We start from the raw sequence: 72,089 nt of genomic DNA, 5'->3' as shown, positions 1-72,089 counted from the left end.
ACGCAGGCACAGTCACGTGCGTGAGAGAAGTTCCCCAGCACTTGGCCTGAGTGATTCCCCCTCTCTTGTGGGACTCTGGGGAGGAGCCTGAACCAAGTTTCAGACCTGAAGGGGAAGTTTCTCAGCCACCAGCAGCCGGTGGCAAGGGAGGGACCCGAAGGAGAAGGTCCCCAGCCAGCAAGGAGTGTGTCCCGAGCTAAGGGTCCGCTCCCCAGGGTAGCCCCACCATCGAGACTCCCTAGGAGATCTCTTCGGGTACCCCAGCCCAAGGAAGTATGGTCACCAGCTTTCCAGTGGAATAGGACGGACTCCCGAGTCAGGGAGAAGCCAAAAGACAGAAGTCCCCAACCAGCAGCCATAAGTTGCGAGGGACCAGAAGTTGGAATCAGTCCAGCCACGCCACAGGGAGCAGCCTGGGGCAGCCCAAACAGGGATTTGGCTGGCCGCCCAGAGACGGGTGGCGCTTGTATATAGCTTTGTTCAAAAAATGTGTATAGAGGATTAAGTTAGAATGTGTTAATTTAAATTTTATATTGCAATTCGGTAGTGTTAATTATTAGAGTATAAGTTTTAAGTATGGTACCATTCCAGAGCATTGCAATATGTGAGCCAAGGTCGCGGGACCCGATCTCACTCCCCCGAGCCAGGGGACCTGGCAAGATTTTCTTTTTTTAAAGTCTTTTTCAGAGTTCCGGTAGGTACAGAGGACCATCGTGTCTTTGGATGCTCGAGGAAAGGAGCACCCCTAGCCCATGAAAAGAGGGGTCTGCAGGAGGCAGATGCCCACAGCGTTTAAACTTTTATTGGAAACCCAGATTAAGATTAAGAGTTTACAAAAGCCTGTTAATTATTTTATATATTTGCATTATGTACTGGGCCCAACTCCAATGGAAATAATGTGTGAATATAGTTCCTAACTGTGAGGCTGTACTACTTGTTTAGAGTTAATTGAACAAATGGCATATGCCTATGAATTGTTGTATTTGTAGATTGTGAAAGTTTGAAAAACAGTTATGGCTGGAGGATGGTGCCATTTAATAAAGTGTCAGGCAATTGCATTTTTTTTTTAAGAGGGGAAGCTCGTTTTCTTCCATTTGTATTTTTAGCAGATATGTTTTGGCTTGGTGGTAATCCCATTGAAGATGTTGTATCGTGCTAAAACTATGTCACAAGTGGTGCAGGGGCATTGGACCTCCTCCATGCTTGAATTATTGTGAATGCTCAGTGGTGCAGTGGAATTGGACCCCCTCCGTGTTTGAATTATTGTAACTAATCTTGTTTTTCTGTCGATAGATGCCTACCGTGTACTGCGTTTCTGTCTGGGTAGGGGAGGTGGAGTTGTCGGGGGATGAAAGATAGATAAGTATAAGGGAAGGTTGTTTGTGGGGGGTCAGAAATTATTGATCACCTTCGGACAGGATACTCCAAGGAAGTTTTAGTATCCGATGGGGGACGGTAAGGTTTTGCAAGAATTTAGAAAATTTCCACAGCCCTGAAGATTATTTTTTTGATTAAAGAAAACCTGGGTGGAATATACCTTAAAACCAAGGGTATCAAAATGGCTGCCAGACCTCGTGGCAGAAGACAAAAGACAGTCTGCCTGTATCTCTTCAAGCACGGGCTGACAAAAGGACTTGAAATCACCAGCCTGTGTGAATGCATGAACTACTTAAAACTGTCAATCAACTGCAGTTTAGGAAATTTCACATACAGGACAATGGATGTTTGTTTAGAGAACTCTCTGCAATGTTGACACAAAGGCTTATGTACTTTGAGATGTCAAACAATTGCAGTTGGACTGACCACAGGACAATGGGTTTGTTTACAGAGCATTTGAATGCTGTTGACTGAAATTCAGTAAGACATTTAAACTGAGCGAATACCAGTCAAATGAATGGGGTAATACATTCAAACCCATGCAGTCAATGGGGACAGTTTGACCCCTTTTGTATAGCCCAGATACATCCGGATTTGGGCGCGAAGATTACGGCTCCGAATGGGCAATAAAAATAGCCTCTTAGGAAGCCATCTCCCTCTCTCTCTGCCGCCTCGCCTCCGTGCTCTGCCTGCAAGAAGAACAACTCAACAGCCCGCCCAAAGAAGTGGAATACCAGCAGTTACTTTTAAATACCGGGGTAACTCTACTTCGGGGCGGTGTAGAATGTAAGACCGCAAGGGCACGTAGCAGGCGTTCACTGGTGAGCGTAGATTTTTATGGCCCATTACAAGGCAACCTAGATAGGTATTAGGGGTGGGATATAAGGGGAATTTTTGTTAAATTGTAATTTTAGTCAATTTTCCCTCGATATGTCTGTTTTGTGCTCCCCTATTAAGTTAAAATGTGCTGCATTAAGTAAAAGGCTGCTGTAATAAGGAAAAGAGTGCTATACTAAGCAAAGGTGTGCTGTGGTAAGCAAAAGAGTGCTGTATCAAGTAATAGGGTGCTGTACTAAGCAAAAGGTGTGCTGTAGTAAGCAAAAGAGTGCTGTATCAAGTAATAGTGTGCTGTACTAAGCAAAAGGTGTGCTGTAGTAAGCAAAGGTGTACTGTATTAAGTAACAGTGCTGTATTAAGCATAGGTGTGCTGTATTGATTATTTTCAAGTTATTTCTTTTATCTCAATAAATACTGGTCTTCTTTGCACCCAACCACGAGTCTCGTTTTGTCTACATCATTGCTGAATAAGTCCTGTGATCAGAACCAGAAAAGGGGAACGATTCGAAACTGCACGTGGCTCTGGAGCAGCTCAGATACTTCTGACTGGCCAGAGACAATAATCCCACTATATAACCACCCCTTTTTATTTTCTACACATTCTCATCTCTGCAACCCATATCCTAGCACAGACCAAAGCACACGGCCTAGCAATTCCATCATTGCTAAACTCTATGTTGTTACGCCAACGTCTCAAATTTATAATTCATAATATTGTATTTATTTCCATCTTTGCCCTTTTTGACTAATCGAATGCTGCGACCTTCCCCATAACGTTCCCATCCTATACTGCCCGTCAATTGTCCATTCCCTTTCCTGTCAGCTTTCTTGTATTCTCTCATTAACAAAAGCAGCAGCAACAACTTGTATATACATAGCGCCTTTAACATGGAAAAATGTCACAAGGCGCTTCACAGGAGCAGAATCACCCAGAATTTGACACTCAGTCACATAAAGAGATAGTAGGACACAAGACTAAATGCTTTTTCCAAAGTTCGAATTTAAGGAACGGTTTAATGAGGAGAGAGTGGTAGAGATTCGGAGGTTTAGGGAGCGATTTGTAGAGCTTAGGGCTCAACACTACTATTGGCACCTCCCTCTGACCGTTTAATACATTGCTTAACAAACCCCCACTTTGACTGAGCTTCTGGTCAGTTCTCTTATTATCTCTGTCTTTGCGATGAGGTCTACCTGTTGCCTGGATGAAGCATCGAGAGAGCTTTTTCTCCATTAAATGTGAAACATAAAAAATAAAGTATTTTTGCTGATGAAATGTTAATTCCTAGAATTAATATCGTATCATGGCCCTTTGCACAGATTAGTCAGCCCCACAATGCAAAGGTTAATATTATATGGTCGTGGTGATTCAGTGCTGGTCAGTGAGATGGCATGGCAAGTGGTTGGGCTGAATTAGTATCAAAAAGTGCGCTTCAATGTGATAGATGGCCAGTGAAAAGGGTAGAGCTGAGATCAACGGGCAACTCAGTGCTGGTCAGTGGGAAGGAGGGGATAGAGGGCTGGATAGTACGAGGTAAAACAGTTGACTCGTTTCAGGTCAGTGAGATGGTTGTAGTGGTACCGATATTACAGGCTCAATGGGCGAGTCAGTGCAGGTTACTGAGATAGATCGGTTAGTGGAACTGTTAGTAAGAGGCTCAATGGATGAGTCAATGCTGGTCAGTGAGTTGGAGCGCGTATGGAACGGGTTTTACTCGGCTAAATAGGTGAATTAATGCTGGTCAGTAAGTTGGAGATTTAGTGGAAAAGGTAGTGCTGGCTATAACAGGCAAATCAGTGTTGTTCAGTGAAATCGAGGGAGTGGTGTGAAGTGCAGTACGAGGGTCGTTAGGTGAATCAATGTTGGTTAGTGAGATGGAGAGGTAGTGAAACAGTAGGTACTATTAGGTTCAGTAGTTGAATAGCTGTGGATGTTTGAGATGAACACAGAGTAAAGGAATTAGCAAATAGGCGTGTCACTGCTTGTCAGAATGCTGAAGGTATATTGAATTGAACTGACCTGCTCAGTGAGGGGTTAATTTGTAATCATATATTTGGTGAAAGAATTGATGAACCACAGGCCAAAGAGGCAATTGCACGAGCGGAATGGAAAAGGCGACTGTTGGTCTTTCACGGTAATAAGTGGGTAAAACATGGCGCATCAGTGAGTAGCTGGAGTTAGCGGCAAAGTGCTGAAGTTGCAGCTAAACAATATCAGCAGGTCGGAAGTTGCTGAAGGTGTGGGCGGCACGCTTGTTCAGATAATTGCCATCCAATATAGATAAAGCACTAACATGTGGCGGTAATATGCTAGAGTACAAACAATAGATCAGCTGGTCTGACATCCCTCTCCCTGTTAATGAATCAAAAATATTAAACATTATATTAATCAACAATACATGGTCTCTAGGATTTCTGCATTTAAATGTGATCAGTGCTTGTTCCAATATTGCCTTACTTTACAACAGTACATTTTCTGTCTTTCTTTCTTGCTTTTTACATTCTTTTCTCTTTCTTTATTCCAATTTGCTTTCTTTCTGCATAACATACATATTGTGATGGATGTCATCAACTGGGATAGATATGTTCTGCGGTGAATGGATCTTATGTTAGTGGGGCCACAGAATAAATGGTCAGACTATGGGTAATAAATTCTTAAAACAGAATGAGAATGCTGCGGGTGCTGGAAATCTGAAATAAGGGCAGAACATGCAGTAAACAGTCTACAGGTCAGGAAGCATCTGTGGAAACTGCAGCGCAGGGACTGGAGGGTGTGCTGCACACTGGGATTAACATTATTATTTAAGTTCATAATTTTCCTTTGTTTAGCTTCCTGCTAATGTTCTTTGTTAGTATTTCCCCTGTAAATGGTGCAGTTGCGTTTTTTTTGTTTGACACTGGGACATCCTGGTATTTCCTTATAGCTTTAGTAAGGAAAGGCATCTATGGAAATTCTTGTTAGAATTCTAAGACTTGTATGGGTATATGAATGTGAAGCCTCTATCCTGGCCTTAGGGGTTTGAATGGATTGGGAATTCCGTTCTTCTTCTTAAAATTCTTCTGAAATTTGCTGGCGTCATCTGTTTGCTCAATGACTGCAATTAAACCCAATCAGCAGGGGAGCCGACTTTCTGACTGGATGGATTTTCTCTTCAATAAATAAGGGGCTTTTTTTCAACGTGTCAATTGGAGAATCGCTCCCAGCTTCACCACCAACCATCGAATCATCGATAATAACAGAAAGGGATAAAATGTCTCTTGGTTTTCTACTCAAGCTCAAGGTCCTATGGGCGATTAACAAGATACAAATGATTTATTATCCCATCCTAGCTGCAGTGGGTGTCCCAGGTAAGTTACTACCTGGGTCAGTTACTTCAGGAACTGGAGCATAAAAATATGTGACATCTTATTCCGTGTGGGCAGCTCTTTGTTTTATTACTTTCCTTATATGACAGCAGTAACTACACTTCAAATTACTCCTCAGGCAGTATAGCACTATTGGACATCCGGAGGTTGTGAAAGATCCGATAGAAATGAGAACTCTTCTTTCTTTCCAACTTTCATTCATTCTTTCTTTCTTTCCTTCACTCTTTCTTTCTGTCTTTCTTTATTTCTTTCACTCTTTCTTTCTGTCTTTCACTCTTTCTTCCTTTCTTTCACTTTTTCCATTCTTTCCTTTTATAGATTTTAAACTTTCTTTATGTTGTGTGTTTAAAATTGACTCATGTTCCTTTTATTGTTGTGAAAGAAACTTTAGCGATTTTCACGAACTATTTCCATCATTCTTTCTTTCTTTTCTTTCTGTTTTCTCTCTTCATTGTTTCTTTCTATCTTACTTCGTTCTTTCTTTCCTTCATCCTTCTTTCTTTCTTTCTTTCCTTCTTCCTGTCCTTATTCTGTTCTTTATTTCATTCATTTCCTCTTTACCTTTCATCTTACTTAATTTATTATTTTTTGTTTGTTTGTTTGTTTCTTTTTTTCTTTCATCCTTTCTTTCTTTCTTTCCTTCCTTCTTTCATTCTTTCTTTCTTCCTTCCTTTCTTACCTTATTCCGTTCTTTATTTAATTCTTTCACTCTTTCTCTTCTTTGTACATAATTTATTTTTTCTTTCTTCTAACCTTTCTTTCTTTTTCCTTTCTGTCTTTCTTCTATGCATAATTTCATTATTTTGCTCTTTCTCTTTCTTCTTATTTAACTTATGTTTTATTTCTTCTATCCTTTCTTTCCTTATTTCTTTCTTTTCTTTCTTTTTTCCTTCCTTTATTTCATTCTTTCGCTCTTTCTCTCTTCCTTCTTAATTTCGTTCATTCTTTCTCCTTCCCTTCCTTCCTGTCTCCCTTCCTTCCTTCCTTTCTTTCTTTGTATCTTTCTCTCTTTATTTCTTCCTTTCTTTCTTTAATTCTCTCTCTCTTTCTCTTTCTAAATTTCTTTCTTCTTTCATTCCTTTCATTCTTTCTTTATTCTTCATTTCTCTGTCTTTCTCTCTTTTTTCTCTCTTATTTTCATTCTTTTCTTCTTCCTTTCTTTGTTCCTTTTTTATTTATTTTCTTTTCTTTTTTCCTTTCTTTATATATTCTTTCACTCTTTCTCTCTTTCTTCTTTATTGCTTTATTTCCATCTTTCTCTGTTTCTCTGGTGTTTGTGTTTTATAATGGCACGGGCTCCACTGATATGAACTGGCAATCATTGGTTCAATACAATGACTGGTGCATCCTAACTTGTCACAATAGTTACATTTCAGCCAATCACATAAAGACCCCATTGTTCTTTCAGTCTACAGCAGAAGACATGTCCCGCTATTATTCTCTTTCCTTGCTGTAAATACTGAGTCAGAATGTCAGATGATAAATTGCTTTATGACTTCACACAGTCTTCGGATTCTTCAGGATACTTTCATTTATTTCATTGTACAAATCAATCCTAACAGATAAATCACAAATGCATCGATGATTCAATTTGGTCCAGCTGTCTCACTTTCCAACGTTTCCTGCTCTATGTCAGTGTCACAGTTTTTGAAATGTTACGATAGAATTGTAAGTTTGACCTACTATTTATTATTATTGAACTCATTTAATGAGATAATTTGATAAATTAATTAATATTATTAGTTAATCCCGAGCATCCTTGGTACAGTTCTTCATATCTCTGCGTAGGACACTTGCCATTTTGTACTGTTCATCGTATCTCTCATTTGTATCCTCAATGTTTGAAAGGGGAATGTTTTGCGATTGAACCCACTCGATCAATGATTGTGTCATGCTCTGTTCATTAATTTGAAATCGACTGAGCTAAAAACATCTGAGGGAGAGAACAAGATTAGCATTATTTGTCTAGAATTAAGCTCTTTTCTGAAATCACAAGATGGTCTGTTATATTATCATTCATATTATGCCACCATTTACAAGACATGATCATTGTTACAAATGCTACATTTAATACCTGAAAACCTGCCTGCAACATGAACTGCATTAAATGTTAATTTTTTGCCTTTGTAGATTTAGTGACTCTGTATATTCAATTACCGAGCATGGAGCGTAGTGTGACTGTAACTCGTCTGAACCAATGATTGACCATTGGTAATCCAGGAGCAGAGGTGGCAGCACGATGGCATAGTGGTTAGCACTGTTGCCTCACACCGCCAGGGACCCGGGTTCAAATCCGGCCTCAGGTGAATGTCTGTGTGGAGTTTGCACATTCTTCCCGTGTTTGCGTGGGTTTTCTCCGGGTGCTCCGGTTTCCTCCCACAGTCCAAAGATGTGTGGGTTAGGATGATTGGCTATGATAAATTGACCCTTAGTGTTAGGGGGATTAAATACGTGGGGTTATGGGGATAGGGTGGGATATGTGTTGGTGTAGGGGTTACGGTGATCGGGTGGGATATGTGTAGGTGCAGGCTCGATGGGCCGAAATGGCCTCTATCTGCACTGTGGGGTTTCTGTGATTCTGAGAGGATCTGACTGTGCCTCACGTCTCACATCCAAAACAAGCAGGGATACTGTATTTAATATTTCAGGCCAGTAGCAGAAAATTGGTAAAATTACATTACAAGCATTGAATGGGAAGGTTTGATTTCTGAAATTACACTGAAGCGCTCAATGCCTTGAATAAAAGTGACCATAGTAATTGCATGACCAGAATGGGTGTTGCTATCTCAATATTCCATTCAGAGTGCTCAAAATATTCACCCATTCCTCTTACTCCCATGCCTTTTTTTGCATCACAGCACTTTGGGACATTTAGTTCAAATATAATACCACAACAACTAACTCACACACACATTGCAATTCAACTTTCAGAATTTTCCAACTGTTCCTTCTCCGCTGGCTCAGTTGCAAGTGAGGCTCCCAATTCTCAATTCGTTGCTTTTGTATGTATACCAAAATCCAGTTTTTGTTTTTAACCTTGGTTTGCATTAATAAATGCGATGCAGACTTTTAATCCCCTCGAGCCTGCCCCAGCATTCAAATAGATACTGGATGAGTTTTAGCTTCGCTCCATCGACCAGCCTTGGTTCCATATGCCTAAAAACCCTTGTCTATCAAAAATCTATCACTTTCAGTTTGATATTTTACTTGAGCCACAACCTGAAAAGCATTTTTGGGGACAGAGGTCCCGATTTACACTTTCCTTCTTGTAAGAACATAAGAAAATAAGAAGTAAGAGCAAGGGATGACCATACGGCCTCTCGAGCCTGCTCGGCCATTCTATATGATCATGGCTGATCATCGACCTCAACTCAACTTTCCCTCCAGATCTCCATATTCGTTGATTCTCCTTGGATCCAAAAATCTATCTCAGCCTGGAGTAAAGAAGTGCTTCCTTGAACCCTTGAACGGCCCAGCTTTAATTTAAATGACTCCACCAACAGAGATATTAGATTACCCCTATATACTCTATCAAATCCTATAATCATCTTAAATGGATCACCTGTAATATTATATACTCCAGGGAATACATTACTAGCCTGTGTAATTTGATCACGTTGTGTCACTTAAATGACGATTTATCGCTGGCACTCTGAGTGCAACCCCTATCTCCAGGATGCCCCATCACAGGTAGAATAATCACGATCCATCACTGGATGCGAAGCTGAGCTGCACATTTTCGAACCATTTCAGATAATTGTGAAGAACGTTAATGTCCCTGTTATATAACGGACTGTCACTTACATGCAAACACGAAAAACTACTGTTAATGCCCCATGTCTGGTGAATGATTATCGTATTTTATTGCTGCTCACAGTTAACGTGGTGACGATTGCGATCCTGTCTCGGGGAAAGTGTGGACTCTCCAAATGTGTCACTCACTACCTGGTGGCCATGGCAGCGGCAGATCTACTGGTCGTGATCATCGATCTGATACTGAGGCAGATTCCTATTGTTTATCGGAAAGAAGTTTTGTTTTTGAGGGGCACTAGAGTGTGTAGTATTCACGCCGTCCTGCTTTATGCCGCCACAGACTGTTCTGTCTGGTTTACAGTCACTTTCACTTTTGATCGATTCATGGCCATTTGTTGTCAGACGGTGAAATCTAAATATTGCACTGAGAAAATGGCGTCTGTGTTTCTCGGCACAGTGACTGTGCTGAGCTGTTTGAAGAACATTTTCTGGTATTTTCTATATACAAATCAGTAGTGGCTTTCTAACACTCCCTGGTTTTGCCGCATTACCCTTGTTGTATCACGTTCACTGGTCTGGGCCATGGTTGAATTAATGAATTATATCTTAATGCCATTTATTCCGTTTCTTTTGATTCTACTGTTCAATGCTTTAACAGTCAGGCACGTTTTAGTGGCCAACAGAGCCCGCAGCAGACTCCGGGCTCGGAGCAGTGGCGAGAGTCCCAGTGACCCAGAGATGGAGAGCTGAAGGAAATGATCGATTGTACTGTTCGTTATATCAGGGAATTTCATACAGTTATGGGTGGTGTTTATGGTCTGTTCTGTACTGAGACGGTTGGATTACTTGGGATATCCTGTCCCTCTGCCGACATTTGTATCTGAAATCTGCTTCATGCTCCAGCTCCTGAGTTGCAGCACAGACACTTTTATTTATGCAGTGACCCAGAGGAAATTTAGAGAGGAGTTGAGGAGAGGAGTGAAGTATTCCCTCGCAATGATGAACAAATTCAATAGATGAGAAGGCCTAACACTTTCTAACAGTATCCTGTATTTTTGTTTCATGTGTAGATTTCACTGGGTTCCATTGGCCTTTATATTTTCGGAAACATTTCACAATCTGGTCCAGTGTTAAAACGCAAGTTAATATCATAGTTCGGGACCTTGTAGCCTTTTTGCGCAAGGACAGGACCTGGACACAAGCTATCTACAGCTGTGGTTTTAGCAGATACTCGCCCAGGAGTGGGTAACTGCTTTACTCAGTCTCATGCTGGGGTCGCAGTACAAAGGTGTTTTGGGAATGAGTCCTTGTTGTGACTGATTCCAAAAAATAGACAAATCGTGTGAAATTTCCCGACATTCAGACCGGGTTTAGATCCTCAGAGTTGACAGCTTTATCCGATCTGTGCTAGTCTGTAAAGGAAGACTTGTTTTAAAAATAAAGTTCAGAAAAATTTAAGGCAGCAGGATGGTTGCGATATTAATCTCTGCCTCGTCACTGGGAAAGATCTTGAAAAGGAATCAATCTATATTAAATTCCAGTCAACCCCGTGCGTTCGTCTAAGCCTGTTCTTCATTTTGTACATTTCTGGGCAGATGCCGTTCTGATTAAAGCGAACATATTGCATCCCATTCAGTGTTATGTATGTTTTACCTGTTGTTGAATGAAACAGAATGTGACCTGAAATAAATGACATTTTGCCCAGTGATAATTTCGTCCACATATAGAGTTCTTGCCAAATTAGTTGGGAATAATGGCCCGCATTTTCCAATCCCTACGGGTGTGTACGAGCTGTGTACACACCTGTTGGGACCTCATAAGTGCCGGATTCACGCATGTGAAGCTCATGCCCTGAAAACCGGCACTACCGAACTGTCAAAAAGTCCTCTCGGCTGATCATGTGCATGCACAAGAGAAGGGCCTCTGCGGCCAGAGAGTTCGCTTTCTGCAATATCTCCACCCGCTGAAATCTCTTTAAAATGTTTTGCCTGGTAAAAGGAGGCGTAAGGCCTGCTTTTACCAGCAAAGATTTTAATAAAGTAAAAATATTTTTTTTCACTCATTTATCATTTAAAATACATTTAAAAAAGGTAAGTTTATTTAAACCCCGTAAAATTTATATATTTTTTTGAAATAATTACATTTCTGTTTAAAATATTTAATTTAATGTAATTTTAAATAATTTTAAAAACGTGATTTATAAAAAAATATATTTATTGTTCTGATATTTTTTTTCATTGATGCCCATTCATAATTTTGACAGGTCTAAGCTGAGAGAACTGTCAAATATATGAAGGGGGATTCCCTTCTTTCATTGGTTCCCCATGGCGCACGTGATCCCAGGGACGCTTGCGAACCGCCTGTGCCCGTGGGAGACCTGGGCCCTACGCATTTCGTAGAGCAGAGGCTCAGGAGTGGAAATGTCCGGAACTCCAGAGCCCTCAGGTAAGGGCGCATGCAGGAATCCTCTCATTGGAAAATACGGGCCGACATTGCTTAACAACTGGGTTCCTGTGCAGCACACTCCTTGGTCCCAGTATGGGAAACTATCGTGTCCCGTACAGCACATTCAGTGTTACCATTACAGTGCTTCCCCATTCCCAATACCGCATACTCCCCGATTCTGAGGCTGCACACTCCCGGATACCGTTACAGCACATTCCCTGGCCACATTACTGCACATTTCCCGCTCCTGCTACAGCAGTAATAGAAAACCACTTGTAGTTCTCATCCGGAAAAAGCAAGTTACCGGATTTCTTAAGGAAGTGACTAATTTAACTGAACAGCAGTAGACACCTGCAGCAGACACGAGTTGGCTAGAGTTTGCAAATTTAGATAAGCGTCATACTCTCTGTAAAATGTATATAATGTCTGTGTATTCATTAAACTACTGTTAACACATTATCATGAAATCTTTTTAAATTATCATAAAAAAAACTCTCCAGAATAAACTCATTCCACCATTCCTGTTGTTATTTGTGCCGAATCTCAAATATCGGTGTTGGCATCAATAGTCCAGCAAGACTTGAGACTGTGCCTGTTATTATACCTGTCTATGTTGAATAGCTACATACCCGGTGTGTTGAATGGGTTAATACCCAGTGTGTTAAATGGTTATTACCCAGTGTGTTAAATGGGTTAATATCAGGTGTGTTAAATGGGTTAATGTCCAGTGTGTTAACTGGGTTGATGTCCGTTGTGTTAAATCGGTTAATACCCGGTGTGTTAAATGGGTTAATGTCCGGTGTGTTAAATGGGTTAATACCCGGTGTGTGAAATAGGTTACTACCCGGCATGTTAAATGGGTTAATACTAGGTGATATACCTATCAATTCGTCCAATAAAAAGCGACGAGTTAGGAACGTAACTAAAGGTTTTTATTGACTAAATAACAGAGCCCACCCTCGTGGGTGATCGGGTCCAACAAGGAGGAATACCAGCCAGTCGAGTACCTTTATACCTGGGCAGGTAGGTGGAGCCATGGGCGGAGTCGGAGGTGGTCAGCCCAGGTATAACAGCGCGACAAGAGGCGACCTCGTATCGTGATACAACAGTGATAACGGTGATAACAATACAACAGTGATAACTATAGTGTAACGATAAAAGTGGTTTACCACATTCACCCCTTGTTTAGATTTGAGTCCGGCGGGGTGAAGTGTACTACCAGTTCTGGTATGTCAGTCTGTCCGGAGGCCTCGTAAGCCTCTCCGATCGTCGCAGCGGCGGTGCTGCATTATCCGGTGTTAGTGCTGGTGTCTGCGTGGTCGGCGAAGGCTCGTGGGGTTCCGGCATGCCGTCTACCTGGGCTGGAATTGGGGGGGTGGTGGGGGGGGGTAAAGGTGGTGTCTCCAGAGTGCCCGAGGGTGCGAGGTCTCGTAAGGAGACAGTGTCCTCCCGCCCGTCTGGGTAAGCCACGTAGGCGTACTGGGGGTTGGCGTGCAGGAGGTTCACCCTCTCGACCAGGGGGTCTGTTTTATGGGCCCTCACGTGCTTTCGCAGCAAGACGGGCCCCGGAGAGGTCAGCCAGGTTGGTAGAGTGGTTCCCGTAGTCGACTTCCTGGGGAAAACAAACATTCGTTCCTGGGGGGTGGCGTTAACGGCAGTGCAAAGTAGTGACCGGATGGAGTGCAGCACTGTCGGGAGGACTTCCTGCCAGCGGGAGGTTGGGAGGCCCTTAGACTTTAAGGCTAAGCGGACGGCCTTCCATACCGTCGCGTTCTCTCTTTCCACCTGGCCGTTCCCTCGGGGGTTATAGCTGGTGGTCCTACTTGCTGCAATACCTCTCGCTAGTAGGAACTGACGGAGTTCATCGCTCATGAAAGAGGAGCCCCGGTCACTATGTATATAGTTTGGGAACCCGAACAAGGCGAAGAGGTCGTTCAGGCATTTAATGACCGTGGTACTGGTCATGTCTGGGCAGGGGAAGGCAAAGGGGAAACGGGAGTACTCATCAACAATGTTGAGAAAGTACACATTACGGTCAGAGGACGGGAGGGGCCCCTTAAAGTCGATGCTCAGGCGCTCGAAGGGGCGGGTGGCCTTGATCAGGCTTGCTCTGTCCGGCCTAAAGAAGTGCGGTTTGCACTCGGCACAGGTCTGGCAGTTCCTGGTTATGGTCCTGACCGCCTCGATGGAGTAGGGCAGGTTGCGGGCCTTAATGAAGTGGTAAAGTCTGGTGACCCCGGGGTGGCAGAGGTCATTGTGGAGGGTCTGAAGTCTATCACTTTGCGCGCTGGTGCATGTAATTCGTGACAGAGCATCGGGGGGTTCGTTCAGCTTACCTGGCCGGTACAAGATATCATAATCGTAGGTGGAGAGCTCGATTCTCCACCTCAAGATCTTGTCATTCTTGATTTTGCCCCTCAGCTTGTTATTAAACATAAAAGCGACCGAACGTTGGTCGGTAAGGAGGGTAAATCGTTTGCCTGCCAGGTAGTGCCTCCAGCGTCGTACCGCCTCCAAAATCGCCTGGGCCTCCTTCTCGACCGACGAGTGTCGGATCTCAGGGCCCTGTAGGGTCCTTGAGAAGAAGGCCACCGGTCTCCCCTCCTGGTTAAGGGTGGTGGCTAGGGCGAAGTCGGATGCATCGCTCTCGACTTGGAAGGGGATGGACTCATCCACTGCGTGCATCGTGGCCTTGGCAATGTCTCCCTTAATGAGGGAGAAGGCTGCGCACGCTTCCTCCGTAAGGGGGAAGGATGTGGACTTCATGAGGGGTCTGGCTTTGTCCGCATAATTGGGCACCCATTGGGCATAGTAGGCGAAGAGCCCCAGGGTTCTCTTAAGTGCCTTAGGGCAGTGGGGGAGGGGTAGCTCCATGAGGGGGCGCATTCTTTCGGGGTCGGGGCCGATGAGTCCCTTCTCTACTACACAGCCAAGGATGGCAAGGCGCGAGGTTTTAAACACACATTTCTCCTTATTGTAGGTGAGGTTCAGCCATTGGGCTGTACTGAGGAATTTCTCCAGATTCACGTCGTGGTCCTGCCGGTCGCGGCCGCAGATGGTGACGTTATCTAGGTAGGGGAATGTGGCCTGCAGTCCGTTCTGGTCAACCATCCGGTGCATCTCCCTTTGGAAGACCGAGACCCCGTTGGTGACACCGAAGGGGACCCTAAGGAAGTGGTATAGGCGCCCATTCGCCTCGAAGGCGGTGTACTGGCGGTCCTCGGGGTGGATAGGGAGTTGGTGGTAGGCCGACTTAAGGTCGATGGTCGAGAATACGCGGTATTGTGCAATCTGATTGACCATGTCAGATATGCGGGGAAGGGGGTATGCGTCCAGCTGGGTGTATCTGTTTATGGTCTGGCTGTAGTCGATGACCAGGCGATTTTTATCGCTGGTCTTAACGACCACGACCTGGGCACGCCAGGGGCTGTTGCTCCCCTCGATGATGCCCTCCTTCAGGAGACGCTGCACCTCAGAGCTAATGAAAGCTCTGTCCCCAGCGCTGTACCGCCTGCTCTTGGTAGCGACGGGTTTGCAGTCGGGGGTGAGGTTAGCGAAAAGGGAAGGTGGCGGCACCTTGAGGGTGGATAGGCTGCAGGTGTTACGCGGTGGGCGGTTTAACCTTCGCTGGTTGTCGACTGTGAGTGGGGGGAGGGGTCCACCGTATGCTAGGGTTACACTTTGGAGGTGGGATTGGATGTCCAGCCCTAGTAGGACGGCAGCGCAGAGCTGGGGGAGGACGAGGAGTTTAAAGTTTTTATACTCTGTACCCTTAACCGACAAGGTCACAGCACAGTAGCCGCTAATGTCCATGGCGTGGGACCTCGATGCCATCGAGATTCGGTTGCGCGTTGGCAGGACAGGGAGGGAGTAGTGGCTCACCGTGTCTGGGTGGATGAAGCTCTCCGTGCTTCCGCTGTCGAACAGGCAGGTCATGGCGTGGCCGTTTACTTTGATGTCCATCATCGACTTGGACAGGTGGTGTGGGCGGGCTTGATCCAGAGTGACGGAGGCTAGTGTGTAGGTAAGCGAGTCGTTGTCGTCTGCGGGTGAGGCGGTCGTCGGGTCCGGGGGCCCGGTGGCAGTCGGGCGTGGTGGGTAAAATGGCGTCTCCCACGAGGTAGGACAAAATGGCGGAGAAGATGGCTGCCCCCATAACTCACATGAGGCACTATTGGGGTCGGTTGCCTTGATCAAAGATGGCCGCCCCCATGACTCACGTGTGGGGATACTGGCCTCAGTTGCCGTGAAAGAAGATGGCCGCCCCCACAGTTCGCATGAGGCACTGCTGGCCTCTGAAGATCCGCTCCTGCAGGCCTTAGAGAAGTGGCCTTTCTTCCTGCAGGTTGCGCAGGTAGAGTTCCTGGCTGGGCAGCGCGACCTCGGGTGCTTCTCCTGGCCGCAAAAGAAGCAGCCGGCGGCCCGATCGCGGGTGCCCGATGTCGGAGCCGGTACCGGGGGTGGCGGGCCCGGTCGGGTCCGGGACGCCGACGCTGAGGTAGGTCCCGGGGGTGGCGCTGCGAAGGGTATTGCGGTAGGGGTCGGGCCCGAGTCCCAGGGTCGCGAGCAGTACCTGGAAAACGCCTCCTGGTCCTGATGGGCCACCTCCAGGGAGAGAGCGAGGGCTTCAGCTTTGTCCAGGTCGAGGTCTTTAGCTTCAAGCAGTCTTTGCCGTGAGTAGTCGGACCGTAGGCCTTTCACAAAGGCATCGCGGATATTATCTTCCGTATTTTCAACAGCCGTCACCGCTTTAAAGTCACAGTTCCTGCCGAGTGCTCTTAGCGCCCGTAAAAATTCAGCTACAGACTCTCCTGGCTGTTGCGGGCGGGATCTTAGGAGGTGCCTGGTGTACATGTAATTTACCGGGCTGCGGTACTGCTGTTTCAGTAGGTTGATAGCGGCCTCGTATGTAGTCATATCCTGGATGAGTGCGTATACTCTCGGGCTCGCTTGGGCGTTCAGAAGTCTTAGTTTGGATCTCTGCGGGGCGCCGGATTCTTCCAGGTAGGATTCGAAGCAGTCCAGCCAGTGTTTGAAGTTGAGGGCTGAGTTTGCTGCCTGTGGGTTTAGATCCAGGTACGGTGGTTTGAGGGCCTGCAGCCAAGCCGGCTGGTGTGGCTGGTGTAGCCCGGTGTCTGAAAGCTGCTGTGGCTGTGCTTCTGGGAGGGCTTCTGGCTGGCCAGTAGTAGACATCTTTAAAATTTAGTCAATAAAATTGATATACCTATCAATTCGTCCAATAAAAAGCGACGAGTTAGGAACGTAACTAAAGGTTTTTATTGACTAAATAACAGAGCCCACCCTCGTGGGTGATCGGGTCCAACAAGGAGGAATACCAGCCAGTCGACTACCTTTATACCTGGGCAGGTAGGTGGAGCCATGGGCGGAGTCGGAGGTGGTCAGCCCAGGTATAACAGCGCGACAAGAGGCGACCTCGTATCGTGATACAACAGTGATAACGGTGATAACAATACAACAGTGATAACTATAGTGTAACGATAAAAGTGGTTTACCACACTAGGTGCATTAAATGGGTTGATACCCGCTTTACAATAGCAGACTGTGGAAAGTAAATGAGACAGACTCACTGATCAGAAAATAATTTCCCAGAATGCCATAATCGAGCTCAGAAGTTAAGCCTGTCCCGGTCCTTTCAGCATCCCTGTTCTTCCTGCCAGTGACTTCTAAACCAGGGCTCAGAGGAAGGAGCAGTGGAACCCGGGAGAACTAACATAAATATGGGGGATAAGTATTAAGGTAACGATCTAAGATTATATAAAAAACTGGAACTGTGTATCAGGAGATAGTCACACCAATTAGATTAATTAATTCAGATGTAGTCCGTGGCCAGGGTCAGGATGGTGTGACTAGAAGTGAGGCAGGTACGGGGATCCAGGAGGTAGTGTTGGAGGAACCGCAGCCCTTGCACTTGTCCAACAGGTTCGAGGCTCTTACTCCCTGTGAGGATGGGAACAGGGACTGTGCAGAGGATGAGCAACCTGGCCACAGCACCGTGGAGCGGGGGGCCATTCAAGTGGGGGGAGTTAAAAGAAATGTTGTAGTGGTAGGGGATAGTATCGTTAGCGGGATAGATAGAGTTCTCTGCAGCCGAGAGCGAGAGTCCCGAAGGCTGTGTTGCCTGCCCGGTGCCAGGGTTAAGGACATCTCCTCCGGACTGGAGAGAAACTTGGAGTGGGAGGGGGAGGATCCAGTTGTCGTGGTCCACGTTGGCACCAACGACATAGATAGGACAAGGAAGGAGGTTCTGCTGAGGGAGTTTGAGCAGCTAGGGGCCAAGTTAAAAAGCAGAACCACAATGGTAATAATCTCTGGATTATTACCTGAGCCACGAGTGAATTTGGCTAGGACAAATAAAATTAGAGTGTTAAATGCGGGGCTCAAAGACTGGTGTGGGAGAAATGGGTTTTGCTTCCTGGGACACTGGCACCAGTACTGGGGCAGGAGGGAGCTGTTCCATTGGGACGAGCTTCACTTGGCCAGTGCTGGGACGAGAGTCCTGGCTGATCATATAACTAGGGCTGTAGAGAGGGCTTTAAACTAACTAGTGGGGGGGAGGTTCCTGGAGAGCAAATAATACAAATGACAACAGAGAAGGTCATAGACTTAGGGCAAGATTTTCAGTATAGACAGTTTTGGGGCGCTAACCTTAGCGCCCGCCCGAAGTTAGCGCCCGCCCCAAAGTAGCGCCCCGTTGCAAGAAATTCAGTGGCTTCGCCCTAAGAGAGTGGTGGAGCGCTAAAAGAGGCATTCCAATCCTACCTTTAGGCGCTAAGCCGACGGTCCAGAGGGATAGCGCCCAGGCGGGGCGCAGCGCGGGTGGGTTATTTTTGCACTGACAGCAGACCCCGTGGTGCCGACCAGCTGTTAAAGGGGGAAGGGACGAATTGGTCTGCTGCCACGCCCTGCACACTGCAGCCTTGCAAAGAGGCCTCAACACTGCTGCTCAGCCCCAGGGAGTCATGGCAACGCCAGAGAAGGCCCGTCAGCGTGCCCTGCGCTTCTCAGAGGGTGATCTGGACATAATGGTCACAGCTCTGGAGGTGAGGCGCAAGATCTTGTTTCCAGAGAGTGGGAGGAATCCAACCCACCATGACTACACCAAAGCCTGGAAGCAGATCGCCCAGAGGGTGACGTTCACCGGCGATGCCCCCAGGACCCACAAACAATGTCGTAAAAAATACAACCATCTGACCACGATTGTGAAGGTGAGTAGCCTTTCCAGTCTCCTCCTCATTCTTGCATGTACACCTGACATGATGGGCAAAGGGAGCTGAAAGTCCTATTGGCCAGCCCTCAGCCAGCAGCATTGGGACAGTCATGAGCATCAAATGGCCATTCGGCACTCTACACTTTGGCCAAGCTACCCACCATGGGAGGCAGTGCACACTACATCAGGGCTTCACTCTGTCCAAGCTATTCCACCATGGGAGGCAGTTCACTCTACATCAGGGCTTCACTCTGTCCAAGCTATTCCACCATGGGAGGCAGTGCACTCTACATCAGGGCTTCACTCTGTCCAAGCTATTCCACCATGGGAGGCAGTGCACTCTACATCAGGGCTTCACTCTGTCCAAGCTATTCCACCATGGGAGGCAGTGCACTCTACATCAGGGCTTCACTCTGTCCAAGCTATTCCACCATGGGAGGCAGTGCACACTACATCAGGGCTTCACCGCGCACTTACAGCCCGTCCTTTCTCTTGCAGGCTAAAGTAGCGTTTAATCGCCAGGTCCGTGCCAGGGGTGGCCGCGCCAAGCTGCAGAAGCTCACTCGGCTGGAGGAGCGCGTGTGTGTGCTCATGGGAGCCCGTGTGATTGTCCCCACAGCGTGCGGTGTATCCGACCCTCCACTGCCCGGCAATGGTAAGGACCTCGCCTTTTGGCCCTCTCGCGTCACACTGGCCCATCCGAGCTACCTCCGTTGCCACTGTCCCACCAATGCGCTGAATGCCACCAGTCCTAACTCCCTCGCTGACGCCGTCTCCTCACTCTGAAGCTACTCTTGTGCATTCCTGCTTTCAGCTGGTGACGACCAGGACCCTGAAGCTGCCAGTGACAGCACCTCCGACCAGGAGGAGGAGGAGGAGCAAGCCGGACCTTCGGGGGAACAGTCACGTCCCGCAGGAGAGGAGGAAATGCTTGACACCTCCTCACTGGATGAGTGCCTGGAGGAACTGTCGCAGGGCAATGCAGCTTCTGGGACCAGTGGCGTCCAGCCACCCAGCAGCCGTGCGCGTGGCCCGCGGCCTTCCCCCCTGCTGCTCGGTACACTCGCCGCCACCAATGCGGCAAGGGTCCCCTCGTTCGGCCCCCTACTCCCCAGCGGGAGAGTCGCGACTCCAGTCCGGACACCTTCACTTTGGAGGAGGTGCGGAAGCTGGATAAGATGGCTGAGGACTCGGACCGGCGCCACACGGAGCTCATGAGCGTGGTGGGGCGCATGCCTGAGGCCATCGAGTCGCTGGCGACCAGTGTGCGCGAGTTCGGGGCAGCAACTGCCGCGAGTGGCCGCATGCTGACTGATGCCATCAAGACCCTGGCGGCTGTGATGCGCGTGCACACCAGGACCACAGGGGCACTCACTGCTGCCACACGCGCTGTCTCAGGCAGGCATCGCCATGGCAGCCGCCGCGCTGGACCATCCCAGCAAGCCGCCACTCGGCTGATTGCTGCGGATCCTGCAGTGCGGGCCTGGCCGAGTGCCACCGTGCCACAGCACCAGCCAGCGCATCCCAGACGCCAGCTGGCCCACATTGCGCCATCCATCGCCGCCATTCCCCCACTGTTGTGTCAAGGGCAAGCGGCTGCAGCTGATGGTGGCCAGGCTCAGGTGTGCCACTCAGCAGACGGCCCCTCGAGGCCCAAACGCCGTGTAGGCCGCCCCCCAGTGGCATCTGGCGGATGTGTATCTGAGCCTCAGGCGCCTTCCCCCAGCCTCGCAGCAGCCACTGGGCAGAGCTTGCGAAGGAGCAGCAGGCCGGGCAGGGGAGGCAAAAGGCTGGCCAAGGTCTCGCCCTCGCGGGCCACTCAGTAGAGGGTGTGGGCAGCTTTCCTTTAATATGGTGGTGGCCATCTTTATTTTGCTCATGGTTGTGTTGTTGGAGGGCTTATTTTTTGCGTTAGGCCGACGTTGAGGCCCGGTTTGAAGAAAGGTGGAGTGACTCCTCCCCAGTTTGTGGGAGTGAGTCATTTGTTGGGCTTTTTGTGGGGCCCGTTTATTGTTTTTGGTGATTCATGTGGGAAGGGCTTTTCATTTTTGTGCAATAAAAAATTATCTTTATTCATGCAGTCTCCATGGTTGTTCTTCTTAGTGTTTGTTGGCTTCGCCGGCTGAGGGCTTGCGGAGCGGCTGCATTCATCTTCCCTCATGGCCCCTGTCCATTCCCTGACAGGGGGCTTAGAAGTACCGTGTAATAAGGTGGCGTCGTGCAGCCCTTGGCCCTGGTCGCTCCCTCCTGGGAACGTACTCCTGCTCCTCCTCCTCCTCCTCCTCCTCATGCTCCTCCTGCTCCTCCTCCTGAGGTGCTGGTCCAACGTCAGGTGGCAGTGCCTGAGTCCTGCGGATAGCCAGGTTGTGTAGCATGCAGCAAACCACCACAAATTGGGAGACCCGGTCCGGCGAATACTGGAGAGCTCCTCCGGAGCGATCAAGGCAGCGGAACCGCTGCTTGAGGACCCCAATAGTTAGCTCGGGTGGTTTGATGGCTCTCGTTGTAGGCCTCTTCAGCAGCAGTCCTGGGCGCGCGGAGCGGGGTCATGAGCCAGGTGCACAAAGGACAGCCTTTGTCCCCGATGAGCCATCCTCTTGGGGGAGGCTGTGCCTGGAACATGTCATGCACAGTACTCTGCCGCAGGATAAAGGCATCGTGGCTGCTGCCTGGGAAGCTGGCATTGACTGCCATGATGCGCTGCTTGTGGTCACATACCAGCTGCACATTCAGAGAATGGTAGCCCTTCCTGTTGCGATACTGCTCGCCATGCTCCAGAGGGGCCCACAAAGCCACATGCGTACAGTCAATGGCGCCCTGCACCAAGGGGAATTCCCCGAGTCTGGCAAATCCCAATGCGCGCTGATGCTGGCTCTCGAGGGCCATGGGGAAGGAGATGAATTGGCTTCTCCTTCTGAACAGTGCTTTGGTCACCTGGCGGATGCAGCGATGCACGCCATACTGGGAGATGTTTGCTATGTCCCCAGCAGCATATTGGAAGGAGCCGGTGGCATAGAAGTTCAATGCCACCGTCACCTTCACTTCCACCGACAGAGACGTCCTGCACCTGAGCTTTGGCCGCAGATCTCGGCGAAGCAGGTGGCAGATCTCTGCAATCATCCCCTTTCGGAATTGGAGCCTTTTAACACATCGCGCGGCACTCATGTTTAGGTAGGAGCGCTGCTGGCGGTATAGCCTGACTGGGTAAGGCCTACGTGGCCGACGCCTGTAGCCCCCTCTGCCTCTAGCCAGGGCTGCCCCTCTCACAATGCGTCTGCGAGCCCTACGGACATGGCGCTGCAGCTCCGCGTTGGCACCCCATGCAGCCCCCATCAAATCCTGGCAAACAGTCTAATTTCCAAATGGCAACTTGCAGCGCTATGGCCTGAGTCCAAAAATACCTGGCTCTTGCTGCTTGAAACCAGTTAGCTATCCTCCTTGTTGTTTCTCCAGAAATGCGTTGCACAAGACTGTTTTCTGAAAAAAGGCTGGCCTTTATACTGGAGAGGACGTTCCCTTTAATTAGCACCCCCCGGGGCCCGCGCTGGTTGTGTTGTGTTCCTTTTTCCAAACGCTCCAGCCGCCCGCCGCACAATGGGGCGGTCCGACTGAAGTTTGGAATCGGGGCGGCCAAAGGGCGTTGCACGAGGATGTGATGTCATTTTCTGCACGCGCATCCGGGCGGGCGCTAACGGGCAACTTAATTTGGGGCGGGGCGCAAACTGCGCTGCGCCCGGGCGCTACACGCATAGCGCCCGGAAATTACTTCTCTTAAGGCGCTAACTGCTGGCGCAAGCGACTGAAAATCTAGCCCCTAGGTAGCAGTGGGGAAATTAAAAACCAGAGCATGTCAGGAAGGGGCAGAAGGTATGGAGTAAAAGGTAAAGTAATAAAAAGGGCAAAAGCAGGAACTAAGTGTCACAAAACATCTTTGAAAGTTCTCTATCTGAATGCACGTAGCATTTGTAACAAAATAGATGAGTTAATGGCACAAATAACTACATATGGGTATGATCTTGTGGCCATTACAGAAACATGGCTGCAGGTTGACAATACCTGGGAATTAAACATACCAGGTTATTTAACGATCAGGAAGGACAGGCAGGAAGGAAGGGGAGGTGGGGTGGCAATTTTAATAAAGGAAGGAATCACTGTAATACAGAGAAATGATATTGGGTCAAAAGATCAGGACAATGAAACAGTTTGGGTGGAGGTAAGGAATAATAAGGGGAAAAAATCACTAGTGGGAGTAGTCTATAGGCCTCCGAACTGTGGCAACTCTGTTGGACAGAGTATCAATCAGCAAATAGTTGAGGCTTGAGGGAACATCTATAATTATGGGGGATTTTAACTATCATATTAATTGGACAAATCAAATTGGGCAGGGCTGCCTTGAGGATGAGTTCATTGAGTGTATTAGGGATGGGTTTCTTGAGCAGTATGTAACTGAACCGACCAGGGGCAGGCAACCTTAGGTCTGGTCCTGTGTAACGAGACAGGATTAATTATAAATGTCCTAGTAAAGGATCCCCTTGGAATGAGTGACCATAACATGGTTGAATTCCATATTCAATTAGAGGGTGAGAAGGTTGGATCTCAAACAAGCGTGCTAAGCTTGAATAAAGTAGACTATGAAGGTATGAGAGCAGAATTGAGTAGAGTGGATTGGGAAAATAGATTAAAGGGTAAGACGGTACATGATCAGTGGTGTAAATTTAAGGAGTTATTTTACAACTTCCAAAAAATATATATTCCACTGAGAAGAAAAGGGTGTAAAAGAAAAGACAGCCATCCGTGGCTAAGTAAAAAAATTAAGGATAGTATTCGACTAAAAACAAGGGCATAAAAGGTAGCCAAATCTAGTGGGAGGATAGAGGATTGGGAAATTTTAAAAGACAGCAAAAAACAACAAAAAGATTGATTAAGAAAGGGAAGATAGATTATGAAAGTAAATTAGCAAAAAATATAAAAACAGATAGTAAGGGTTTTTATAGTTATATAAAAAGAAAAAGGGTGGCTAAAGTAAATGTTGGTCCCTTAGAGGATGAGACCGGGAAATTAATGGTGGGAAATATGGAGATGGCAAAAACACTAAATGAATATTTTACATCAGTCTTTACAGTAGAAGACACTAAGAATATCCCAACACTGGACAAACAGGGGGCTATAGGGGGGGAGGAGCTAAACACGATCAAAATCACTAAGGAAGTGGTACTTGGTAAAATAATGGGACTCAAGGCAGATAAATCACCTGGACCTGATGGTCCGTCTAGTCAGGCCTGTCTGTCTGTCTGTTGGATCTGTAAGTCTGGTCTCTCTGGTCTGCCTGTCGTTCTATCTGTCTGTCTTGTCTGTCTCCCTGTCTGTCTGGTTTAGCTGTCTGTCTCTCTTTCTGTCGGTTTGTCTGTCTGTCAAATGTCTGTCTGGACTGTCAGGACTGTCTTTACTGTCTGTCTGTCGGTCTGTCTGTCTGTCATGTCTGGTCCATCTGTATGTCGGTCTGTGTTTTTGTCTGTCTATCTGTATGTCTGGCCTGTCTGATCTGTCTATCTTTCTGTCTGGTCTGTCAAGTCTGTCACTTTCTGACTGTCACTCTGTCTATTTGTCTGTTTTTCGGTCTGGCTGCCTGTCTGGTGGTCTGTCCGTCTGGTCTGCCTTGTCTTTCTGTCTGTCTGCAGTTTGTTTGGTTTCTCTGTCAGTCTGTTGGTCTGTCTGCCTGGCCTTTCTGTCTATCTGTATATCGGACAGTAGGTCTGTCTGTCTGGGTGGTCTGGTAAGTCTGACAATCTGTCTGCATGTCTGTTTGTCTGCCTGGTCTGTCTGTCTTTCTGGCTGTGTACCTGTCTGGTCTGTCTGTTTTTAGGACTGTCTACCTTTATGTCTGGTCTGTCTGTCTATCTATCTGTCTGGACTGTCTGGTCTGTCTTTCTGTCAGGTCTGGCTGTCCGTCTGTCTATCTACTCTGTGTGTCTGGTCTGTCTAACCTTTCTGTCTGTCTGTCTGCCCGTCTATCTGGACTGTCTGTCATTCTCTCTTTCTGCCTGGTCTGTCTGTCCAACTGTCTGTCTAGTCTGTCTGTCTGGTCTGTCTCACCTTTTGGTCTGTCTGTCCATCTATCTGGACAGTCTATTTGTCTGCCTGTCAGCCTGTCTGTCTGACTATCAGGTCTGTCTCACCTTTCTGTCTGCCTGTCCGTCTATCTGGACTGTCTGTCTGTCTGTCGTTCTCTCTGTCTGCCTGGTCTGTCTGTCCATCTGTCTGTCCATCTCTCTGACTAGTTTGTCTGTCTGGTCTGTCTGTCTATCTGTCTGTCTGTCAGACCTGTCTGTCTGTCTGGTCCATCTATCTGTCTGTCTCACTGTCAGGTCAGTCTTGTCAGTCTGTCTCCCTGTTGGTCTGTCTTTTCTGTCTGGTCTGTTTGTCTGACTGTTCGATCTGACATGTCTGTCGCTCTGTTTGTTGGTCTGTCTGATCCGTCTGTCTATCTGTCTGATGGTCTCTCGGTCTTTCTGTCTATCTGGTCTGTTGGTCTATCTGTCTGGTCTGGCTTTCTGTTGATATGTTTGTCTCTCTGGTTTGTGTGTCTGCCACTCTGTCTGTCTTTCAGTCTTTCTGTCTGTCTCGTCTGGCTATCTGGTGTGTGTGTCTGTTCTGGCTTTCCATCTGTCTGTCTGTCTAGTCTGTCTGACTGTCTGGTCTGTCTGATCAGCCTGTCTGCCTGTCGGGCTGTCTGTCTGACTTGTCTGTCTATCTATCTGTCTCACTGTCAGATCTGTATGTCTGTCTCTTTTGTCTGGTCTGCTTTTCTGTCTGTCAGTCTGTTTGTTTGACTGTCAGGTCTGACTTTTCTGTCTCTCTGTTTGCTGGTCTGTCTGTTCTGTCAGATCTGTATGTCTGTCTGTTGGTTTCTCGGTCTGTCTATCTATCTGGTATGTTGCTCTATCTGCCTGGTCTGGCTGTCTGTTGTCCTGTGTGTATCGCCGGTCTGTCTGGTTTGTCTGTCTTCCTTTCTCTCTGTCTGTCTGTCGGGCTCATCTGTCTTTCCTGCTAGATGTCTGACAGGCCCGTCTGTCTGTCTAAAGGTCTGTCTGCCTGGTCGGTCCGATCTGTATGTCTGCCTGTCAGCATGTCTGTCTGTCTGGCCTGCCTGTCTATTTGTCTGTCTGACTGTCAGTTCTGTCTCGTCTGTCTGTCCATCTGTCTGGCTGTCCATCTGTCTTTCGGTCTCGCCTGTATGTCTGTCTGGTTGGTCTGTCTACCTGTCTGCCTGACTGTCTGTCTGCTCTATGTATCTGTCTCTCTCACAGTCAGGTCAGTCCCTTCTGTCTGTCTGCCTGTCTGTCAGTCAGTCTGTTTCACTGATTGTCAGGTCTGTCTTGTCTGATGCTGTTTGTTGGTATGTCTGTCTCTCTGTTCTTTCTGATCTGCCTGTTTGTCTGTCTGTCTGTTGGTCTCTTGGTCTGTCTGTCTATCCGATCTGTTGGTCTATATGTCTGGGCTGGCTTTCTGTCTGCCTGTTGGCCTGTGTGTCTCGCTGGCCTGTCTGGTTTGTCTGTCTGCCTTTCTGTTTGTCCATCGGTCTGTCTGTCAGTCTCCTCTTTCTTTCTGTCTGTCATCTGGTCTATCTATCTGTTGGCCTCTCGGTCTTTCTGCCTATCTGGCCTGTAGATCCAACTGTCTGACTCGTTTGCCTGTCTACTGCTTTCTCTGTCTGTCTGTTGGTCTCTTGGTCTGTCTGTCTGTCTGGTCTGTTGGTCTATCTGTCTGGTCTGGCTGACTGTCTTTCTGTCTGTTGGTATGTGTGTCTGTTTGGTCTGTCTGGTTTGTCTCTCTCCCTCTCTGTCTCCCTCTCTGTCTGTCTATCAGTCTGTCTGTCAGTCTGTTCTGTCTGTCGGTCTGTCTGTCTGACTGGTCTGTCTGGTCTGTCTGTCTGCCTGTCTGCCTCCCTGGTCTGCCTGTCTATCTGTGTAAATGTCAGGTCTGTCTCATCTGTATGTCTGTCTCTCTGCCTGTCGACCTAGCCGTCTGGTCTGCCTGTCTTCTGTCTGTCGGTCTGTATGTCAGTCTGTTCTGCCTGTTTCTCCATCTGTCTGTCGGTCTGCTTATCTGACTGTCAGATCTGAATTATCTGACTGTCTGTTGGTCTTTCAGTCTGTCTGCTCTGTCTTTCTCTCTGGTCTCTTGGCCTGTCTTTCTCTCTGGTCTGTTGGTCTATCTCTCTGCCAGTCTACCGGTCGGTCGGTCTGTCTGTCTATCTGTATTACATTCAGTTCTGTCTTTTCTGTCTGTCTGTCTCTCTGTTGGTTTGTCTGTCTGGTCTATCTGCCTGTTGGTCTGTCTGTCTGGCTGGCTGGCTGGCTAGCTGTCTGATCTGCCTGTCGTTCAGTCTGTTTGCCTGACCGCCATTCCTGACTTGTCTGTCTCTCTGTTTGTTGGTCTGTCAGTCTGTCTGTTCTATCTGGTCTGCTTCTCTGTCTGTTGGTCTCTCAGTCTTTGTGTCTATCTGGTCTGTAGTTCTAGCAGTCTAGTCTGACTATCGGCCTGTCTGTCTGTTGCTCTGCATGCCTGTCTGGTCTGTCTGTCTACCCCTCTGTCTGTCGGCCTGTCTGTCTTCATTCTGTCTGTCTGTCTGTCTGGTCTGCCTGGTCTGACTGTCTTCCTCTCGGCCTGTCCATCTCACTGGCCTGTCTGTCTGTCTGTCTGACTGTCAGGTCTGTCTCATCTGTATGTCAGCCTGTCAGACTGACTGTCTGTCTGGCCTACTTCTCTGTCTGTCATTCTGTAAATATATCGGTCTGTATATCTGTCTGGTCTGTCTGTTTCTCTATCTGTCTGTCGGATGTTTATCTGACTGTCAGGTCTGAATTGTCTGACGCTTTGTTGATCTGTCTGTCTCTCTGCTCAGTCTGGTCTGTCTTTCTCTCTTGTCTGTTGGTCTCTCGGTTTGTCTTTCTCTCTGGTGTGTCAATCTGTCTGTGGTCTGGCTGTGTGTCTGTCTGCCTGGTCTGTCTTTCTGTCTGGTCTGACTGTCTGTCTGCATGTCTATCTGGTTTGCCTGTCTACGTCTCTGTTTGACTGTCGTTCTGTCTGTCTCTCTGTTGGTCTTTCTTTCTCTCTGGTCTGTTAGTCTCTCAGTCTGTCTTTCTCGCTGGTCTGTCGGTCAATCTGTCTGGTCTGACTGTCTGTCTGTCGGTCTGTGCGCCTATCTGGTCTGTCTGGATTGTCTGTCTACCTCTCTGTCTGACTGTCATTCTGTCTGTCAACTCTGTCTGTCGTTCTGTCTGTCGGTCGGTGTGGTCTGTCTGTCTGATCTGTATATGTGTCTCACTTTCACGCCTGTCTTTTCTGTCTGTCTGTCTCTCTATCGGTCTGACTCTCTGTCTGGTCTGTCTGTTTTTCCGTCTGGCTGTCGGTCTTATTTCTGATTGTCACGTCTGATTTGTCTGTCTGTTTGTCTCTCGGTCTGTCTGTTTATCTTTTCTGTTGGTCTATCTGTCTGATCTCTCCGTGTGTTTGTCTGTCAGCTCTGTCTGTCTGGACAGGCTCTCTGTCTGTCTCTCTGTTGGTCTGTCTGGTTTGTCTCACTCCCCCTCTGTCTGTGGGTCTGTCTGCTTGGCTCATCTGACTATCTGTCTATCTCTGTCAATCTGTCTGTCTGACTGGCAGGCCTGTCTTGTCTGTCTGTCTGTCCTGTCTCGTCTGCTTGCCGGTTTGTCTGTCTATTCTGTCTGGCTGTTACTGTGTCTGCCTGTCTGTTCTGTCTGTCTCTTTGTTGGTCTGTCTGTCTGGTCTGGTCTGGTGGTGGAATGAGCTTCCACCACCTTCTCAACTATTGCGCTCCAGATCCCGACAACTCTGAGTGGATAAAAAATCTAATTTCCCTTCTAAATCTTTTTCCAATGACTTTAGAACTATGACTCCCAATTATTCACCCACTTGGCAGAGGGACTCTTTCTTCCCTACTTGTTTTTATTGGTTTTGGGGATTTGGGTATCGCTGGCCAGGCCAGCATTTATTGCCCATCCCTAATTGCCCTTGAGAAGGTGGTGATGAGCTGCCATCTTGAACCGCTGCAGTCCGTGTGGTGAAGGTACTCCTAGTGTTGTTCGGGAGGGAGGGAGTTCCAGGATTTGGACTCAGCGCTGATGAAGTATTGGCGATATACTTCTATATCAGGATGATGTGAGTCTTGGAGGGGAAATTGCCGGTGCTGGTATTCACATGTCCCTGCTGCCCTTGTCCTTCTAGGTGGAAGATGTTTTGGATTTCGAAGGTGCTGTCAAAGAAGCCTAGGCAAGTTATTGCATTGTATTAAGTCGATGATACAGACTGCAGCCAATGTACCCCAGTGGTGGAGGGAGTGAATGTTTGAGGTGGTGGATGGGGTGCCAATCAAGCGGGCTGCTTTGTCCTGGATGTTGTCGTGCCTCGAGTGTTGTTGGAGCTGCACCCAGAGTATTCCATCACACTCCTTAATTGTGACATGTTGATGGTGGAAAGGCATTGGGAGTCAGGAGGTCAGACACTCGCCGCAGAATACCTATCCTCTGACCTGGTCTTGTTGTCACAGTATTTATGTGGCTGGTCCAGTTAAGTTTCTGGTCAATAGTGACCCCCAGGAATAACAACAGAAAACGCTGGAAAAACTCAGCAGGCCAGGCAGCATCCATGGAGAGAGAGAGACAGTGCTTCTTTTTCTCACATTGAACAACCTCTCCTTTGACTCCACTAATTTCCTCTAAATCAAAGGTGACCACATGTGTCCTAGCTATGCCTACCTTTTCGTGGGATATGTGGAACACTCTTAGTTCCAGTCCTACTCTGGTCCCCTCCCTCAACCATTTTTCCGGTACATTGATGACTGTATCGGTGCCATCTCCTGCTCTTGCCCTGAACTATAATATTTCATTCACTTTATTTCCACTTTCCACCCTTCCCTCACCTTCACGTGGCCCATCTCCGAGTCTTCCCTTCCCTTCCTCGACTTCTCGTCTCCATCTCTGGGGATAGATTATTGACAAGCATTCACTACCAGCCGACTGACTCCCACAACTACCTGGACTACACTTCCTCCCACCCCACTTCCTGTAAGGACTCTATTCCATTCTCCAAGTTTCTCCATCTCTGCCGCATCTGCTCCGATGATGCCACCTTCCATACCAGTGCTTCCGATATGTCTTCCTTTTTCCTCAACCGAGGATTTCCCGTGGTTGACATGGCCCTCGACCATATCCATTCTATCTCCCGCACTTCTGCCCTCACCCCTGCCGCTTCCTCCCGGAAGCTCGATAGAGCTCCACTTGTCCTCACCTTTCACCCCACCAGCCTTCACATTCAACAGATCATCCTCCACCATTTCACCACCTCCAGCATAATCCCACCACCAAATGCTTCTTCACCTCACCGCCCCTTTCAGCATTCTGTAGGGACCGCTCCATCCATGACACCCTAGTCCACTCCTCTACCAACCCCAGCACCCCCTCCCCTTCGCCCGGCACCTTCCCGTGCAAGCACAGGAGAAGCAACACATGCCTTTATACCTCCCTCCTTCCCACTGTCCAGGGACCCAAACACCCCTTCCAGGTTAAACAGCGATTTATTTGTATTTCTTGCAATTTAGTATACTGTATTCGCTGCTCATGATATGGTCTCCTCTACATTGGGGAGACCAAACGCAGATTGGGTGGTCACTTTGCGGAACACCTCCGTTCAGTCCGTAAGAGGGACCCCAAACTCCCGGTGGCCTGTCACTTTAATTCACCGCTCCATTCCCACTCAGACCTCACCATCCTCGGCCTCTTGCATTGCTCCATGGAAGCTCAGTGTAAGCTCGAGGAACAGCACCTCATCTTTCGATTAGGCACTCTACAGCCCTCTGGACTCAACATAGATGTCAACAATTTCAGATCATAACCTCCGCCCCTATCACATATATATATTTTATTTTTTATTTAACACCACTTTTTGTTTGTGCCTTTTTTTCTTCCCTCCCACAAGGCAGCTGTCCTTCATTCTGCCAGCAAAATTCACACTTCATCTACAGCTGTCCTTTGTTCCTTAACCTCACCCATTACCACCTGCTCTTGCCTTGAATATCTCTTAATGTCTCCCAGCGTCTCTTAATCCCTCCTGCTTTCTATCCTATCACTGACCTTCCCTTTTGTTTTCACCCACTCCACCTTTTCCCAGCCCCTAAACTTGCTTTCCATTTCCTGCTTTTTTCCAGTGCTGATGAAAGGTGTTCGACCTGAAACGTTAACTCTGTTTCTCTCTCCACGGATGCTGCCTAGCCTGCGAGTTTTTCCAGCGTTTTCTGTTATTTCGGATGTACAGCATCCGCAGTATTTTGCTATTTCATTGTATTAGTGACCCCCAGGATGCTGATGGTGTGGAATTTGGCGAAGGTAATGCCGTTGAATGTCAAGGGGCGGTGGTTAGACTTTCAATTGTTGGAGATAGTCATTTCCTGGCTCTTCTGCAGTGCGAATGTTACCTGCCACTTATCAGCCTAAGCCTGAACGTCATTCAGGTCTTGTTGCATACGGGCATGGACTGCTTGATTTTCTGAGGAATTGTGAATGGCGCTGAAAACTGTGCAGTCATCAGCGTAAATCCCCATTTCTGATCTTATGTTGGAGAAAAGGTCATTGATGAAGCAGCTGAAGATGGTTGGGCCTAGGACACTTACTCTATCAAACCAGATTATTCTCTCTCCCCAGCTCCAGAGTGAGTGAGGCCAGGACAAACAGCAAAATTCCTGCCCCGCAATCTCCAATCACCATCAAGAGTCTTGTTAGGAACATAACTGGAGTTGAATGTACACTTTGTGTGTTCAAAATCGTGTCTACTTATTTGTATAGCTCTAGATACATAGGTTCCTAAGAACGCCGGAAATTGGAGCGAGAGTTGGCCATACGGCCCCTCGAGCCTGCTCCATCATTCAACAAGTTCATGGATAATTTCTTATCTCAACATCACACTCCTGCCCTAACCCCATATCCATTGATTCCCTTAGTGTATTAAGATGTACCGATCTCAGTGTTTCATATTCTCAACGACTGAGTATTCACAGCCCTCTGGGCCAGAGAATTTCAAAGATGCACAGATCACTCGGGACAGAGTGGAACTGACCAGTTCCAGACCTCTGCTCTGATTGGGAATGGGTTGCTTCATCTGAAACAACATCCCTTCTGCCCCACACTATAATCACTCAATCCTTATCCTCCGTTGTCATTTACAAATATTTCACACCTGATGTGATCTAACCAGGACTTTGTATAGCTGTAAAAAAAAACCTTCTCCCCTTTATATAACTGCCTCTGTAACAAATTATACAGCAAGTTTAATGAGGTTTTATATAGTGACTCTGAAATATAAAAACCGATTAATCAGAATAAAGGAATTAAAAATCGGTTTGAAATCAATTCCGTCATTTTTTTAATTTCAAAACTATATAAGAATCGCGAATTCAACTGTCATTGGATCTTGGAAAACGCATCAGGCACCACATTCTGTGCATCGACACTGTAGGCTCCAACACCTAGGAACATAACAAATAGGAGCAGGCTTTCGGCCCCTCGAGCCAGCTCCGCCATTCATTAAGATCATGGCTGATCATCGACCTCATCTCCACTTTCCTGCACTCTCCCCATATCCCTTGATTCCCTTACTATTCAAAAATCTATCGATCTATATCTTGAATACACTCAATGACTGAGCCTCCACAGCCCCCTGGGGTAGAGTGTTCTAAACTTGCACCACCCGCTAAGTGAAGAAATTACTCCTCAGCTCAGTCCTAAATGGCCGACCCCTTATTCTGAGACTGCGACCCCTGGTTCTAGACTTCCCAGCCAGGGGAAACTTCCTCCCTGCACCTACCCTGTCAAGCCCTGTAAGAATTAAGTATGTTTCAATGAGATCACCTCTCATTCTTCTAAACTCTAGAGAATATAAGCCTAGTCTACTCAACCTCTTTCAATATTGTTTTTTCTTAACTCTCAGTTTTAAATGCGAATCGGGGCGTCAGATATTTACAATCTATATTAATAACTTACATAGTAGGACCGAGTGTAATGTATTCAAGTTTGCTGACGATACAAAGCTAGGTGGGAAAGGGTTGTAGACAGGTTAAGTGAGTGGGCAAGAATGTGGCAGATAGAGTATAATGTGGGGAAATGTGAGGTTATTCATTTTGGTAAGAAGATTAGAGAAATAGAATATTTTTAAATGGTGAGAAACTATTAAACGTTTGTGTTCAGATGGATTTGGGTATCATTGTACACGAAATACAGAAAGTGAATATGCAGGTACAGTAAGCAATTAGGAAGGCACATAGCATGTTGGCCTTTATTGTAAGTGGTTTAGAGTACAAGAGTAAGGAAGTCTTGCTGCAATTGTACAGGGCTTTGTTGGGACTGCACTTGGAGTACTGGGTACTGTTTTGATGCCCGTAACTAAGGAAGGATAAACTTGCCTTAGATTGGGTGCAAGGAAGGTTCACTAGATTTACTCCTGGGGTGAGAGGGCTGTCCTATGATAAGAGATTGAGTGGAATGGGCCTATACTCTCGGGCCTTCAGAAGAATGAGAGGAGATCTCTTTGAAACACATAGAGGCCTTGAGAGTGCAGCTGCTGAGAGGCTGTCCCTTCTGGCTGGAGAGTCTAGAACCAAGGGTCACAGTCTCAGAATAAGGGGTCGGCCATTTTGGACTGAGGTGAGGGGAAATTTCTTCACTCAGAGGGATGTGAATCTTTGGAATTCTCTGCCTCAGAGGGCTTTGGCTGTTCAATCATTGAGTATGTTCAAGGCTGAGATCGAAAGATTTTTGGACAAAAAGGGAATCAAATTAAATGGGAATAGTGTGGGAAAGTGGAGTTGAGGTTAAAGATCAGCCAAGATCTTATTGAATGGCAGAGCAGGAGAGATGCGCGGTATGGCCGACTCCTGCTCCTATTTCCTATGCTCTTACAATACATAGTTGAACTGCAAAGTTTTGCAGGGCTAAGAGGAAAGAGCCGGGGAGTGGGACTAAGTAGTTAGCTCTTTCAGAGAGCCAGTACAGGCACGATGAGCTGAAAGAAATATTGCGCTGTATCGTTCAATGATTCTATTAATAGATCAATTACTGCGATTCTGTACAGCCCTCCTAAACAATGCACCGGAATTCTATTTCGGTAAAGGAGCTCTTCATGCTCACATCCTCTTCAGCCTCAGGCACGCGTCATCTTTGCCCTCCCGCTCACATTCCCTTCACCCTCACGCTCGCGTCCCCATCGCCCTCCAACTCGTGTCCCCTTACCCCGCACCCTCGCATCCCCTTCCCCCTCCCCTTTCACTTCCACCTCCCCCTCCCCCTCGCTTGCCCGTCCCCCTCCCCCCTCACGTCCTCTTCCCCCTCAAGTCACCTTCCCCCTTGCATCCCCTTCCCCCCTCACGTTACCTTCCCCCTCCCCTTCGTGTCCCCATCCCCCTCCCCATTCCCCTCGCGTCCCCTTCCCCCTCCCCGCCCCCCTCGCATCCCCTTGCCCTCGCATCCCCTCCCCATCCCCTCCCGTTCCCCTCCCCCCTCACCACCCCCCTCCACCTCGCGTCCCCTTCCCCCTCCACCTCGCTTCCCCTTCCCCTCACTTCCACTTCCCCCTCACGTACCCTACCCACTCCCGCTCCCCTTCCCCTTCCCCCTCACCATCACCCTCCCCCTCGTGTCCCCTTCCTCCTCCTCCTCATGTCCCCTTCCCCCTCCCTCCCCCCCTCGCTTCCCCCTCCCTCCCCCCTCGCTTCCCCTTCCCCCTCCCTCTCCCCCTCACTTCCCCTTCCCTTCCCTCTCCCACTCACTTCCCCCTCCCCCTCGCATCCCCTTCCCCCTCCCTCTCCCCCTCACATCCCCTTCCCCCTCCCTCTCCCCCTCGCTTCCCCCTCCGCCTCCACTTCCTTTCCCCTTCCCCTTCCGCCCTCCCCCTCACGTCACCCTCCCCCTCCCAACTCCTCCCTCGCGACCCCTTCCCCCTCCCCTTCCCCCCTCACATCCCCCTCCCCCTCCCCACTCCCCGCCCGTGTCCCCTTCCCCCTCCCCATCCCCCCTCGCGTCCTCTTCCCACTCCCCTTCCCTTCACGTCCCCTTCGCCCCGCATTTCCTTCCCCTCCCCCGCGCACATTCCCCTCGCATCCCCGTCCCCCTCCCCCTCCCCCTCCCGTCCCCATGCCCCTCCCCCTCGCGTCCCCTTCCCCCTCCCCATCGCGTCACCCTTCCCGATCGCGTCCCCCTCCCCATTGCATCCCCTCCCCTTTCCCCCTCCCCCTCGCATCCCCGTCCCTTTCCTCTCATGTCACCTTCCCCCTCCCCCTCGCCCCTTCCCCTTGCGCCCCCTTCCCTCCCTCCCCATCACGTCCCCCTCCCCTTCCCCATCCCCGTTGCTTCCCCTTCCCCCTCCCCCTCCCCTTCCTCTCCCCCTCATGTCCACTTCCTCCTCCACTTCCCCTCCAGCTCCCCCTCATGTCCCCTTCCCCCTCCCCTTCCCCTTCGCCCTCCCCTCCCCCTCCCCCTCCCCTTCCCCTCCCCCTCATGTCCCCTTCCTCCTCCACTTCCCCTCCACCTCCCCCTCATGTCCCCGTCCCCCTCCCCTTCCCCCTCCCCCTCCCCCTCCCCTCCCCCTCCCTCTCGCGTCCCCTTCCCCTTCCCCCTCCCCCTCTCCCTCACGTCTCCTTCCCCCTTCCCTTCCCCCTCGCATCCCCTTCCCCCTCGCGTGCCCTTCCCCCTCGCATCCCCTTCCCACTCCCCCTCCGTCCCCTTCCCCCTCCCCCTAGCGTCCACTTCCCCCTTCCCCTCACGTCCCCGTTCCATCAAGGTCATCATCTGAATCCTGTGCAGTAGAATTCTTGCATGAACTCACCCAGTAGTGAGCTGACACCCGATCGGCCTCTTTCCCCTGGCCTGGCTTCAGCCCACTGGTGTTCAGTAGATCACCACGTGCAGAGCCCGCCTCCATACTACACTCTAAAATCCTCGCAGTGCCATTTCCTGAGCTGGTGCCTTTGACTGCCAGATGCACTGATGGTGTGTCTTCTTCTCCTCTTTCAATGCTCTCCTCCATCGATTTAGGGACTGGCTGTTCATGTTGGAGTTCTTGCATAACTGAAAGGAGAAAGGCACACGGGTCAGGATGTGGTGAGGAAAGGGGAAAGCAAGATACCCATGTATACACCATCAACAGCCTATAAGTGAGTATAGTGTGTGAGCTGAGGGGCAAATGGGATGTGAGAAGAACGATTAGGTGTGAGCAGACCGTCATCATAAACAATGATTTCAACTTTCCCGTTCGCCACGGCCTCTGTGAATGCTGCTCGAATGATGTCGGGCGCTGTTCCCTCCAACTCCATCAGGTTCTCCAGACGGGCTTTCCCTCCACCCATCTGCTGTGGCTGCTGGTGGTTATCAGCAACCATTTCCTGCAAGAGAACTTGAAGTGTCAGTGAGTGTGGTGCTTTGTGTTTTGGTGATGTGCCTGCCATTGTTGAATAGTTGCCAGTGTGTGCTATGTGTGTGATGTGGTTGTGTGTCTTGCAGCAGTGGTCAGTGTGTGTGGGTCACGTGAATCTATGATTCTGAAGTATGATTGGTGATTGCTAGAGACTGTAGTGAGTGATGGGGGTGTGGCCCATTGAGCAATGTGTGAGACTTGTGGTGCAGAGGGTGTGATATGGCATTTGATGATGTATTCACGCAAATTGACCACTCATCTGAGGTCAATAAACTTTTTGATGCACAGTAGCCAGGTCCTGGGCCTAACTCTTGTCGCACTGATGGCTTCAGCGATCTCTCCCGCAGTCTTCTGGTTTTCTGCCTTGAAGGCCTCTTGAGCCCTAGGATGGTGTGTCTTCTTCTCCTCTTTCACTGCCCTCCTCCATCGAATCAGGGACAGGCTGGCCAAGTTGGAGATCTTATGTAACTGAAAGGGGAAAAGCACAAGGGTCAGGATGTGCTGATGAAAGGGGGAAAAGCAAGAGTCACATGCATATACCATCAACAGCTTATAATTGAGAATATATTGTGGGCTGAGGGGCAAGTGGGATGTGAGAAGACGGATTAGGTGTGAGCAGACCGCCATCATCATCAATGCTTTCAACTTTCCCGTTCACCACGCACTCTGTGAATGCTGCTCGAATGCTGTCGAGCGCTGCTCCCTCCAATTCCATCCGGTTCTCCAGACGGTCTTTCCCTCCACCCATCTGCTGCAGCTCCCGGTGGTTATCATCGACCATTTCCTGCTAGAGAAAGTGAGGTGTCAGTGCACGTGGTGCTTTGCATTTGGATGATGTACCTGCCATTGATGAATAGTTACCAGTGTGTGCTAGGTGTTGTGATGTGGGTGTGTGTCTTGCAGCAGTGGTCAGTGTGTGTGGGTCATGTGAAACTATGATTGAGTAGTATGAGTGGTGATTGCTAGAGATTGTTTGTAGCTGAGTGACTGGGGTGCGGCACATTGAGCAATGTGCGAGGCTTGTGGTGCAGATGGTGCGATATGGCATTTGATGATGCATTCACCCACCTTGACCACTCGTCTGAGAACATTAAACTTTTGTGGTACTGCATCCAGGTCCTGGAGCTAACAATTGTCGCAACACAGCCCTCTGATGTTCTGCCTTGAAGGCCTCTTGATCCTCTGGGATAGATGGCCTGAAGCGTTTATGAAACCCCAGGACCAAGGCCTGATTGCTGCATCTGAAAAAGTACTCATCCTTTCCCTAAGCTGTTAGAACATGGCTCTCTCCACAATGACAATGAGTTGCTTCTGCATCAAAGCACTTCCTCCTAAAGTAGTGCAGTGAACCTAGGCCAAACTTTATTGGCCATTAGAATGCACATGATACTGCCCCCCTGTTCAGTGCTATGCCAATCAGCAGCGGGTTTAGGGCTGAGATCAGCTTTGCAATCATTTCAAAGAGCAGGATTTTGTGTGTTGCCTGCAACACTTACAAATGACTGCAACACTTACAAATGACTGGAGCAGATGGATCTTTGCGCTGCCTGCGCCTGTTTTCAGGCCTTGTACAATTTCTAGAGCTTTATTACAGATCACAACAAATTGCCGCATAACAACAATGCTCCTGATGTCCCTACTGGATTTTGTTGCCAATTATCTTAAATCTGTGTCCTTTGGTAACCGACCCTCCCGCCAGTGGAAACAGTTTCTCCCTATATACTCTATCAAAGCCCTTCATGATTTTGACTGCCTCATGTAAATCTACACTTATCTGCTTTAAGAAGAACAATCCCAGATTCTCTAATCTCTCCACATAACTGAAGTCGCCGTAACAATTCAGGGAGTAAGTCTTTGTGTAATGGGGATCCCTGGAAATGTGATTTATTTGCACTTTGCTCCTGGAAGTGAGAAAATAAGTGCAAGAAACTCCTGACAGTGAGTTCTTTGCAGGGCTTCTGTGGAACAGTTAGTATTTGTGGATGGGTTCCCAGTAATTGTGCCATAACCCCAGTAATTTCCATGCAATTGTAAATCTTTATTCAGTTACCAATGACTCCATCACCATTTACAATAATAGGGCTCTTGGAATCTTGTCACATGGGTTTCTGGATGCGTATCAATAATAGTGGGGTTCCCTCAAGAATATTTCAATGTTTAGAGCAGGAAAATGGCCATATCTGACTATGTGCAGGCTCAATGGTTGTGTATTTCTGGGAAAGATTCTGAGTCATGTGCAGGCATTCCTTGCGGTTGGCAGGAGTGTGTCAGCATTTTGTGGGCAATGGAAATAGGAAAATGTTTGTCATGGATCTTCAGGAATGAGTAAAGAATATTCCCGGGGTCACAAACACATGGGCCCAGAAATTCGGGTCGGAGGCTTTCCACGGGTCCAAGCCGCTGACCTGCATTTACCTAGTGCGCCGGCCGTTGAGCTGTGGGCCTGCATGGCATTTCGATCCTGGGCCTCCTCCAACTGCCGGTACGCAGTTTCGATATCCCAGGGACGCGGTTCGTTCGATGTATCCCCTGGGATCACGTGGGCCATGGAGAGCCAATCGTAGCAGGGAATGCTTCATTCATAAGTTTGACAGGAAGAGCTGTCAAATCTATAATTACTCTAAGCTCCAATACATCACTAAAACTTGAAATAAATTTTTAAAAATCACATTTTTAGAATAGCTATAAATTACGTGAAATAGCTATTTTAAACAATAATTTAAATTTGTGAAAAAAATAATTACATTTTCTAACGGGGCTAAAAATGAACCTACCTTTCTTTAAAGTATTTAAAATAATAAAACTGTGACAAAATGATTTAATTTTAATTAATTCACCACTGGGCCATGGTTTGCTTTCACTGACTGAGGTTGAAGTCCACACTGAGAACTGGATAGAAATTCTCTGAAATTACAGAACGTCATTATCACAGAGATCATCAGAAACCTGTAAATAATCCTGTTCTTGCTTCACCCAATATGGTCATACTGGCGATTGCACAGAGCGTGTTTAATCCTGAGCTTTGGGGAGATTCAAATTACATCTGTGCAATATCGGGTTAAATATAATTTATGATATTGCAACACGTTCTGTGAAAGAGATTAACTGAATATGTTTGTTTAGTCACTGTAAATAATGTCAGTCTCCTTGCGCCCTAATCATGTCAGTGGAGATTTCTCCCGCCTTATATAAGGGCCTTCGCTCAGTGTGTTAACCCAGAGTGTCTCTCGGAGCTTGGTCTACAGAAGAACCCAGGATCAGCACTCTGCAGAAGTTTGAAGAAAGGATCGGAGACCTCCATGAGAAAATATGGCAATGGCTGCAACTCTACGTGTGCAGAAGATTTATTATCCCACCCTTGCTGTTATTGGTGTCCCTGGTAAGTCTCTATCTCGTAGTATTAATCCTGTAATCATTTTTATTGTATTCCTGTCTGGAACTGTCAAATCCCAGTTGCTGTTGGTGTTCCTTGTAAGTGTCCCTGTCCCTATTTCATGCAGTAAACGATATTTAACTGTAAACACTGTGCTCATTATGCAAGTCTCCATATCCAACAATTCATTGTATTCTGTTTACTCCTCTTGCTGTGTGATTGAAAGTATATTGTTCCTTGGCAGTGTTACTGGGTGATTTATTGAATGAATCATTCCAGCGGCGTTCTGGAGCCACGTCATGATCCAAAACGTGACGTGGCCAGGAGGGAGCAGCTGATTGGGTGAGTATGGCCAGGGAGTATTTATACTCTATAGATTGACAGTTAAGCTTCATGGTTTATAAAGTTTAGAAGGTCTTCATTTTTTGCTGTTTATAATTTCTAGTGTTAGTAGCCAAGGGCCCTTGAGTGTATCGTTTAATTGTAGTGTAATAGGTGGTATTGATTGATTTAAATTACTTTAAATTAATTGAAGGGTAAGTCACGGCAGGACAGCTTGGTGTCGTGGTATGTTCCTCCTAAACTATTTGGGAATCAGGGAAAATTCCTGTGTCCCTGACGACCATGTGTGTGGGAAGTGTTTCCAGCTGCAGCTACTGGAAGACAGCATTGCATCGCTGGAGCTGCGAATGGATACATACTGGAGCATTTGCGATGCTGAGGATGTCGTGAATATCATGTTTAATGAGTTGGTCACACCGCAGGTAAAGGCAGCACAGGCAGAAAGAGAATGGGTGACCATCAGGCAGAGTAGTAGGCGCAGGCAGGTAGTGCAGGGGTCCCCTGAGGTCATCCCCCTCTCAAACAGATATACCGCTTTGGATATTGTTGGGGAGGATGGCTTATCAGAGGAAGGCAGCAGCAACCAACTTCTTGGCACCGTGGGTCATTCTGTTGCACAAGGCAGAAGGAAAAATAGTGGGAGAGCTATAGCAATAGGGGATTCTATTGTAAGGGGAGTAGCTAGGCGTTTCTGTGGCCGCAAATGAGACTCCAGGATGGTGTGTTTCCTGTCTCGGTGTGGTGGCAGATCATTCTGGAGGTTGAGGGCGAGCAGCCAGTTATCGTGGTGCATATAGGTACCGACGATATTGGTAAAAACCGGGACGAGGTCCTAAAAGCTGAAAATAGGGAGTTAGGAGGTAAATTTTTAAAAAAAGGACCTCAAAGGTAGAATCTCAGGATTGCTACCAGTGCCACGTGCTAGTCAGAGTAAAACTAGAAGGATGTTTCAGCTGAATACATGGCCAGAAGAATGATGCAAGGGGGAGGAATTCAAATTCCTGGTACATTGGAACCGGTTCTGGGGGAGGTGGGTCCAGTACAAACTGGACGGTTTGCACCTGGGCAGGACCGGGCCCGATGGCCTAGGAGGAGTGTTTGCTAGTGCTGTTGGGGAGGGTTTAAACTAAAATGGCAGGTGTTTGGGAACATGTGCAGTGAGACAGAGGAATGGGAAACAGGAATCGAAGCAATAGTCAGGAAGGAGCAAAGCAAAAGTGGCAGGCAGAGAAGTCAAGGGTTTAAATCAAACATGAGCACAGTAAATAATAGTTCTAAAAGGTCTAAAAGTGTTAATAAAACAAGCCTGAATGCTTTGTGTCTTAATGCGAGGAGCATTCGTAATAAGGTGTATGAATTAGCTGCTCAAATAGATATAAATGGATAGGATATGATTGGGATTATGGAAACATTGCTCCAGCGTGACCAAGGCTGGAACTCAACATGCAAGGGAATTCAGTATACAGGAAAGACATTCAAAAAGGAAAAGGTGGTGGGGTAGCATTGCTGATTAAAGAGTAGGTTAACACAATAGTAAGGAAGGATATTAGCTCTGCTAATGTGGAATCTGTATGGGTAGAGCTGAGAAATACCAAGGGGCAGAAAACGTTAGTGGGACTTGTATACAGACCACCAAACAGTAATGCTGAAAATGGGGATGGCATTAAAAGGGAAATCAGAGATGCATGCAATAAGGGCACAGCAGTTATCATGGGTGACTTTAATCTACATATAGATTGGGCTAACCAAATCAGTAACAATACTGTGGAGGAGGAATTCCTAGAGTGTATACGGGATGGTTTCCTGGACCAATATGTCGAGGAACCAACTAGAGATCAGGTCATCTTAGACTGGGTATTATGTAATGAGAAAGGATTAATTAGCAATCTTGTTGTGCGAGGCCCCTTGGAGCACAGCGATCATAATATGATAGAATTCTTCATTAAGATGGAGAGTGAAGTAGTTGACTCAGAGACTAGGGTCCTGAATTTATATAAAGGAAACTACGTTGGTATGAGGCGCAAGATGGGTACAATGATTGGGGAGTGTTACTAAAGAGGTTGACTCTGGCTAGGCAATGGCAAATATTTAAATATCGCATGGATGAACTTCAGAATTTGTTCATCATTTTTGGCATAAAAATAAAACAAAAAAGGTGACTCAACTGTGGCTAACAAGGGAAATTAGGGATAGCATAAGATCCAACGAGAGGACATATAAATTGGCCAGAAAAAGCAGCAAATCTGAAGTTTGGGATCAGTTTAGTATTCAGCAAATGAGGACAGAGGGATTAATTACGAGGGGGGAAATTGAATATGAGAGTAAGCTTGCAGGGAACATAAAAACTGACTGTAAAAGCTTCTATAGATATGTGAAGAGAAAGAGATTGGTGAAGTCAAACGTAGGCACCTTGCAGTCAGAATCAGGGGAATTTATAATGGGGAACATAGAAATGGATGACCAATTAAATACATACTTTGGTTCTGCCTTCACAAAGGAGGACACAAGTAACCTCCCAGAGATGTCGGGGAACATAGGGTCTAATGAGAGGGAGCAACTGAATGAAATCAGTATTTGTAGGGAAATGGTGTTAAGGAAATTGACGGGATTGTAGGCCGATAAATCCCCAGGGCCTGATAATCTACATCCTAGGGTACTTAAGGAAGTGGCCCTAGAAACAGTAGATGCATTGCTGGTCATCTTCCGAAATTCAATTGAATCTGGAACAGTTTCCATGGATTGGAGGGTAGCTAATCTTACCTCAGTATTCAAAAAAGGAGGTAGAGAGAAAACAGGGATTTATAGACTGGTAAGCCTGACATCGGTAGTGGGGAAAATCCAGGAGTCCATTGTAAAAGATGTAACAGCAGAGCATTTGGAAAACAGTGACAGTAATGGACAAAGTCAACATGGATTTACAAAAGGTAAATCGTGCTTGACTAATGTACAGGAATGTTTTGAGGAAATAACTGGTAGAATAGATAAGGGAGAACCAGTGGATGTGGTGTATTTGGACTTTCAGAAGGCTTTCGATAAGGTCCCGCATAAGAGATTAGCGTGTAAAGTTAAAGCACATGGGATTAGGGGCGAGGTACTTACTTGGATAGAGAACTGGTTGGCAGACAGGAAGGAATGAGTTGGAATAAGCGAGTCTTTTTTCGAGTGGCAGGCATGACTAGTGGGGTACCGCAGGGATCGGTGCTAGTACCCCAGCTATTCACAATATATATTAATGATTTGGACGAGGGAACTAGATGTAATATCTCCAAGTTTACAGAAGTCACAAAGCTGGGTGGGCGTGTGTGCTGTGAAGAGGATGCTGAGAAACTGCAGTATAATTTGGACACGTTCGGTGATTGATCAGATATATGGCAGATGCAGGATAATGTGGATAAATTCGAGGATATCCACTTTGGTGTCAAAAACAGGAAGGCAGATTATTATCTGAACGGCAATAGATTGGGAGAAGGGGAAGTGCAACGAGACCTGGGTGTCCTTGTGCACCAGTTGCTGAAGCTAAGCGTGCAGGTGAAGCAGGCAGTTAAGAAGTCAAATGGTATGTTGGCCTTCGTAGCGAGAGGATTCGAGTACAGGAACAAGGATGTCTTGCTGCAGTTGTACACGGCCTTGGTGAGACCACACCTTGAGTATTGTGTGCAGTTTTGGTCGCCTTATCTGAGGAAGGAAGTTCTTGCCATGGAAGGAGTGCAGCGAAGATTCACCAGGCTGATACCTGGGATGGCAGGAATGACGGTAAAGGAGAGATTGGGTCGATTGGGCTTATACTCGCTGGAGTTTGGAAGAATAAGAGGGGATCCCATTGAAACTTATAAAATTCTAACAGGACTAGACAGACTAGATGCAGGATGGATGTTCCCGATGGTGGGGGAGTCCAGAACCAGGGGGTCACAGACTAACTATAAGGGATAAGCCATTTAGGACAGAGATGAGGAGGAATTTCTTCACCCAGAGAGTGGCACAACTGTGGAATTCTCTACCACAGAAGGCAGTTGAGGCCAATTCATTAAATATTTTCAAGAAGGAGTTGGATATATTTCTTAAGGCTAAAGGGATCAAGAGATATTTGGAGAAAGCAGGGACCGGGTTCTGAATTTGGATGATCAGCCATGATCTCATTAAATGGCGGAGCAGGCTCGAGGGGCCGAATGGCCTACTCCTGCTCCTATCTTCTATGTTTCCATGTTTCTATGAATATCTTACAGTCTGCTGTCTGCTCTGAGTCTGGGAGTAGATTTTACTCTTTACCATCTGGGAGTTAAACAGCGAATGAGGAGGCCGGTGGGATAAAAAGAGGGCGAGACGGATTTTCAGAACCAGCCATGGTCCTTCCATTGATTTTAAAAGAAGGTGGGTCGGGCGGGTTCTATTATTGATGAGGGGTCTGTTCCCCGAACCGATTAGTTGTGTGTGCTCCGGACAGGCGGTGCTTAATTGTTAGACAGTGAAGACAGAAGCAAATCAAGTCAGAAAGAAGTTCATGTCTTTAAGGATATTTTTTACATCTGCTGGGTAAAATTAATGATGCAGTGTTGCAACTGGCGATAAACCATTCCAATTGGTTGTAATTCCAATTGACTGTAAGTGGAGTAATGTGCAGAATAGATTCCTTTATCAGTTTATCGTTTTCTAATCCCTCGATCAATTTAAACCTATTCAGTTCTCACTCATATGTGGACAGCGCCAGATTAACATTGTTCCACTTCCATTCAGATATTTTCTCAAACACAAGGTGGCAGATCATATCGTTAGTTACATCATGTGCCACAGTTGATTTAAGAATATTCTCCTTTGGTCCATTTTTCCACTGCCGTTTCACACCCCAGATGTTTCCTGCCCAGAAAGAGCTGATGAGCCTTCTCTCGATCTCAGCTGTTTGCTGAGATATTCCAAAAGCGAATCCCCAGACCCACTCTCTCCTCATGGTTTGGTGCCTTCCTCTGATTCCTCTACAGAATCCTCTTTAGTTAGAAGTAGATCCGCTGAGTGTGATTTTCGCTGTCTCCTGTTCCGACCTATCTCACTGGTGATGTTTATTTTGAAAGATCTCATTGATGTTTTTAATTCACTCTTGTACTCTGCCTCTGCAAATAATTTCAGCTAAAGTTTGAACCAAACCCGCCCGGCGGGAACAGGGTGCGTTCAGGATGGACACCCGTTTTACAGTCCGCCAGATTTTGCTCTTCATTGAATTCAATGTTCCGGGCAATTGGACGGTGAGTGAAACAGTTGTCTGACCCGAACCCGCCCCATTTCCACTGGCCGAGTTAGTGTAAACTTTGGGTTTCTACAGGTCCTTGCTTGGTTTCGGTACCAGGGACCACTCTGAAATTATCGTTAATAAAATGTGAGGCAAGTCAGCAGGTGTAAAAGGCCATTCTGCCAGGGCACCTAAAATGGGTGAACAACCCTGTTGCTCGGCAAATATCCAAGCAGGCACTTTCCAGCAGAAGGCATTGCACAGTGAACAGGAGCAGCACCCCGGGGATTACCAACCATATCCCAGGGTCACTGATCAGGAGAGGAGCCCTGGGGATTAACCCCACCATCTCCCAGCGTCACTGAGCAGGAGAGCCGCCCTGGGGATTGCCCCCACCATATCCCAGGCTCACTGATCAGGAGCAGCACCCAGTGGAGTACCCCCACCATATCCCAGGGTCACTGATCAGGAGCAGCACCCAGGGGATTACCCCCACCATATCCAAGGGTCACAGATCAGGAGCAGCACACAGGGGATTACCGCCACCATATCCCAGGGTCACTGATCAGGAGCAGCACCCAGGGGATTACCCCACCATATCCCAGGGTCACAGATCAGGAGCAGCACACAGGGGATTACCGCCACCATATCCCAGGGTCACTGATCAGGAGCAGCACCCAGGGGATTACCCCACCATATCCCAGGGTCACAGATCAGGAGCAGCACCCAGGGGATTACCGCACCATATCCCAAGGTCACAGATCAGGAGCAGCACCCAGGGGATTACTCCACCATATTCCAGGGTCACTGGTCAGAAGCAGCACCCAGGGGGTTACCCCCACCATTTCCCAAGGTCACTGATCAGGAGCAGCACCCAGGGGATTACCCCACCATATTCCAGGGTCACTGGTCAGGAGCATCACCCAGGGGATTACCGCCACTATATCCCTGGGTCACTGATCAGGAGCAGCACCCAGGGGAATACCCCCAGCATATCCCAGGGTCACTGATCAGGAGCAGGAGCCTTGGCGATTATCCGCAGCATATCCCAGCGGCACTGATCAGGAGCAGCACCCAGGGGATTACCGCAGCATATCCCAGAATCACTGAACAGCAGCAGGACCCAGAGGATTGCCCCACCATATTCCAGGTTCACTGATGAGGAGCAGTACCCAGGGGATTACCCCCACCATATCCCAGGGTCACTGATCAGCAGCAGCACTCGGGGGATTACCACACCATAAAGCAGAGTCATTGAACAGGAGCAGCACCCAGGGGATTACCCCACCATATCCCAGGGTCACTGGTCAGGAGAAGCACCCAGGGGATTACCCCCACCATATCCCAGCATCACTGGTCAGGAGCAGCACCCGGGGGATTACTCCCACGATATCCCAGGGTCACTGATCAGGAGCAGCACCCGTGGGAATACCCCCACCATATCCCAGGGTCACTGATCAGGAGCAGAACCCAGGGGATTGCCGCAACCACATCCCAGGGTCACTGATCAAGAGCAGCACACAGGGGATTACCCCACCATATCCCAGGGTCACTGATCAGGAGCAGCACACAGGGGATTACCCACACCATATCCCAGGTTCACTGATCACTAGCAGCACCCAGGGGATTATCGTCACCAAAACCCAGGGTCACTGATCAGGAGCAGCTCCCAGGGGATTATCTCCACCATATCCCAGGGTCACTGATCAGGAGTAGCACCTAGGGGATTACCCACACCATATCCCAGGTACACTGATCAGGAGCAGCACCCAGGGGATTACCCACACCATATCCCAGGGTCACTGGTCAGGAGTAGCACCCAGGGGATTACCCACACCATATCCCAGGGTCACTGGTCAGGAGCAGCGCCCAGGGGATTACCCACACCATATCCCTGGGTCACTGATCAGGAGCAGCTCCCAGGGGATTACCCCCACCATATCCCAGGGTCACTGGTCAGGAGGAGCACCCAGGGGATTACCCACACCATATCCCTGGGTCACTGGTCAGGAGCAGCACCCAGGGGATTACCCACACCATATCCCTGGGTCACTGGTCAGGAGCAGCACCCAGGGGATTACCCAGACCATATCCCTGGGTCACTGGTCAGGAGTAGCACCCAGGGGATTACCCACACCATATCCCTCGGTCACTGGTCAGGAGCAACACCCAGGGGATTATCCCCACCATATCCCAGGGTCACTGATCAGGATGTGCACTCAGGGGATTACCCCAACATATCCCTGGGTCACTGGTCAGGAGCAACACCCAGGGGATTATCCCCACCATATCCCAGGGTCACTGATCAGGATGTGCACTCAGGGGATTACCCACACCATATCCCAGGTACACTGCTTAGGAGCAGCTCCCAGTGGATTAACCCAACCATATCCCAGGGTCACTGATCAGGAGCAGCACCCGGGGGAATACCCCCACCATATTCCAGAGGCAGTGATCAGGAGCAGCACATTAGAGATTACCCCCACCATACCCAGATCACTGATCAGGAACAGCATCAACGCAAATAGCCAAACCTTTCCCCAGGTCAATGATCAGGAGTAGCAGCCAGGGGATAATCCCCTTCAATATCAATATTCTTTGATCAGGAGCACGACTCAGGCGATTATTCGCACCAAATTCCAGGGTCACTGATCAGGAACAGGACTCATGTGGACAATGTGCAACAGAAAATGTGAGAGATAACATAAAGAGAATGTCAAGAACTTCAAAAAGTGATAATAATAGTGTAAATCGTGGGATTGTCAGAGATATAAAGGAGAGCAATGGAAGACAAAAAAGACAGTAGGAGCTGTAAAGAGGGAATATGAAAAGAAAATTGCGATGGATATCAAAATGTACCACAAAATGTTTTAAAATTATGTACGGATAAATGGAGTAAGGAGTAATGTGGCCTCTTTAAAAACAGATACTGGTAATATTGCAAATGAAAATAAGGAAATACGAGACTTGTTGACGAATTACATTGGAACAGAGCCTATACACATAAGAGTGCATCAGAAAAAGGGGTCAGTGTAGGGAGAAATGGTTAAACGTAGCATTCGTAACAAGATAGATGAGTTGACAGCACAAATAGAATTAAATGGGTTTGATCTGATAGCCATTAGAGAGACGTGGTTGCAAGATGACCAAGACTGGAAACTGAATATTACGGGGTATTTGCAATTTCGTAGGGATAGGCAGAAAGCAAAAGGAGGTGGTGTAGCTCTGTTAATAAGGGATTAGATCAGTGCTGTAATGAGAAATGATATTGGCCTAAAAGATCAAGACCTAGAATCAGTTGGGGTGGAGATAAGAAATACTAAAGGTAAGAAGTCACTTGGTGGAGTGGTCTACAGGCTTACAAACAATAGCCACACAGTAGGACAGCGTATAATTTAAGAAATATTTGATGCTTGTAAGAACGTAATGGCTTTAATCATGGGATATTTTAATCTTCATATTGACTGGACAAAGCAAATTGGCAAAGAGAGATTGAGAAAGAGTTCTTAGAGTGTATACAGGATGGTTTCTTGGAACAATGAGCCGTGAACACAACCAGGGAGAAGACTATTTGATATCTGACCATTTGTAAGGAGGCTGGATTAATTAATGATCTCGAAGTAAAGGATCCACTTGGGAAGAGTGAACATAGCATGGTAGAATTTCAAATTCAGATTGAGGGTGAGAAAGCTAGATCTCAAACTAATGTCCGGAACTTAAGCAAAGGTAATTGGAAAGGTATGAAGGCAGACTTGGTTAAATTGAACTGGGAACATTTATTGCAGGGAAAGACTGTAGAAAAGCAGTGGCAAACATTTAAGGAGATATGTCATTACTCTCAGCAAAAATATATTCCAGTGAGAAAGAAAGACTCTAAGAGAAGGAGGAACCATCCGTGGCTAACTAAGGAAATAAAGGATGGTATCAAATTGAAAACAAAACATACAATGATGCGAAGAATAGTGAAAGGTCAGAGGATTGGGAAATTTTTAAACCAGCAAAGGGTAACTAAAAAGACGATAGAGAGAAAAGGTAGCTTATGAGAGTAAGCTAGCAGGAAATGTGGAAACAGACAGTAAGCATTTCTACATGTATACAAAAAGGAAGAGAATAGCTAAAGTAAAAGTTAATCCCCTAAAGGATGAGGCTGGGGAGCTAATAAAATTGGAAACACAGAAATGCCGGAGACATTGAACAAATATTTTGCATCGACCTTCACGGTAGAAGAAACTAAATGCATCCCAATAATGGATAATCAAGGGGCTATTCGGGTGGGATGGAACTTAAAACAATCACTAACACTAGAGAGAATGTACTAGAGAAACTAATGGGACTAAACGTGGACAAATCCCCTGGACCAGCTGGCCTGCATCCTAGAGTCTTTAAATGGGTGGCTGCAGAGATAGTAGATGCATTTGTTGTAATCTACCAAAATTCGCTGGATTCTGGAGAGGTCCCAGGGGACTGGAAAACCGCACATGTAACGCCGCTATTTAAGAATGGAGGGAGACAGAATGCCGTCAACTATCGAACAGTTAGCCTAACAACTGTCATTGGGAAAATGCTGGCATCCATCATTAAGGAAGTGGTAGCAGGACATTTAGAAAATCATAATATAGTCAAGCAGATTCAACATGGTTTATTGAAAGGGAAATCATGTTTGACAAATTTGCTGGAGCTCTATGAGGATGTAACGAGCAGGGTGGATAAAAGGGAACCAGTAGATGTCATGTATTTGGATTTACAGAAGGCATTCGAAAAGATGCCACATAGAAGGTTAGTACACAAGATAAGAGATGACGCAGTTGGGAGTACTAGAATGGCTAGAGGATTGGCTAATGAACAGAAAGCAGAAAGTCAGGAAAAATAGGTCTTTTTCAGGTGGACAAACTGTAACTAGTGGGTGCCGCAGGGATCAGTGCTGGGGCCTCAACTATTTACAATCTATATCAATGACTTGGATGCAGGGATTTAGAGTAATTTAGCCAAATTTGCTGATGATACAAAGATAGGTGGGAAAGCAAATTGTGTGGAGCCCGAAAAGAATCTCGAAATGGGTATAGATAGGCTAATTGAGTGGGCAAAAATCTTGCAGATGGAGTTTAACGTGGTAAAATGCGAGGTTATCCACTTGGGTAGGAAAAGTAAAAAATATAACAAAATGCTGCAGTTCATAGGAATCTGTAGTTCCTTGTACATGAAACACAAAACGTTAGCATGCAGATACAGCAAGTAATTAGATAGGCAAATGGAAAGTAAGGGGGCTGGAGTATAACAGCAGGGATGTCCTGTTACAACTGTACAGGACGTTGGTGAGACCGCACCTGGAGTACAGTTTTGGTCTCCTTATTTAAGGAAGGATATAATTGAATTGGAGGCAGCTCAGAGAAGGTACACGAGGTTGATTCCGGAGATGGAGTGGTGGTCTTATGAAGAACGGTTGAACAGGTTGTGTCAATAATCATTGGTGTTTAGCAGAATGTGAGGTGATCTTATTGAACCATAAGATTCTGAAGTGGCTTTACAGGGTAGATGCAGAAAGGATGTTTCCCCTCGTGGGAGAATCTAGAACTAGGGTGCATAATTTCAGATTAAGGGGTCACCCATTTAAATCGGAAATGAGGAAAGATTTCTTCTCTCAGAGGGTCGTGAATCTTTGGAATCCTCTCTCCCAAAGATCTGTGGAGGCTGGGTCGATTAATATATTTAAGGTGGAGATAGTCAGATTTTTGAAAGGTATTTGAGTCATGGGTTATGGGGAGCGGACACGGAAGTAGATTTGAGGCCACGATCAGAGCCGCCATGATCTTATTGAATGACGGAGCAGGCGCGAGGGGACAAATGACCTACTCCTCCTCCTACATCTTATATACTTATGTTCTTATGTCAGCATTCACAATTGAGGAAGATGATAATATACCTGACATTCCAGGGAAATTATTAACGAATCAATGACAGGAACACACAAAAAATAACGTAAGCTAGAAAACAGTATTAGCAAATATAATGGTAGGAAAGTATGATAATCTCCAGGGCCAGATGGTTTCCACCCCGTGGTTTTAATGGAACCAGTGAGGAAATAGCAGATGCATTAGCCATAATATTTTGAAGCTCTCTCGAGTTAGGAATTGTCCAGTTCGGTTGCAAAATTAAAACTGTAATTGTTATTTAGGAAAGCTGAAATAGAGAGAAACCAGGAAATTATAGACCGGATAGTCTAACAGCTGTTTTTGGGAAGTTATTCAGCAAAACTGAGCAATTATTATTTATTTATGGGATGTGGTCTGCACTGGCAAGGCCAGCATTTTTGCCCATCCCTCATTGCCCTTGAGAAGGTGGTGAAGAAGTTACTCCCACACTGCTGTTAGGGAAATAGTTCCAGGCATTTGACCCAGCTACGATGAAGAATCAGCGATATACTTCTAAGTCAGGATGGTGTGTGACTTGGAGGGGGACTTGGTGGTGGTGGTATTCCCAGGCGCCTGCTGTCCTTGTTCTTCTAGGTGGAAGAGATCGCAGGTTTGTGAGTTACTGCCGAAGAAGCCTTGGCGAGTTGCTGCAGTGCATCTTGTAGACGGTACACACTGCAGCCACGGTGCGCCGGTGGTGGAGGGAGTGAATGTTTATGGTGGTGGATGGGGTGCCAATCGAGCGTGTTACTTTGTCCTGAATGGTGTCGAGCTCTTTGAGTGTTCTTGGAGCTGAACTCATCCAGGCAAGTAGAGAGTATTCCATCACACGTGAGCCTTGTAGATGCTGGAAAGGCTTTGGGAGTCAGCATGTGAGACACGTGCCACAGAATACCTTGTCTCTGACCCACTCTTGTTGCCACAGTGTTTATGTGGCAACAAGAGCAGGTCCATTTAATATCTGGTCAATGGTGACCCCAGTAAGTCGATTGTGGGGGATTCGGCGATGATAATGCTGTTGAATGTCAAGGGAAGGTGGTTCGACATTAAGTGATACGGAACCGATTTAGATGAATCAAATTTGAATACCGATAGACATGATCTCATGAAATGGCGGAACAGGCTCGAGAGGCTAAATGGTACACTGCTGCTCCAATGTTCATATGTTCTGAACACCCCATAATATCCCAGGGACACTGGTCAGCATCAGGACTCAGGGGTGTGCATACTCAGCAAATCCCAGTGTCGCTGACCACCATCAGGGCTCAGGGGTGGGCATACTCAGCAAATCCCAGGGTCACTGAGCAGCATCAGGACTCAGGATTATTCATACTCAGCAAATCCCAGGGTCACTAATCAGCATCAGGGCTCAGGGGTGTGCATACTCAGCAAATTCCAGGGTCACTAAAAAGCATCAGGACTCAGGGGTGTGCATACTCTGCAAATCCCAGGGTCACTGGTCAGCATCAGGACTCAGGATTGTGCATACTCAGCAAATTTCAGGGTCACTAATCAGCATCAGGACTCATGGGTGTGCATACTCAGCAAATCCCAGGGTCACTGATCAGCATCAGGACTCAGGGGTGTGCAAACTCTGCAATTTCCAGGGTCACTGGTCAGTGTTTGGACTCAGGGGTGTACATACTCAGCAAATCCCAGAGTCACTGGTCAGTATCAGGACTCAGGGGTGTGCATACTCAGCAAATCTCAGGGTCACTGGTCAGTATCAGGAATCAGGGGTGTGCATACTCAGCAAACCCCAGATCACTGATCAGCATCAGGACTCAGGAGTGTGCATACTTAGCAAATCCCAGGATCACTGATCAGCAGCTGCACCATATTAGAGGATAATACTGCAGAGGCTGGAAATCTGAAATAACAACAGAAAATGCTGGAAATACTCAGCAGGCCAGGCAGCATCCGTGGAGAGAGAAACAGAGTTTACGTTTCAGGTCTGGGACCCTTCATCAGTTCTGATGCTGCCTGGCCTGCTGAGTGTTTCCAGCATTTTTTGTTGTTATAGCAGCAGGGTTGAATGGGGTTTACACCCTCAGCTTATCCCAGAGTCACTGATCAGGAGCAGGACCAAAGGGGGTTACACCCTCAGCCTATCCCAGAGTCACTGATCAGGAGCAGGACCGAAGGGGTGATACACCCTCAGCATATCCCAGAGTCACTGATCAGGAGCAGGAACCAGAGGGGATCAACCTCAGCATATCACAGGGTCACTGATTCCAATTATAACTGACAAGGCCCAGATTCGATGCTGGGATCTTCTGTCAGCACTGTCGGGTTTTGTTGGCACCAGTCAGGGCGTTTACTCTTTGTTCATCAGCAGAGACCATATTCTATTATTGGACATCTCTGAATAAACATAACCGTGTTATTTTTCGTGTTTATTTACCAATTTGCTCAGACCTGGACTTCTCAAATCATTACTGATAGTTGACTTGAAGCCTTATCTCTATAATAACGTTCTGTCACGTTGGATTCCTTCACGGGATGTTGTGGGCTTTTAGTAAATGACATCCATTGATCCACAGCACTGATATTTCTGCTCCCATTCTGATGTATAGTTTCCATTTTCCCCCTTCCTTACAGTTAACTTAGTGACGATTGTGACCCTGTCTCGGGGAAAGTGTGGACTCTCCAAATGTGTCACTCGGTACCTGGTGGCCATGGCAGCGGCGGATCTACTGGTCGTTATCATCGATCTGATACTGAGGCACATCCCCATTGTTTATTATAAAACGTTTGACTTTCTGTTCGATATTAAAGTGTGTAACATCCACGCCGTCCTACTTTATGCAGCCACAGACTGTTCTGTCTGGTTCACCGTCGCTTTCACCTTTGATCGATTTGTGGCTATATGTTGCCAGAAGCTAAAAAACAAATATTGCACCGAGAAATCGGCGGCGGTGGTTATTGGAACAATGACTGTATTGTTCTGTGTGAAGAAAATTTTCTGGTACTTTTTGTTTACAGGCAGATATCTGCTTATGAGACTACCTTGGTTCTGTGCTATGCCCTACAGCGTTATGTTTTCACCAGTATGGACAGCAATTGAATTTCTACATTATATTTTCAACCCGTGTGTACCATTTATCCTGATTCTGATGCTCAATATTTTAACTGTCAGACACATTTTGTTGACCATCAGAATTCGCAAGCGACTTCGGGACCGGGTCAGTGGGGAGAGTCCCAGTGATCCAGAGTCAAAAAACAGGAGAAAATCAATTACTGTACTGTTTGTGATCTCGGGGAATTTTCTCCTTCTATGGGCTGTACTCATGGTGGCCACGATGTATTCTAGATTTACTTTGCTGAATATATTCGATGGTTCTCTAAACTTCAACATTGTACTTGAAATTGGATATATGCTCCAGCTCCAGAGTTGCTGCACAAACACTTTTATTTATGCCGTGACCCAGAGTAAGTTCAGAGAGGAGCTGAAGAATGGGGTGAAATATCCCTTCACTGTGCTTTCTAAGATTGTAAAATAATGAGGAACACGGAAGATTTTCACACGAAGGACACAATCTTGACTCACAGCTTAACTCAGCCCCTCTCCACCCAGTCTCTGTAATCGTGTTGTTTTGACGGCAAACCGAGCTGGTTTGATTGAAATTGAATTTGATGCAATGTGTGTTTTGTAAATTTGGATCAGCTGCCGTTTGTGGAGAATCCTTTACTGTAATCACACATTTAGAATAAAATTAAACTGATATGGAACATCCCTGTTGGAAACAGTTTATTACGTTTCATTGCTGTCTGTTTTCATGGATTTTGGCCGGATTGACTGTGACTCAATGTAATGGATTGTAGCTGGGAAAACATACACCAGTCCACAAAACCGCGAGTTCCTCTTTACAGAGACCATCTCTGGCTAGTTTAATGACTCCTGCAGCCCAACTGCTGAAATTCAAGTTCTTCATAGTTAACATTCGTCATGAGGTGTATATGAGGAGTAAATTACCGCTCAGCTCATGGATACTGTGCGCATTACAATGGTTAACTTTATAAAGCCCGGAATTAGCGGTGGGTAATGACGGCGAACTAATAACGTTCGCTGTTATTACCCCTTTGAAGCTGACCGCAACTTTGCGAAATAATGCATGGGCATCTAACCGCGAAAATTCTGATGCTGCAGTCAGTCATTCACTGTTCCAACACTGGCTGCATGTGTCCCTGCCCCCACCCCCATAGCCGACAATCAGTGCAATCAGGGAATCAGTGAAACTGACCAAACCTGGGCTTTTCCTGGCAATATCGCTGTTAAATACCCCATTAAATTTTAGACCTTGTTGGATTCGGTATAAATGGGGTTTCAACACCGAATTCATAGAATCATATAAAGTTACAGCATGGAAGGAGACCATTTCGGCCCATCGTGTCCGAGCTGGCCAACAAACTGCCTAATCCCACTTCCCAGCTCTTGGTCCGTAGCCCTGCAGGTTAGAGCATCTAAAGTGCACATCCACGTACTTTTTAATATGTTTAGGGTTCCTGGTTCCACCATCCTTTCAGGCAGCGACTTGCAGACCCCCACAACCCTTTGGGTGAAGAAATTTCCCTTCAAATCCCCTCTAAACCTTCCACCAATTACGTTAAAACTGTGCCGCCCTGGTTTTTGACCCCTCTGCTCAGGGAACTAGGTCCTTTCTATCCATTTTATCTCTGCCCCTCATAATTTTTTACACCGCAATGTCTCCACTCCACCTCCTTCGTTCCAAGGAAAACAGACCCAGCCTATCCAATCTTTCGTCATAGCTAAGATTCTGTACTCCCAGCAACATCATTGTAAATCTCCTCTGTATCCTCTCTAGTGCAATCACATCTGTCCCGTAATGTGGTGACAGGAACTGCACACAGTACTCTAGTTAAGGCCGAACTAGTATCTTATATAGTAGAAGTCTAAATCTCCTGCTCTTGTATTCTATGCCACGGCTAATAAAGGCAAGAATTCCGTATGCCTTCTTAACCACCTTATCTACATGGCCTGCTACCTTCAGGGATCTGTGGACATGCACTCCAAGGTCCCTTCGTTCCTCTACATTACTCACTGTCCTACCATTTAATGTGTATTCCCTTTCCGTGTTAGCCCTCCCAAATGCATTACCTCACACTTCTCCGGATTGAATTCCACTTGCCACTGTTCTGCCCACCTGACCAATTTATTGATATCTTCCTGCAGTCAACAACTTCTTTCCTCAGGATCAACCACACAGCTGATTTTAGTATCATCTGCAAGCTACTTAATGATACCGCATATATTCATGTCTAGATCGCATATATATACCACAGAATGCAAGGGACCTAGGACTGAGCCCTGCGGAACCCCACTGGAAATAGCCTTCCACTCACAAAAACACTCATCAACCATTACCCTCTGCTTCCTGTCTCCGAGCCAGTTTTGAATCCAACTTGACACATTGCCCTGGATCCCACGGGCTTTTAACTTTGTGACCAGTCTGACATGTGGAACCTTATCAAAAGCCTTGCTAAAGTCCATATAAATTACATCAACCACCCTACCCTCATCCGCCCTCCTTGTTACCTCCTCAAAAAATTCAATCAATTTTGTCAGACACGAACTTCCCTTAACAATGCCGTGCTGACTAGCCTTAATTGATCTGTGTGTTTCTAAATGAAGATTTATTCAGTCCTTCAGAATTATTTCCAATAATTTTCCGACCACCGATGTTAGGCTGACTGGCCTTTAATTACGCGGTCTATCATTTTCTCCCTTTTTAAACAAGGGTACCACATTAGCAGTCCTCCAGTCCTCTGGCACCACATCTGAAGCCGGAGAGGATTGAAAAATGATTGTCAGTGCCTCTGCTATTTCCTCTTTGCTTCGCTTAATAGCCTGGGATACATTTGTCCACTTTTAGAGCTGCAAATCCCCTTAATACTTCCTCTCTCAGTATTTTGATTGCATGAAGTATTTCACACTTCTCCCCCCTGATAGCAATGTCTGCTTCGGCCCTCTCCTTTGTGTAAACAGACGCAACGTATTCATTTAGAACCCTACCGGTGTCTCCTGCCTCTACACACAGATTAAACCCATGATCTCTAATAGGCCCTACCCTTTCTTTAGTTATCCTGTTACTCTTAATATTGACTGTTATACAAGCGTTATCGCCCTGAATGAATATTTTTTTAATTTTGTGGAGTGTCATATTTCTCCATTTGATAAAATGACGTTTTAAAGACATTTTTTTTTAAATTACATTTTTTTAAAGTTAGTTCATATTTATTTCATGTTTATCTTTTCCCCATGTGAGAGCCCTAACCTTCGTTTTTCACTCGAAAACATAGAAACATAGAAACATAGAAGATAGGAGCAGGAGTAGGCCATTCGGCCCTTCGATCCTGCTCCGCCATTCAATGAGATCATGGCTGATCATCCAAATTCAGTACCCTGTCCCTGCCTTCTCCCCATATCCCTTGATCCCTTTAGCCTTAAGAAATATATCCAACTCTTTTTTGAATATATTTAATGAACTGGCCTCCACCGCCGTCTGTGGCAGAGAATTCCACAGGTTCACCACTCCCTGGGTGAAGAAATTCCTCCTCATTTCAGTCCTAAATGGCTTACCCCTTATCCTTAGACTATGACCCCTGGTTCTGGACTCCCCTGCCATCATAAACATCCTTCCTGCATCTAGTCTGTCCAGGCCAGAAATAATTTTATAGGTTTCGATGAGATCCCCTCTCAATCGTCTAAACTCCAGTGAGCATAAGCCCAATCGACACAACCTCTCCTCATACATCATTCCTGCCATCCCAGGTATCTGCCTGGTGAATCTTCGCTGCACTCCCTCCATGGCAAGTACGTCCTTCTTCAGGTAAGGCGACCAAAACTGCACACAATACTCAAGGTGCGGTCTCACTAAGGCCCTGTACAACTGTAGCAAGACATCCTTGTTCCTGTACTCGAAACCTCTTACCACTTGCCTTCTTAACCGCCTGCTGCACCTGCATGCTTACCTTAAGGGACTGGTGCACAAGAACACCCAGGTCTCTTTGCACTTCCCCTTCTCCTAATCTATTGCCATTGAAATAATAATCTGCCTTCCTGTTTTTGCCACCAAAGTGGATAACCTCACATTTATCCACATTATAGTGCATTTGCCATGTTTCTGCCCAATTACCCAATCTGTCCAAATCGTACTGGAGTTTCACGACATCCTCCTCACAGCTTACTCTCCCATCCAGCTTTGTGTCGTCTGCAAATTTGGAGATATTACATCCAATTCCCTCGTCCAGGTCATTAATATATATAGTGAACAACTGGGGTCCTAGGACTGATCCTTGCGGTACCCCACTAGTCACTGCCTGCCACTCGGAAAATGACCCGTTAATTCCAACTCTTTGCTTACTGTCCGCCAACCAGTTCTCTATCCAAGTCAATACTTTGCCCCCAATCCCATGTGCCTTAATTTTGCACGCTAAGCTCTTATGTGGGACCTTATCGAAAGCCTTCTGAAAGTCTAAATACACCACATCCACTGGTTCTCCCTTACCTATTTTACCAGTTGCATCCTCAAAAAATTCCAGTAGATTAGTCAAGATTACCTTTTGTAAATCCATGTTGACTTTGTCCGATCCTGTCTCTGCTTACCAAGTGCTCTGCTATTACATCTTTTATAATAGATTCTAGCATTTTCCCCACTACCGATGTTAGGCTTACCGGTCTATAATTCCCCACTTTTTCTCTACGACCTTTTTTGAATAGTGGGGTAACATGAGCTACCCTCCAATCCATGGGTACTGTTCCAGAGTCTATCGAGTTCTGGAAGATGACCAGCAATGCATCTACTATTTCTAGGGCCACTTCCTTAAGTACCCTGGGATGTAGATTATCAGGCCCTGGGGATTTATCAGACTTCAGTCCCATCAATTTTCCTAACATCATTTCCCTACAAATACTGATTTCTTTCAGTTCCACCCTTTCATCAGGCCCTATGTTCCCCAGCATCCCTGGGAGGTTATTTGTGTCCTCCTTTGTGAAGACAGAACCAAAGTATGAATTTAGTTGGTCTGCCATTTCTTTGTTTCCCATAATAAATTCCCCTGATTCTGACTGCAAGGGACCTATGCTTGACTTCACCAATCTTTTTCTCTTCACATATCTATAAAAGCTTTTACAGTCAGTTTTTATGGTCCCTGATAGCTTACTCTCATATTCTATTTTCCCTTTCTTAATTAATCCCTTTGTCCTCTTTTGTTGAATCCTAAACTGCTCCCAATCCTCAGGATTATTGCTTTTTCTGGCCAATTTATATGTCGTCTCCTTGGATCTTATGCTATCCCTAATTTCCCTTGTTAGCCACGGTTAAGTCACATTTTATGTCTTATTTTTATGCCAAACTGGGATGAACCAATTCTGTAGCTCATCCATTCGGTCTTTGAATGTTTGCCATTGCCTATCCACCGTCAACCCTTTGAGAGCCATTCCCCAATCAATCCTACCCAACTCGCTCCTCAGACCATCGTAGTTTCCTTTATTTAAATTGAGGACCCTAGTCTCTGAGGCAACTACTTCATTCTCCATCTTAATGAAGAATTCGATTATATAATGGTCTCTCCGACCCAAGGGGCTTCGTACAACAAGATTGCTAATTAATCCTTTCCCGTTACATAATACCCGGGCTAAGATGGCCTGATCTCTGGTTGGTTCCTCGACATATTGGTCCAGGAAGCCATCCCGTACACACTCCAGGAATTCCTCCTCCACAGTATTGTTACTAATTTGGTTGGCCCAATCTATATGTAGATTAAAGTCACCCATGATGACTGCTGTGCCCTTATTGCACGCTTCTTTAATTTCCCTTTTCATGCCATACCCAACCTCCGCCTTACTGTTGGGAGGTCTATATACCACTCCCACTACTGTTTATTTCGCCTTAGTATTTCTCAATTCTACCCATACAGATTCCACATCATCAGAGCTAATATCCTTCATTACAATTGTATTAATCCCTTCTTTAACCAGTAATGCTACCCCACCTCCCTTTCCTTTTTGCCTATCTTTCCTGAATATCGAATACCCCTGGATGTTGAGTTCCCAGTCTTGGCCATCCTTGTGCCACGTTTCCGTAATCCCAACCAAATCATATTCGCTTACCTCTATTTGTGCTGTCAATTCGTCCACCTTATTACAAATGCTCCTCGCATTAAGACACAAAGCATTCAGGCTTATTTTTTTAACGCTGTTAGACCTATTAGAATTATTATTTACTGTGGCCATGTTTGATTTAAACCGTTGATTTCTCTGACTGCCACTTTGGTTTTTCTCCTTCCTATCTTTTGCTTTTATCCCTGTTTCCCTTTCCTCTGTCTCCCTGCTCAGGTTCCCAACCCCCTGCCATTTTAGTTTAAACCCCCCCGAACAGTGCTAGCAAACCTCCCCGCAAGGATATTTGCACCACTCTGGTTCAGGTGCAACCCGTCCGACTTGTACAAGTCCCACCTACCCCAGAAGCAGGCCCAGTGATCCAGGAAACTAAAGCCCTCCCTGCTGCACCAACTCTTTAGCCACGCATTCATCTGCTCCATCATCCTTTTCCTATACTCACTAGCACGTGGCACCGGGAGTAATCCAGAGATTACAACCTTTGAGTGCCTGCTCTTTAATCTGCTACCTAGCTCCCTAAATTCTTGCTGCAGGACCTCCTCCCTCATCCTACCCATGTCATTGGTCCCAATGTGAACCACGACCTCTGACTGTTCACCCTCCCGCTTCAGAATGCCCTGCAGCTGTTCAGTGACATCCTTGACGCTGGCACCAGGGGGGCAACAAACCATCCTGGAGTCACGTCTATGGCCACAGAAACGCCTATCTGTTCCCCTTACGATAGAATCCCCTACCACTATTGCTCTCCAACTCTTTTTCCTCCCATTTTTAAAAAGTCTGAATAACCACAATTTCTTCACGTCCTGCTTCCTGTGAGAATTCTACATTGTGTTTCACAGGCTATAAGTTGATAAATCAGCGTCATTAACAATATAATTAGTTGAAGCTATAGCCCAAAAAAAGTTTTTGTATAAAAATGTAAGGATGAAATTGGCCTGGGCAGGGACAGTAAAACGGGCGATGGTGAATCGGCAGCCTTTATGACGTGCCCTCGGTTTACTTTTCCATTTAACACAGTGCTCCATACGGGGTCTGACCAAGGCTCTGTATAACTGAAACATTAATTCCTCCAATTCATATTAGAGCTCCCTTGAGATTTGATGTTTAATTCTTCTCAGGACACCTTGGAATTGGCACAAATGATGCCTTGCCAGAGCTGCCGACAGACCAAGGAGCAATCATTGAAAAAACTGAATTAATCTTTCAAAAAGTGAGTATGACGTGGTGCAGCTGAAATATAAGTAGACAAGATTTTTTATTTAATTATTACAAAATACAGCACCTTAAAATGACAATAGTAGAGGCAGTTCAAACACCAGCGACCACTAACATACACGGATGAGCGATTTGATTTCCATCTTACACCACGTATCTCTCGTAATCTTCTGCTGTGCCTTTTCTAGTTTCAGTTTTTCTAGAAGTCTTGGACAACTATCATCGTGGCTTCTTTAACATGAGAACCTCCATAAAGCAACTGCATAGGGTTTATGCAACCTGTCATCATAACTTGACCCTATAATCCCATATAATCATTGTGGTGAATCTGGGCTGTTCCTCCTCCAGAACCATAATATATATTTCCTGAGGTTCGATGCCCAAAATTAAATGCAGTACCGCAAATGGGGCCTGGCTTCACTTCCTTTCATTTGTGTTTCAGCCCCCATTAGCATCGAATCTTAAAGCCCTCCAAGCAACAAGGGAGTGGCAATAAATTGAACCTTGTCAGCGTCACCCACAACCCAAGAACCAACAAATAATAGAAGGTCTGTATAATTGAAAACATTCAAACCTGTAGTGGTGCAGATGCAATAAAATTGTAAAGATATTTTTATTTCAAAATTACAGAAGATAAATAATCTGTGGCCACTAGTGGAGGCCAACTTTGCACCAAGAAACTATACATCGATAGCCATTTTAATTTGTATATTAAACTGGTGAATCTCGAGATTTTCTGTGATGCCTTTCCTCTTCACTGCATTGCAAGAAACCATGGCAAACCTTCAAAGCTAACTTTCAATATGGGAACTTCCGTAAAGCAAATGCATAAAGCATGGATGACTGAGTGAAAGGATCACCTTATCTGATGAATTGCTGGTGCCAAGAGTTTGGGCCTTTGAATAAATAATTTTAAAAAAATTTAGAAATCAGAGATAATATGTGAATACATGGTTTTGGCCAAAACTCCAACCAAACAATGTTACAGCTCATGAAGAGGTCAATCTACTCATTGAGCCTGTTCCACAGCACTCCATCATTAATATCACTCCCTCTCCCCACAGGCCACTATTTTCATTTGTTTCGTATATTTATCCAAATTCGCTTTTAAGGATGCAATGATCTCTTCATTTACCACTCCCTGTAGCAAATTATTCCATGCTCCAACAATCCTCTCCTCACTCTCCTGGTGACAATTCTGAATTGGTGATCCATCGTCACTGACCACACTCCATGCACAGAGGGAATAGTCTTTGATTGTTCACTATATCAAAAGAACGTATAAACGTAAAGATCTCTTTTAAATTTCCTATTAACCTTGTCTGCTCCCATGGAAATAATCCAAGTATCTCAAATATACTTACATAGCTATTCTCTCCCATCTCTGGCACCTTCCTGTGCTGTGCTGTGCTGTTCGCTCTGTATAGCATTAATATCCTTTGTATAATGCGATGTCCAACAGTGCATGAAGTACTCTAGCTGTATCCTAACCAAAGCTTGGTGCAAAATTATCAGTACCTATTAGATAGACACAGGTATTGACTTAATAGGGATATTAAGATTCAATCATTCCGGTCATTATTTAATCCTCTTATTTACAGTATATTTGCATTATATTTAAATTTATTTCACATATAAACCTGTCTATTTTGAATCAGAGTGGTTGAAAAAATATCACATTTAAAGTAGCCAAACGTGGTTATAAACCTGCAAACTAACAAGTGACGAGAACGTGGAATGCCTCTCTTGCAACCTAACTTTCCATTCAGCCATCCAAGAACAGGATAACACAAGCCACCTCCCCAGGGGAAAGCTAGACAGCAACATCCCCTTAATCCACCTCACTGACATAGGACCCAGCACTCAGAAGATCATAGCAAGTGTTGAATCGAATTGGCTGAAGACTGGCTTCTGTGATGGTGAGGACCTCAGGAGGAGGCCAATAAGGATCATCCACTCGGCACTTCTAGCTTAAGATGGTTGCAAACACGTCAGCCTTGTCTTCCGCACTCAAGTGCTGGGCTCCACCATCATTGTGGATGGTGATATTCACGGAGCCTTCTCCTCCCGTTAGTTGTTTAATGGTACACCACCATTCACAACTGGATGTGACAGGGCTGCAAAGATTTAATCTGTTTGTGTGATTATGGGATCTCTCTCAATAGCATGCCTCATCCACCTTTCAGCATGCATGTCGTTCTGTGTTGCAGCTTCCCATACACAGCATATAACACATTATAGGGACAATAGTAGAGGCAGTTCAAACACCAGAGAGTACGATTTTCGGGCCTTGAGCGGCGGCTGGATTAACTGCGGTGCACCGTCAGGCTGAGAGTTATGTGGATAGCACGTTTTAGAGGTGGTCACCCCGCAGCTTAATTGTATGCAGGCAGAGAGGGAATGGGTGACCGCCAGACAGAAGTGGAAGACCAGGCAGGTAGTGCAGGAGTCCGCGGAGTGCATTGTGCTCTCCAACCAGTATTCTGTTCTGAGTACTGGTGAGGGTGATGGTTCCTCTGGGGAATGCAGCCAGATTCAAGCCCAGGGCACCATGGGTGGCTCAGCAGCACAGGAGGGGGGGAGGAAAAAGAGTGGAAGAGCAATAGTGGTAGGTGATTCGATAGTTAGGGGAGAAGACAGGCGTTTCTGCGGCGTTAGATGTGACTCCACGATGGTATTTTGTCTCCCTGGTGCCAGGTTCAAGGATGTCACTGAGCGGCTGCAGGACACTCTGAGGGGGATGGGTGAAAACCCGGAGATCGAAAGAGGAATGAGGTCCCGCAGGCAGAATTTAGGGATCTAGGAGAGAGATTTCAAATCAGGACCTCAAAGCTAGTATTCTCCGGATTACTCCTGGTGCCATGTGCGAGTGAGTACAGGAATAGTGGGATAGAATAGAGGAATGCGTGGCTGGAGAGATGGTGCAGGAGGGAGGACTTTCGATTCCTGAGAAACTGGGAATGTTTCTCTGGAAGTTGGGACCTATACATGCCGGATGGATTAAACCTCAACAGAGCTGAGACCAATATCCTCACGGGGAGCTACATTAGTGCTGTTGTCGAGGGTTTAAAGTAGCTTGGCAGGGGTTGGCCACCAGCATATAGGAGTAGAGAAGAGCAGTAAGGCGCATAAAAGAGTGAGTGTGTTGGATAGTACTAGAGAAGATAGTAATAGAGGGGGTAACTGCACCATATTAGATAGGAGCAGGCTAAAAAGACGTAGAAAAATTTAAAAAATGGGTTTAGAATGCATATACATAAACGCACAAAGGGCGGTGAATAAGGTTGTTGAGCTACAAGCACAACTAGCCGTGTGGCAATATGATGTTGTGGCAATAACGGAGACGTGGCTTAAAAACGGTGAGGACTGGGCACTTAATATTCAAGGGCACAATGTGTTCAGAAAAGATTGGGAGCGAAAAAACGTAGGTGGGGTGGCTGTGCTGATTAAGGAAGACAATGTCGTTTTGGAAAGAGAGGGTGTTCTGGAATGAACAAGGACAGGATCCATTTGGTTAGAGTTGAAGAGCAAAAAGGGTATGATTTCACTATTGGAGGTGTTCTAAAGGCCGTCAAATAATTAGAGGGGGGTAGAGGAGCAAATCTGCAGGGAAATAGCAGAGAAAAGTAAGAGCTATAGAGTGGTGATATTGGGCGACTTTAATTACCCAAATATCGATTGGAAAAATGCTGCGATAAAGGAAAAGTAGTGGGGGGTGTTCAGAAATTAGTTCAGCAGAATTTCCTTGACCAATATGTTCTTGGACCAACTAGGAAGGAGGCATTTATGGATCTGGTGCTGAGGAATGAGGAGGGCCATGTAGACCAAGTGTCTGTGGGAGAACACTTGGGTACGAGTGATAATTGTGTCACAAGATTTAGATTAGCAATGGAGAGGATCAAGGAGCAATCTAGAGTGGAACTTCTAAACTGGAATAGGGCTAAATCAAAGGGATGTGAAAGGATCTAGCCAAATAAAATGGAAACATAGACTGATAGGAAACACAGTAACTGAACAATGGGTGATCTATAAGGAGGAGACGCTCCAAGCACAGGCTAGTTACACTCCAAAAAAGGGAAGGGTGAGTAAACCAAAGCAATGTCTTCTTGGATGACGAGGAAGATAGAGAATCGGAGAAACAAAAAAAGATGCTGTATGATGTATATCAGATGAATTCTTCAAGAGAGAACCAGTCCAAATACAATAAGTTGAGAGGGGATGTGAAGATGAAAATAAGATTGGAAAAGTGAGAATATGAGTGTAGAATGGCGGTTAACATAATGGGGAACCCAAAATTCTTCTAAAGGCATGTAAACAACAGCAAGCGGGGGGGAGGGGTGCCAACTATTAGAGACAAATAAGGTGATATTTGCTTAGAGACGCAGGGAAAGGCTAGAATGCACAATGAGTACTTGGTTTTGGTGTTTACTAAGGAGGGGAATCCTGAAAAAATTTCGGTAGATGTGGAAAATGTAGAAGCAATGGAAGAGGTGAAAAATGATAGACAGGATGAACTAGAAAGACTGGGTATGCTTAGAGAGGACAAGTCGCCTGGTCGAGATGGCTTGCATCCCAGTTTGCTAAGGAAATTGGCAGAGGAGATAGCAGAATGGCTTGCCATAATTTTACAATCTTCCCTAAATGTGGGGTTGCAAATTAGCAAATGTGACACTGTGGCGACACGCCACCACTGGACATAATCCGCTCATGGCGGCATGGACAGTTAAGCAGATGCCCCCAGCCGGGGGCCCTTTCCTCCAGCAACTTGTTTCCCGCAGGGACAGGCTGCCGGGAGCACTTCCTGTCTGGGGAGTATTTAAGTAGTTGCGAGGGCTTTTCCAGTTTCTCTTTGCCATGATGTAGATTAAAGCAGTTGTGTTTCACCAAACTCTGGTCCCGACTCCCACGTTTGCCGCGGTATCTCAACACTGGTGACCCCGACGCTCAGGACGAATCCTAAGCTAGCATGGCGGATACAAACGCAGTAACGGTTAAACTACCGGACTTTTGGGAGAACCTGGCCGAGGCCTGGTTCATTCAAGCCGAGTCCAGATTCCGGCTGAGAAGCATTACAGTCGACGCCACGAAGTACGACTACCTCATCGCCTCTCTCACCTATGCCACAGTCCCCAAGGTTTGGGCAGCGCTGCAGGATCCACCAGTGGAAGGCAAGTACGAACATCCGAAGGCCGCGCTTCTTAAAAAATTTCAGGCGCCCTCTTACCAGTGCAACTGCCAACTCCTCAACCTCCCAGGCCTTGGTGATGCTTCACCATCGGACCTGCTTTCCCACATGCTGTCCCTCTCGGACGACAAAAACCCCGGCGCCCTCTTTCTCACGCTTTTCATTCGGCAGCTCCCCGCCAGCATCCGCCCGCTCATTGTGGAGTCTGGCTCCACGGACCTGAATGAGATAGCCAAAAAGGCCGACCGGCTGCTCTCTGCGCAGACCGCCCGCGACATCGCGCCCGACCTCACGGCAATGACCACGCGATCTCCCCGGCCCACTAGGCCCGACCGCCCTTCCACTCCGGGTCACTGCTACTACCACACCCGTTTTGGCACTAGGGCCCAAAGCTGCATGCCACCGTGCACTTTCAAACCCCCCGCCGCACCGGCCCCCACAATGGCCACGGGGCAAAAGGGGCCCCTACTGTACGTCACCGACGACAGCACCAACCGCTGATTTCTATGCGAAACAGGAGCCCAGCACAGCATCACCCCCGCCTCCACCCACGAAATCCAACGTGGCACATGGGGTATCACGCTGGCCACAGCCAATGGCTCTGACATCAGCACATACGGCACCCGCATGGTCACGCTCGACCTCGCAGGCCGCCGCTACCGCTGGGAGTTCCTCACAGCCAAGGTCCTCTGCCCACTCCTCGGCGCCGACTTCCTACGCGCCCACGGCCTCCTTGTCGACATTCCGAGGCACCGCCTCGTCGACATCAACATTATGGTCCCCATCCCTGGCGCATTCACCCCAGCCCGTTCGGCCGGCCTGACGACCTACTGCCTCACCAGAGCCACGGACGACTGCTCGGCACTTCTAGCCGAGTTTACCGCCCTCACCAACCCGACCTTTTCGGCCAAAGCCACCAAACACGGTGTGGAGCACTATATCCCCACCACCGGCCCCCCAGTCTCTGCCCACGCCCGCAGACTCAACCTGGCCAAGCTGGAAATCGTGCAGGCCGAGTTCACCACCATGGAGTAACTCGGCATCATCCGCCACTCCAGCAGTGCTTGGGCCTCGCCCCTCCACACCGCCCCCAAGCCCGGCGGAGGCTGGCGCCCCTGCAGGGACTACCGCCGCCTCAATGACGCCACCACCCCCGATCGATACCTGGTGCTGCACATCCAGGACTTCTCAGCCCGACTGGCCGGACGAACCGTCTTTTCCAAGGTCGACCTGGTGCGCGGTTACCACCAAGTCCCCGTGCACTCCGCGGACACCCCCAAAACGGCCGTCATCACACCATTCGGCCTGTTCGAGTTCCTGAGAATGCCATTCGGCCTCAAGAATGCAGCCCAGGCTTTCCAGCGCCTTATGGACTCAGTCCTCCGGGACCTGAACTTCCTATTCGTCTATCTAGCCGACATTCTCGTGGTCAGCTCCTCCCAACAGGAACACCTCAAACACCTTCGCACCCTGTTCGGGTGCCTAGCCCAACACGGGCTCATCCTCAGCCCGGTGAAGTGCCAATTCGGCCTAGCCGAGATCGATTTTCTCGGCCACCACATCACCCCTGCTGAGGCCGTCCCCCTGCCCAACAAGGTGCAGGCCGTCCAGCAATTCCCCCGCCCCAAAACCATCAAGGACCTCCAGGAGTTCCTCGGGATGGTGAACTTCTACAACAGGTTCATTCCCAGAGCTGCAGCCCTCACGAAGCCCCTATACGACTCCCTCCAAGGTAAATCCGGCAAGATGGCCGTAGCCTGGACCACTGACACAACAGCCGCCTTCGACGCCACCAAAAACACGCTCGCCGATGCCACCCTGCTCGCGCACCCACGGGCCGATGCCCAGGTCGCGCTCACCACCGACGCCTCCGACCACGTGGTCGGAGCAGTGTTTGAGCAGTGGGTCAAAGGTGCGTGGCAGCCACTTGCCTTCTACAGCCGCCAACTGCGCCCCCCGGAGGTCAAATTCTCTACTTTCGACCGGGAGCTCCTCACGCTCCACCTGTCAGTCTGCCATTTCAGGTTCCTCCTGGAGGGCCGCCCCTTCACCGCGTACGTGGACCACAAGCCGCTCACATACGCGATGGCCAAGCTCACCGAACCCTGGTCCGCTAGGCAGAAACGCCAGCTCGCGGCCGTGTCGAGTTTACTACGGACATCCAGCACGTCTCCGGTAGAGACAACGTTGTCGCCGACTGCCTTTCCCATCACGCCATCTGCGCGAATCACCTCGCGGTCGACTACGCGCAACTAGCAGTGGCCCAGCTCACGGACCCAGATCTACTCTCGGTGGCTACCAGCCTGCCAGGGCTATGACTAGCCAAGGTCGCGCACTGGCCCGAAGCCACGGCAGTCACTTGCGATGTCTCACTCGGCCAACCCAGGCCGGTCGTGCCTGCAACCTGGCACCGCCGCATCTTCGACGCGCTACACGGGCTCTCCCATCCGGGTTCCCGCGCATCCGTCAAACTCCTCTCCCAGCGCTTCATCTGGCGCGGCCTCAGCAAAGATGTTCGGACTTGGGCCACCTCCTGCCTCACCTGCCAACGGGCTAAGGTACAGCTGCACACAAAAGCACCCCTGGGAGACTTTGAGGTACCCAGCCACCGCTTCGACGACATACACGTTGACATCGTCGGTCCTCTGCCGCCATAGCAAGGCCAAACTTATCTTCTCATGATGGTCGACCGCTACACATGTTGGCCTGAGGCAGTGCCGCTGACCTCCACCACCACAGCCGACATCACCAGGGCGTTCGTTAACACCTGGGTCACAAGGTTCGGCATACCAGCCGACATAACCTTCGACAGAGGCGCCCAGCTCATCTCCGAACTCTGGACGGCCACAGCATGCAACCTCGGGGTGACGCTCCACCGAACCACGGCTTACCACCCGCAGGCCAATGGGCTGTGTGAACGCTTCCACAGGTCACTCAAGGCCTCACTCCGTGCTGGCATGCAGGACAGTACCTGGACTGACCGCCTACCGTGGGTGCTACTAGGCCTATGCACCGCGGTCAAGGAAGACCTCCAGTCCTCGGCAGCGGAGTTAATCTACGGACAACCGCTGCGCGTACCAGGCGAATTCCTCCCAGAGGCTACCACGCCCTGGTCAGCCAAACAGCAGTGGCACAACTCTTTCTCTTCCGTTCAACAGCTTGCCCCACTTCTGGTCAACCAACATGGTGAACTCGCACCTCACGTCCCGCCAAACTTACAGCAGGCATGCTTCGCCTTCGTGCGACACGACGCGCACCATGGACCCCTGCGACCCCCGTATGATGGAACTTACGAGGTACTACAAACCGGGGACAAGGTCTTCAAGCTACGACTCGGCGACAGGGTCGACACAGTCTCCATCGACCGGCTCAAACCAGCACACACAGAACCAAGGGAACAGGTCCCCATGGCCCGACCTCCAACTAGAGGCCGTCCTGCCAGCAAGCCAGCACAGCCGGCGGTGAACCGCCCGGCCCCCCCAACTAGACCGGCGACCACTCAGAGCCGCTCCGGCTGAACCATTAGGCCACTGTCACGACTCGTCCACTCCTCCTAAGTGGATTCTGGTGGGAGCTCTGTGGTGACACGCCACCACTGGACATAATCCGCTCACGGCGGCACGGGCAGTTAAGCAGACGCCCCCAGCCGGGGGCCCTTTCCTCCAGCAACTTGTTTCCTGCAGGGACAGGCTTCCGGGAGCACTTCCTGTCTGGGGAGAATTTAAGTCGTTGCGCGGGCTTTTCTAGTTTCTCTTTGCCATGATGTAGATTAAAGCAGTTGTGTTCCACCAAACTCTGATCTCAACTCCCACATTTGCCGCGGTATCTCAACAACACCATTGTTTAAGAAAGGGTGTAAGGACAATCCTAGTAAGTACAGGTCGGTCAGTTTAACATCAGTGGTGGGTAAAGTTTTAGAAACAATAATCAAGGAAAAAACTAACAGGCACTTGAAGTGGTTAAAGCTAATTAAGGAGAGCCAACACGGATTTGTAAAAGTCAGATCGTGTTTGACTAATCTAATTGAATTTTTTGATGAAGTAACAGAGTGGATTGATGAAGGGAATGCGATGGATGTTGTCTGCATGGATTTTAATAAGGCGTTTGACAAGATACCACATAGAAGGCTGGTTAACAAAATTGAGGCTCCTGGAACAGGTGGGTCAGTGGCAGCTTGGATGAAGAATTGGCTTCAGGATAGAAAACAGCGAGTTGTGGTAAATGGCTGTTTTTCAGACTGGAGGATGGTAGACAGTGGTGTTCCCAGAGGGCTATTGCTTGGGCCACTGCCTTTCTTGATATATATAAATAACCTGGATATTGGAATAGAGAGAAGGATTTCTAAATTTATCGATGACACCAAAATGTGGGGTGTAGCAAACAGTGAGTATGATGCCAATCGACTGCAACGGGACATAGAATGGCTTGCAGAATTGGCAGACACGTGGCAGATGGAATTTATTACAGAGAAGTGTGAGGTGATGCATTTTGTCATAAGGACATGGAGAGGCAATATACACTTAATGGCACAGTATTAAAGAGTGTGCAGGGACAGAGGGACCTGGGGTTAATGTGCATAGGTCCCTGAATATGGCGGGACATATTGAGAGGGTGGTTTACAAAGCATATGGGATCTTGGGCATCATAAATAGAGGCATTGAGTAAAAAGTAGGTAAGTTATGCTGAACCTTTATAAAACGCTGGTTACACCACAACTGGAGTACTGCGTCCACTTCTGGTCACCACACTTTAGGAAGGATGTGAAGGCCCTTGAGAGGGTGCAGAGGAGATTTACCAGAATGGTTCTGGGGATGGGGGATCTTAGCTACAAGGACAGGTTGGAGAAGCTGGATTTGTTTTCGTTAGAGCAAAGTAGGTTGAAGGGTGATTTGATGGAGGTGTGCAAGAATTTGACGGGTTTGGATAGGCTAGACAGTGAAAGGCTGTTTCCACTAGTTGACAGTACAAGGACTAGGGCACACAGATTTAGGATTTTGGCAAGAGATACACGGGGAATTCGAGGAAGATATTTTTTCACAACGAGTGGTGATAACCTGGAATTCGCTGCTGACGGAATGTGTGGCAGTGGAGACTCGGAATGTTTTCAAGGGGAGACTAGATAGGCAGTTGAGGGGCTACGGGACTGGAGCGGGTGAGTGGGACTAACTGGATTGCTCTACAGAGAGCCGACACGGACTCGAAGGACCGAATGGCCTCCTTCTGT

General features: G+C 47.5%; 1 protein-coding gene across 1 annotated transcript; it reads left to right on the top strand.

Annotated features, from left to right (window-relative positions):
• Positions 1-39,713: 39,713 nt before the first annotated feature.
• On the top strand, positions 39,714-54,826 carry LOC147089842 (putative G protein-coupled receptor 139). The gene is made up of 2 exons (XM_085977018.1): positions 39,714-39,860; positions 53,925-54,826. The coding sequence occupies exons 1-2, from the start codon at positions 39,791-39,793 to the stop codon at positions 54,824-54,826; spliced, it is 972 nt and encodes a 323-aa protein (XP_085833144.1). The 5' UTR covers positions 39,714-39,790.
• The last annotated feature ends 17,263 nt before the right edge of the window (positions 54,827-72,089 follow it).

This window comes from Somniosus microcephalus, unplaced genomic scaffold (assembly GCF_052327205.1).
Source record: "Somniosus microcephalus isolate GS21.2 unplaced genomic scaffold, FLI_Smic_1.0 unresolved_chr4, whole genome shotgun sequence".
Classification (NCBI taxonomy): domain Eukaryota; kingdom Metazoa; phylum Chordata; class Chondrichthyes; order Squaliformes; family Somniosidae; genus Somniosus; species Somniosus microcephalus.
The sequence above is the reverse complement of the archived record's forward strand: the minus strand, read 5'-3'. Positions and strand labels throughout refer to the sequence as shown.

What these genes read in the sequence shown, in the direction of transcription:
- LOC147089842 (XM_085977018.1), top strand. Translation starts at nt 39,791, where the DNA reads ATGGCAATGGCTGCAACTCTACGTGTGCAGAAGATTTATTATCCCACC. An exon ending in TGCTGTTATTGGTGTCCCTG is followed by an intron (nt 39,861 to 53,924) that starts GTAAGTCTCTAT and finishes CCTTCCTTACAG; the next exon opens with TTAACTTAGTGACGATTGTG.